This window comes from Panthera pardus, unplaced genomic scaffold, assembly GCF_024362965.1.
Source record: "Panthera pardus isolate Hobbes unplaced genomic scaffold, ASM2436296v1 HiC_scaffold_3, whole genome shotgun sequence".
NCBI lineage: Eukaryota > Metazoa > Chordata > Mammalia > Carnivora > Felidae > Panthera > Panthera pardus.
The window spans coordinates 50704834-50765781 of NW_026526876.1; the positions used below are offsets into that span (position 1 = coordinate 50704834).

General features: G+C 43.6%; 3 protein-coding genes, 1 long non-coding RNA gene and 1 pseudogene across 4 annotated transcripts; 4 read left to right on the top strand and 1 right to left on the bottom strand.

The window, feature by feature from the left end:
- Positions 1-29908: 29908 nt before the first annotated feature.
- LOC109251963 (C-C motif chemokine 15-like) lies at positions 29909-34000 on the top strand. The gene is made up of 4 exons (XM_019423984.2): positions 29909-30069; positions 32677-32724; positions 33209-33320; positions 33721-34000. The coding sequence occupies exons 1-4, from the start codon at positions 29994-29996 to the stop codon at positions 33806-33808; spliced, it is 324 nt and encodes a 107-aa protein (XP_019279529.1). The 5' UTR covers positions 29909-29993; the 3' UTR covers positions 33809-34000.
- A 5492-nt stretch (positions 34001-39492) lies between these two features.
- On the top strand, positions 39493-42021 carry LOC109251803 (neo-calmodulin-like; annotated as a pseudogene).
- Positions 42022-44038: 2017 nt separating this feature from the next.
- On the top strand, positions 44039-46731 carry LOC109251961 (C-C motif chemokine 14). Its single transcript, XM_019423982.1, has 3 exons — positions 44039-44235; positions 45994-46108; positions 46539-46731. The coding sequence occupies exons 1-3, from the start codon at positions 44151-44153 to the stop codon at positions 46624-46626; spliced, it is 288 nt and encodes a 95-aa protein (XP_019279527.1). The 5' UTR covers positions 44039-44150; the 3' UTR covers positions 46627-46731.
- LOC109251962 (uncharacterized) lies at positions 44065-45993 on the bottom strand. The gene is made up of 2 exons (XR_002073789.2): positions 45715-45993; positions 44065-44272 (listed from the first exon to the last, which is right to left on the bottom strand). It is a non-coding gene; the product is annotated as an uncharacterized LOC109251962 (long non-coding RNA).
- A 2148-nt stretch (positions 46732-48879) lies between the features above and the next one.
- CCL16 (C-C motif chemokine ligand 16) lies at positions 48880-52392 on the top strand. Its single transcript, XM_019423981.2, has 3 exons — positions 48880-49034; positions 51319-51439; positions 52093-52392. Exons 1-3 carry the CDS (start codon positions 48965-48967, stop codon positions 52223-52225), a joined length of 324 nt encoding a protein of 107 aa, XP_019279526.1. The 5' UTR covers positions 48880-48964; the 3' UTR covers positions 52226-52392.
- Positions 52393-60948: the final 8556 nt, after the last annotated feature.

The following is a 60948-nucleotide window of genomic DNA, read 5'->3' on the forward strand; positions in this document are numbered from 1 at the left end:
GGGGTCGTGAATTCAAGCCCTATGTTGGGCTCCACATTGGGCATGGAGCCTACTTTTAAAAAAATCAATAACAATCAAGATATATAGAAAATGCCAAATATTTGGAAATAAAGAATGCAGTTCTAAATTGTTTATGCACCAAAGATGAAATCACAAGGGAAACAAGAAAACATTTTGAACTAAATGGTAATGAAAACATATTAAAAATTGGCATTGTGAAGCTAAAGCAGAACCAAGAAGAGAATTTATAACTTTAAATGTTTCCTTGTACAACAAAGAAGGGTGTGAAATATATAATAACGCTTCCACCTTAAGAAGCTAGGAAAATTTGAGCAGGTTAAACCCAAAGTAAGTAGAAGGAAGAAAATAATAAGATTGGTGGTAAACAATGAACAGAAAACAGACCAAAGAAAAAAGTCAGCAAAGTAAAAAATTGGTCATGTGGAAACATTACTGATAAGCCCTTGCTGCTTCTGTACATTTTTCACTGGCCCCCTCACATAGGTCCTGTTAGAGACCAGCAGCTCATGCTCCCAGCCTGGGGCCATGTTTGGGCCAGTCCTCCTGCCCATCCCAGGGAGACATAGAATGTCCTTGCAGGACATAGAATGGACAGACACACAGACAGGTGGGCCCTGCCAGGAGTGCAGGACACAGGGAGGGATCCCTGAGGTGTTTCTGATTGGCCCAGGGCCCACGAGGAATCAAGGAAGAGCTGAGAGGAGGGGAAGTCAGCTTCTGTGAACAATTAAAAAAGGTCTAGGGACCTCGAGGGCTGGGGGAATATGCCTAGCTCTGAAAGAGACTGGCTCTGAGATCTCCAGAACAGAAAGAGACATGGAGCAGAGAGAGATGCAATCTCTCAGACGTTCTGTTGTGGAATTGTTCCTTTTTTATATACTTCTCCCTCTCACCATTTCTTCCTCCATCTAAGAGACTGGAAAGGTCTGTGCCAACCCCAGCAATGTGTGGGTCCAGAAACCCATCAGCTACCGGAATTCAATCCCCAAGGAGTCTGGACCCAGCAAGGAAAGAACTACATATGTGAACAGATTTGGGCACAGGGACCTGAGCCAGGAAACATCAGAAGCTGCTTCCAGACATGGTCTGGCACTCTGATTACGTTTGTTTTAAATTTATGCGTGCTACATTATGGTTATAATTCCTTTTCAATTTCCAATTTTGTTACTTACTAAATGTTTTGGGAGGTCACCTGGCTCTGTCTTACTGCCCCTCACCTTTCCTCCTTCAGTCACACAGAGGATTTCAGTGGCTGTAATGAGCAGAGTCTAGGTAGACAATGTAAGAAATTCATCAGACCAGCAATATGTATTGGCTCAGAGTACCCAGTTCTAGGTTCTGAGTTTAGAAAGAATGAAGTTTACCTACATCCCTCCCTCCCTCCCTTCCTTCCTTCCTTCCTTCCTTCCTTCCTTCCTCCTGTGTCCTTCCCTCCAAATTTCATTAGATGTGAAAGTATCCATATTGGGGAGGCTATGGAGTGACTGACAGGTACACACTGCTGCTACCAGTGTGGACCAGTCCTATCATGTTGAAAAGTACTGTTGCCAGGGCAACTGGGTGGCTCAGTTGGTTGAGTGTCTGACTTCGGCTCAGGTCATGATCTCGCAGTTCATAGTTTCTAGCACAGTTTCTGTGCTGACAGCTCAGAGCCTGGAGCCTGCTTTGGATTCTGTGTCTCCCTCTGTCTCTGTACCTCCCCTGCTCACACTTTATCTCTCTCAAAAATAAACATTAAAAAAAATTAAAAAGAAAAGAAAAATACTATTGACATTGGGTACAGTAAGGGTGTGCATAGCCAAAGACCCAGCGCCCCCACTCCCCATAACTCCCATATGTACTCTCACACACTTATGCCAGGAAACATGGCGGCCATGGTGACATTGGCAAACATAAAAGGAAGCAAATGAAAAACACACTGTGTATCCCCATACACTGAATTATTCCCAGGAGTGAAAGTAAATGTATGATAGCTACACATAGTAGCATGGGTGAACCTCAGGAGCATAAGGTAGAGAGAGAGAAAAAGCTGTGTGTGAATGCATATAATGATTCTACTTATATGAAGTTCAAAAACAGACAAAACTAAAAATACATTGTTTAAGATTCAAATATGCATAGTGAAACCATAAGAAAAGCCAGAATGCATATAAACATACAAACAATGTTTGGGAGAGATCACTCAAAGGAAGTGATCTTCCTTCGAAGGGCATAGAAATGCATAGGGGCCCACGGGATGCCAGGTGCAGTGATGTTGTATTGTGTCTCTTTATTCTCAAGCCATATTTTGTGCTACCCAATATTAAGTAAAAATAATTATAAAATTATAAAAACCAGGTTACAGGAAAGAACATTTTAAGCATGACCCCATTTTTCATTGTATATGTATGTAATGTGTATGATGATGTATAGGAAAATGACCAGAAAGCTACACATTAAAATGTTCATAGTGTTACAACTGAGGGTATTTTTTTCTTTTCTTTTCTTCAAAATTCTATAAAAAGCACACATCATTTTTGTTAGAAATTAGTTTACACTACACATACAATTTTATAATGAAATGAAATGGTTCACAATGTGTCAAAGCACGGGTCATGAAATTGGTTTATTTGATGTGATGTCAGCTAGGGAGACAGCATGTAGAGGAAAAGACAAAGAGACATATAAAAATGTGACTGTGGGATCACAGGGGATTTCTGCTTACTTAGTTTTGCTTAACTATTTTCTAAATTTCTCCATATTGTGGCATTTTTAACAATGAATCATGATGAAAGCCTTTGTTTTAAGAGAAAAGTGTCAAAAGCCCATTGCTTGCTTCCATTTGCAGAAGACCCTATACAGAAGACCCCATAAATCTAGGGGTGCCTGGATGGCTCCGTCTGTTAGGCATCTGACTCTTGATTTCAGCTCAGGTCATGATCTCATGGTTCATGAGATTGATCCCCATGTCAAGCTCTGCACTGACAGTGTGGAGCTTGCTTGGGATTCTCTCTCTCCCTCTCTCTCTGCCCCTCCCCCGTTCACTCTGTCTCTCAGAATAAATAAATAAACTTCAAAAAAATTAATTAAAAAATTTTCTGATTCCTAGACAATGCTCAACTCATAGTATGCATTCAATAATTATTTACAGAATACATGAATGAGTCAATGAATGAATTAATTTTGAACAAAGAGTGTTAGCTGAACAGGTGGAAGATACAAAACAGAACTCTTAGTCTCTAGTTTTTATTTGCTCCTCCCTAGAAAGGGTATAATTCACATAGATGAGAATAAATCAAAAGCCCAAGACGGCTGGGTAGATTGTATGACATTTCATTCCTTGGCTTGCATGAAGTAGCTAAAAGAGGATAGAGACTGATCACCTTTGTGGATCCTTGGGAGGCAGAGAGCTTGTAAAACATTGGTGACAAGCAAATGGCAAGCAACTTTCCCAAAACGGAGGTGGAAAGATGGATGGACTTGAGAGTGGTCAGCCACTTTTGTTCTGGGCAAGATTCTACACCTATGCAGTTCTTGGGAAGAAATCCTTTGTTGGCACTTTAAAAAGGAAGTGCTCACTGCAAGTCAGCATGGGTTCAGCTGGGCCAAGTCCAGCTAAATGAACCCCACTGCCTTCTCCAGTAGCAATCAATGAACATCTGAGGAAGAGTGGGCTGAAAAGAGCTGTGGACAGAGGCTCTGATTTTTGGCATTCAACAAAAGTGCCCCAGGACCAACTGGGGAAACAGTAATTCAGGAAACTAAGGTACAGTGTATCGTGGGCCACACCAGTGTTGTGTGCTCCAGCATGTAAAAAAAAAAACAACTTTACCAAAAAAAGTAAAACCTTGGAGCCTTAATCCTCCCCAAGTCCCCCTCCCCAGTCCAGCTCTTCTCTTTTGAATAGGGAAAGCAGAGTCAGTCAAGCAGGACTGAAGGTCCAAGAGAAGGGTGCACATTGCTTACCAGAGCATAGAAGGCACATGAGTCAGTGTCACCAGTAACTCAGAATGGTGACCCAAACAATGGTACAAATCAGCTTCTTCCACCCTCCTGTCCATGTGTGTCCCCCCCATCCCTCCCATCTGATGTTCTGCTAACCAAGGGGGCAAAGGCCACTGTCTGCCACCTGCCCTCTCCTGTGCACACACAGTAGCCCATAGGGAGGAGAGACAGCCACCAGAGGCATCCCTCTAGGTACCTCCACCTCTCTTAACTTACAAGAAATGGGGAGATCAGACCCCCACTAATATTCTTCATATGTCGGGAGAAAGCAGGCAGCTGAAATCCTCTGCATCCACCTAAAGGAGGGAGACTGAAGTCTTTACATATTCCTGTTGAACCCACCCACCTGCTCTCCAGGATATAGCGACTGAAGGCTCTTGGGAATACGAGCCATGCTGGCTTGCTCTGTCACTGCCTGCAGTGCCTGTGTGGATGGGACAGTAGTGAAATGAGATGTAAACTGTGGAGAGACAGGACCAAAAGGACCTGGACAATGGACCTCATCTCCAGTCACTCACCCTTACTCCCTCACTCTTGTCACCTGCTCTTCCACCTGCCCCCCCCCCCCCCGTGATGCACAAACCTATCCCACCTTGGGGCTTTGTCCTTGCTGTTCCCTTTCCCCAAGACATGTGGGCTCCTGATTTGTGCGAGTCTCCTTCTCAACAAGCAGGTCTCAGCTGTAATGACACCTCCTCTGAATAAGCTCCTAGCCAGGCTTACCAAGCAACCACCACTCAGACCCTGGCTCTCTCTATGACCTCACTCTGCTTTATTCTCTTCCTCACTTGTAAGTCCATCTCCTACTACTTTCTTTGTCTGACTTCCTCCCACGGACATCCCCCAACACACCAGTATTTAATTAAGGACCTGAAGAGCAGGCTTCACCAGGCTCCCTGGGGAGGAGCAGGAAAGAAGGATAGTTTCTACCCCAAAGCCCTCGTCTCTGGTCTTCCCCTACCCCCACACACAAGATGTAAGCCAAATGTGAAACCTGAGGTCATTGTCTGCCTCTACTTCTCTTTGAATAAGTTGACTCAGTTCTCATATTTAGATATGTCATCATATGTCATAATTCCAAAGAAACAAAACTTACATGCAATCTCAGATTTTTCTATCTCGTGACTTCCTGACCAGCAACCTTTTATAAAGGACAGTCGGAGCCCAAATTTCAAAGAGTCAGAGAACCCAGGAGTCTTCGGCCCCATCTTGCTTCTGCAGCTGGTGAGCCACCGGAATGATGAGGGGCAGCCTGGCTATGCTGGCTTTTCTCCTCCTCATTGTCTTCGCCCTCCACTCTGAGGCCGATGAAGGTGAGGCCTGTTACCCTCATTCCTCTAACAAAGACAGCACAGTGGTTGGAGGGCAGGGAGCTGTGGGGAGAAGACAGAGATGGTCCAGAATAGGCTGCCTATGGGTCCCTGAAAAACAGACAGCATCTTTACCAAGGGTATCTCCCCATTCCTGGTTGGGCACTTCTGCTTCCTCTGGGGAGAGGAAAACCTGCCTCTGAATTCAGCCTCCCTGACCCTTGGGTACCCAGCAGAGAGAAGCTGATCCAGCACCTTCCAAGCTATCTGCTTTGCCCCCTCCTGTAGGGAGTCCACGCATCAGCATAGGCTGGGAGAGAGGAAGCTGGAAAGAATCAACCTGTCTTCATAGCATAGATGGGGTTTTACAACACGTTGATCAGTTGCCAACATTTAAAAATTGGAAGCACTTAAAAATCTGTATTTCCCATTTCTTTTGCAAATATGAAAGACCTACCAGACATGAGCCCAAGTTTCCACAAGCTAACCTTACACTGAAACTGAGATGGTGGGTGCTGTCCCTTTAGACAGGGGATGAGCTCCCAGGTCTTGGGAGTCCCCATTGCCGGAGTCATATCGACCTGCTGTCAGCCTGGCCTGTGGGGGCATTTGAGCCCCATATCAGCCTTTCCCCTCTCCCCTTAAGATTTGTCTAGTTCCATTCACAGCATAGAGCTACCCCTGGCATGGAGTAAGCTCTTAATAAATATCTGTGGGATACTCTAAGTCAGCAGGTGACTGAAAAAGGCAGAGTTAGGGGCAGCTGGGTGGCTCAGTTGGTTAAATGTCGACTTTGGCTCAGGTCATGCTCTCATGGTCTGTGAGTTTGAGCCCCATGTCAGGCTCTGTGCTGACAGCTCAGAGCCTGGAGCCTGCTTCGGAGTCTGTGTCCCCCATTCATGCTCTGTTTCTCTCTCTCTCAAAAATAAATGTTAAAAAAAATTTTTTTAAAGGCAGGGCTAGACCCCAGGTGTCCTATCCCCCAGTTCACTGCTCTTTCCACCCTAAACTGGAATGGTTGCCTCCCTGCAGAGGGCTGGCCACAGAAGGGCCCTGGGGGGACATTTCCCAGGAAACTGCTCTCCAGAGCTGAATTTCAACCAGAATTGGAGATGAAAATACACTTAGTCCTAGGACTCTGTTTTGGCTTCCCTACTAGTCCAAGGCATGATGGCCGGTTTTCCAGGAATTTTGACTTCAGCTAGCTATAGAGCTCCTTAATGCTTTCCCCTAAATCCAGTTCTCATTGCTACGGTGATGGACAGAGGCACACACTATCTCTGCTCCCAGGGAGTCTCAGTCTGGAAGCTCTGCACTGGTCAGTCTGTGACCTTCTGTGACCTTCTCTGCCTCATTCAGGCCTCCTGAGCCTCAGATTCTTGATCTGTTATGCAAGGGTAATAAGGCCTTTATTGTAACAATCACCACTATATATCAATACAAAGTGCTTGCCCCATCGATATTTGCTATTTTAAGGATACACGTTCAGAAAGGGTGAGCCCTGTTTGGAGTCACACAGCTTTCAGGAACAGAAACAAGGACAAGTGTAGTTTTCCTGCTTTGTAGCCAAGGCTCTGCTCCTCATAACATTGCAAACCTCTCCCTTCTATCATTCTCCAAGGCCCATGAAGGAGGACCCTCTCGGAGGGAGGGGACCAGTCCTGCCCTGTTGTGCCCTACCCTGGGCATCCACTAGAAATTTCATATGGCAACTCCTTCCCAGTATTTCTTAGGAAGTTATGTTTTTCCAAATCCCAAGCCCCAAGAAAACTCAGTTGAGAAATTGGGAAAATGGGGGAAAGTATTATAATTCTCCTGCATGAATTAAAGCTTAACAATCAACATAGAAGTGTTAACTGATTTAACGGAATCTACTGACATCTAGAGCAAGAATGGGAAATGCGACACACAGAATTCAAAATTAAGATCAGCATTTTGGGAAACCCGGACAGGAGCCTGTAGGGTAGAAGCAGTCAGGACAGTCAGGATCCAACAGGCTGAAGCCATAGCCACGTCACAAATATGTGTCCATGGCCCTGTCTGCTGCTATGTGAATGCTAATGAGTTTGCATACCAAATATACTTAGGGCAAATCATATAACCGCTGTTTCAAAAAAATTTTTTGAAAGCAAAATAAGCCCTTCAATGGGCAAATTTCAACTGTGATTCTTGCTATAGGATGTGAATATATTGTTATTTGAACAATAATGTTGACATTATCTGGCGTTTGGCAGACAATTGCTGTAGGCTCTAGTTCTTTACAAATGCTTTGGCAGGAGAAATACAAAGAAAAAATATGTAAACGTTGTGGAATCCTGGGACATGAAACCAGAAATGTTTGCTAATTCGTATGCAAACTCTAAATTATCTAAAGCAATATCACTTTGGAAAAACCAGTCAGTACAGACAAGAAATGCCCATTGTTTAAAAAGGAAACAAACTTGTATGAAAAATTATAGACACGAACACCCAGCTTGAAGATGCATTTGGACATACTTTGAACAATTTGGCCAACAGCAATACAAAATGGAAAAAAAAATGTTTCTACGTTTGCAATATTTGTTACAAAACAAAGATAAAGACTACAAATAGGAAAATTAATGATTTCTGTTTTTTAAAATTTCATCTTTGAATGATAACTTTTAAATATTAAAAAAAAATTTTTTTAATGTTTATTTCTGAGATGGGGGAGGGAGGGACAGAGAGAGAAGGAGACACAGAATCCAAAGCAGTCTCCATGCTCTGAGCTGTCAGCACGGAGCCCAATGTGGGACTGAACTCATGAAAGTGAGTTCATGGCCTGAGCCAAAGTCAGATGCTTAAACAACTGAGCCACCCAGGTGCCCACCCCCTTTTAAATACCTTAAATATTAAAAAGTAGTAGTGTTTTTTTCAATTTTTAAATAATTTTTCGTGACATTTATTTTGTGTTAATATTCCCTTTTTTCATATTTTCAATTATCGATTATATCTGCTAGAGGACATTTGACATGTTATTGAATGTATAATCTTGTCATAACATTTAGAGACACCATTTATTACTTTACATTTAATTTTTTTTTTTTTTTTTTTTTTTTTTAGAGAAAAGCTCTGAAATTTTAAGTACAACCCGATCACGGAAAAGTGATTCATTGTTTAGTATATGGTCATGTATTATTATTTAAAAACATGAAAATGAAGTGTTATGGAAAATATACAGTGCATCTAAAATGAATACAATGTTTTATTATCAATTAAATCTCAATTTAAAAAAAATTTGACTAATTTACGATTTAAGAATTCCCAGGAATTCTGATTTCTTATTCCCAAATCCTGAAGACTGTCCGAAATTGGAAACACTTTGCGCAGCCTGGGTGGCCGTTAAGTGTCCGACTTTGGCTCAGGTCAAGATCCTACCGTTTGTGAATTGGAGCCCCAGATCAGGCTGTCTGATGTCAGCACAGAGCTGGCTTCAGATCCTCTGTCTCCCTCTCTCTGCCCCTCCTCCACTGCGTGCTCTTTCTCTCTCTCCCCCTCCCTCCTCTCTCAAAAATAAACAAACATTTTTAAAAAAGAAAGAAAGAAATTGGAAATGCTTTGACCAGAGTCATCCCAACCTTAGGAGAGAGTCTGAGAGAAGAGGTCAGGAGGGACAGGAAGTAGGGAAGGAAGTAGGGAGGGAAGAGAGGTTTTCGAGGAAGATAAATTTATTTTTAAGTAATATCTATGTCCAACATGGGACTCAAATTAACGACGCTGAGATCAAGGGTCACACGCCTTACCAACCAAGCATGCCAGGTGGCCCTACAGAAGGATAATTTAACAGGGGAAAGAGAAAGAGAGGCCGAGGAGAGGACATACCCTAGTCCCCCACTCCCGCCCCTCTACCAGGTGCTCTAGTCTGGTCTCTTCCTCTGATGCTCTGGGCAATAGAGATACAGATCTAAGCTGCCTTGTGGAGAAGCTTCCAGCATCACATGGCCCTCTACCTTGCAGAACCAGTTCAATTAAAGCCCATTGCGTGCTGTTTCAACTACACCTTGCGGAAAATCCCTATCCGGTTTGTGGCAGATTATTCTAGAACCCATAAACAGTGCTCCAGCCCAGGGATCATGTAAGTTCCTTCAGAGCTCTTCCCCACACCTCTGCCATTTAAGTATTTACTTCTCTCACCACCCCTGCAGACCTAGTTTAAATAGCAACCCGTTCTCTTCCACACCCAAAGCCACTCACCCCAAACCCTGAGGTCCTGCAATCTCTTCATTTGCTCGATTGGGCCTTACCCCTTCTGCCTGGTGTGGCAGAGCTCTGTGTGGTACAAGGAGGAAAAGGGAGGTAGGTGGGAGGTACTCAGCTCTGCTCTTGGGGATGCCAAGGCTAATGGCAGCCTGGCCACACTACACTGGACACAGATCAGAGAAGGGGCTCAGGGATGCTGCTGTAGTCCAGGTCATGCCCCCCCAAACTCAGGTCTTGGAGAAGACATACCATGGCTTTCTGCCTCAATCCTAAGCTCCTATGGAAGAAGGATACTGTTTGACACCATAGGTCAGAGATCTCTGTACATCCGTGAGTTTAGTGGTATAGGATGTGGGGGGCCCCTATACTGTCAGGCAGGAAATTAACAGTCTATCTTAGGTGTCCTCACATTCTCTTGTCAAGGCCCATTTCCTCACTTTACTGCTTCTCGCTCTTCCAAATTCCAACCCTTAGAGCCCTAATGCACCTGGGCTTCCTCTCACTCAATTCCCATCTGGAAACCAGTTCTCTGCACCTCTACTCACACTAAAATGTGATCAAAGCTTTGAGGGAGCTCAAATCCCAAAGCCAAAGGGACAAGAATCAGTGAGGAGGTGGGGAGGGTTTGGGGTCTCTGGGAAGGATGGGAAAGAGTTCATGGGTAAAGGGACAGTGACGATCTGTTGCAGGAGGACCACACCAGTCAAATAGGCTGTAGATGGAGCAGTGGAAACACAAAGTCCTGGGACTCATAGTCCTCCAAGTAACCACAGCCATCTGGCCCCCAGTGAAGTGAACCTGTCTGCCTATAGGAGGGAAGGAAGGAGCTTACGTGCCAAGAATTGTGCCAAGTGCTCTACATACACATCATTTAACCATGCCCATTTCCCTGTGGTGTCAAGCTCATTACTCCTATTTTACTATAAAGTCCATTTAGAGTATAGTCCTCCTAACCCTCCTTGGTCTTCTCTGTTTAGGTGATCTCAGCCAGACTCATAGCTTCCATATTCCCCTATATGCTGCCAAGTTCCAAAATTATACTTCTCCAGCCCAGATGTCTCCACTTAGCTGTCTAATATCTTCTCAAAATTGTCTGGTCCAAACCGAACTCCAGAATGTCCCCAGATCTGCTCCTCCTTTGTCTTTCCATCATAGTAAATGGAAGCTCCATCCTTCCAATGGCTCTGAACAAAATCCTGTAGTAATCTGTGATTCTGCTTTTTCTTTCCCACCTCACGTATCTTGTACTTCGTACATCCAAAACCTGAGCACTCACTGCCACCTCCACTGCTATTCCACCACTCACCATCTTTCACCAAGAAAGACTCTTTGCCTCCAAAGAGTCTCCATGCTTGTAATCTCAACAGAACATCCAATGAAACTTTTCACAAACATGTCAGGTCACTCTGTTCTTCTGCTCAAACTCCAGCCCGCCACAATGGTTTTCTATCTCAGAGTCAAAATCAAAGTCCTTACAAGGTCTACAAGATCCTGCATGATTTGCCCACTAGCCTCCACACTACCTGACGTCATCTCTTATTTTCTCCCTAGCTTCCTCCACTCCACTTCAATGCCTTCCTTGTGGTCCTGACAAACATAACAGGCAGGATCCAGGCCCCAGGGTTTTGTGCCTGTTCCCACTGCTAGAATACTCATGCTCCACATCTGGTCAGCTTCCTTCAGGTCATGTTCAAATGCCACCTTATCAGGAAACCCTTCTTTGAACATCCGATATTATATAGCATCTCTCTCTCTTTCTCTCTCTCTCTGTCTCTCTGTCTCTCTCTCTCTCTCTCTCTCTCTCTCTCACACACACACACACACACACACACACACAATTCCTCAATCCTCCTTCCCCACTTTTTGTCTTTACCTCCATGGCACTTACCAACTTGAATTTTACTATATATTTACTTATTTATGTTTATCTGTCTTCTTATAATTGGAATGTGAGCTTCAGGAGGGCAGAGATTTTGTTCTATCCTCAGTGACTAGAAAGGACTTGGTACAGAGTAAGCACTGTTGAACAAATGGATGGATGGATGGATGGATGGATGGATAGATGGATGGGGTCACTCAAGCTCAGAAACAAGCCTAAAGAGGGGAGGGCTGCCATGAGAATTTTTGGAACAACTCCCTCTTGAAGAGCACTTCTTCTCAGCTGGGGGATAACAGCTAATGACCTTCACAGAAGAGGTTCCAGAAAATATAGCACAAGGGCAGTTCACTCTTGCTGCCATTCAGGTGTGGCTCTTTAGTTATCTGGGATGCTTGGCTCTGCAGGGAGCTGAGATGGATAGAGAGTGTCCCGTAAATGTGGAACTACAACTGCCACGCGATGTTCTCCTTTTTCATGTCTCCCTCTTCAGGAAATAGAATCTCCATTCTCCAAGTTACTAAAGCTGGAAAGAGAAAGTTAGCCTTAAAACCCCTCACCCTCATCACCACCACCCCCCATTCCAATCTGCGAACAAATCTCTTTGCTCTGCAAAATCCTTCTCAAATCCATCTACTTTGGCTCCCTCATCACCACCCCAGTCCAAGCCCTCATTGGCATGACCTCATGATGTACCTCAGAAGCAGATGAGGGCTTGGCAGGTATACAGAATCCAATCAGGCATCTGAGAGTGATGGCCAGTCAGAAAGATCACAAAAATTCAGGATTCAATTATACAGAAAGAAATTGCTGAAGAAAGCCAGACACTGCCTTAGCAGGGGATACAAAATTCCATCCACACAGATCAGAGAAAAGAATTAAAGATTGACTATCTAAAGGACTGATTGCCAGGCATTCAGTCAGTTGAGCATCCAACTCTTGGTTTTGGCTCAGGTCATGTTCTCATGGTTTGTGAGATTGAGCCCTGCTTGGGCTCTGTGCTGACAGCGTGGAGCCTGCTTGGGATTCTCTCTCTCCTTCTCTCTCTGCCCCACTCACATGCTCTCACTCTCTTTCTCTCAAAAAAATAAACAAAAAAAAAATTAAAGCATCTTTAGTGCCAAAGAGGACAGTAGTAAATGTCCTAAAGAACTAATGAAATGACAAAACCTAGCCTAGCTATGAGGAATATTTGCTACATTGTCAGTAAAAACAGTGGCTTCTGTCTACATCATAACACAGAAGAATCATTCGAGGGTATAATTAGAACCTAGAATGGGGCACCTGGGTGGCTCAATTGGTTGAGCATCTAACTTCGGCTCAGGTCATGATCTCACAGTTAATGAGTTCAACTCCTGCATTGGGCTCTGTGCTCACAGCTCAGAGCCCGAAGTCTGCTTCAGATTCTGTGTCTCCCTCTCTCTCTGCCCCTCCCCTGCTCATGCTCTGTCTCTTGAAAATGAGTGTTAAAATAAATAAATAAATAATTTTTAAAAACCCTAGAAGCCACTAACCCATTTTAAAGGAAGTGAACTCCAAGTCTCCTGTTGTCATCTTGACTATGAAAATAGAGCTCCATGTGCCCAGTCATGATGGAGTGGAGTCACCCGTGAAGTGTGCAAGCCCAGGTCTCAACCCACTGCTGGGTCAGTGATCTGGTGAAGACCATAAATAACTGGCCCAGTAATCTTACCCTAGTGGACAAGCCACAGAATGGTTATCATTGAACAGAGGTAGAAATATGAAAGTCAAGCACAATATTAATACTCAATATTGCAAAGATTAGAAATACATTTATAATCATTGGAATCATCCATATTATTTGGAAGTTAAAGTGTATATAATATACCTTTAATACGGTATATTGGGGTCCATTACAGATTATCCTTGTGATTCCAATATAAAATGTGTAATTAAATCATTTATTTTGTACTTGTGATTTTAAGGTGGGAGGTGAAATAATTTGGTTGAGTTAGTGGAGAATACTGGAATGTTTAACACAACTTGATTTTTCTTCATTTCTAATTTTAATGTGTTACTTACAGGAGTGACGTGCTTTGGAAGATTCTGAATGTTAGATCAGGCATGTTGAGAACTTTTAAAAATTCGACATATTAAATTGGGGTGCCTGGGTGGCTCAGTCGGTTAAGTGTCTGACTTTGGCTCAGGTCATAATCTCACGGTTCGTGACTTCAAGCCCCGCGTCGGGCTCTGTGCTGACAACTCAAAGCCTGGACCCTGCTTCTAATTCTGTGTCTCCCTCTCTCTCTGCTCCTCTCTCACTCTCAAAGATAAGTAAACATTAAAAAATTTTTAATTCAATATATTAAATTAATAAAAGTAGCTTAAATTGTTCACAAAAAATTAATCAACAAAGTTGGTAAATGGGACTGATTGTTTGAGGGCAGTCTATACCATTTGATTAAGCATTAATCAAGGACCTCTTAAATTCTAACTTCATAAGTAGGATGAGTAAAGCAAAAAGCTTATAGGAAACCAATTTTTTAATTTGTTGTTCCACTGAAATGATATTCATTTAAAAAATCAAAGTAACTGCAAATAGATTCCTACACAAACTTCACCTGCAGACATGAACAAAGTCACACCAACAGAAGTCATCTTTATCTCTTGCCCTGATGACCACAGTATACTCCACTTGAGCTCTCCACTTCAATTCTTTCCCCATCCCCTCAATTCTCCACTGCAACCACCTGAAAATCCTCTAAGAGCTTCCCAGTATAACTGGAATAAAATCCAAAACCCTTATGACATATCCTGCCAGATATCCCCAAAATGGGGCCCCTGCCTGTCTCCTGAGGCTTATCCTGCACCACTTTCTACCTTGTCTTGGTGCTCCAGCCACACTTGACTTTCTTTTGTTACCTCAAATGCACTATCCTCAGTGTTGCCCCACAGCTTTTGTATATGTTATTCCCTCTTCCATTCCACCCACCCTTAGTTGGTCAGCCCTCACCCATCATTTAGGACTAGTTAAATGATTCTTCCTTAGGGTAGACTTGCATTAGCCCCTACTGTAAGTTTGGTCTCCAGTCACACTGTTTCATAAAATCCCACAACTAATCCTTCATAGCTCTTATCATACTTTTTAATTACATATTTATTATACATGATAATTTCTTTAATGTTTTTCTCCTTCACAAGACCATCAGTCCCATGAGGCAAAGGAGTACTGGATGGGTGGACTAGGAGTGGCAAACCCTTTGATGATGACCTAAGCAGCATGTCTCCACCCCCACTTTTACTCTAAAAAATGAGCTGGATTTTACCAAGATACTAGGTAATGAGTCAGGGGCCATCAGCCTGCTGCTTATTTTTGCAAATACAGTTTTATTGGAACACAGCCATGCCCATCTACTTACATATTGCCTGTGGCTGCTTTTGTTGTATAAGTACAGAGCTGGACAGATGTGACAGAGACTTTGCATGGCCCACAAAGCTTAAAATATTTACTTTCTAGGATAAGATGATACCTATGCAAGTGTCCTTAGACAACCAGCATCTAAGCTCCAGATGTTTTTCTCCCCAGCAAGACCAGTCCAGACAGCTCCAATTATGTATAAACAGCTGGCTCTCCCTGCCCCCTCCTAACTTCCTTATAAATTGGTGAAGAAACTCAGGAGCAGAATATCTTTCCAGCAACACTCTCCATGGTGCATCCAGTGGTGTGACTGGTCCAATAATGCTTCTCCATGGGACAAAGGGGTTGGGGGGGGCGCTATAAGTTTTTCCTCCATAACCTAGCTTTGTGCCTGCATGATGTATTGCTGCACAATGTGTCTTTCCACCCCCTTACTCAACAATAAGGAAGGAGAAATGAGTACATGGGTAAATGACCTGCAGGTGGCTCTAGTATCTCACCATCAGATAAGGAATTGGGATTTCACTGAGGGTTTTGGACTCCTTTTTGCTTTATGGAAGTTCATACACCAACATTTTTTTTTTTTTGAGAAAAGCGGTGCAAACCAAATTTTCCATTATTTTCTTTTGCTGTTAGTTTATTTCATTACCAGTAGTGATGGGTAATTGTTTGCTTTTTCTGATAGTTTTGATAGGCTCTTGTTAGCTTGGCAGGAATTTGGGTTCAAAGATCTCTTTACAAAGGGAAAGAACACTGGGAGCCAGTTTGGAAATCAAGAGCATGTTTCAGCTCAAAGTGGCAGACAAGAACTCCTCAATTTAGAATTTCTCCTATCCAAACCCCACTGAAATAATAATTTTGAAGAAATCAAAGAGTATGGCAGGAAGAAAGATGAATAGTCTAGGGTTTTCATCAAATTTCTTGGAGATGGAAAATGAACAGAGTGCCATGAACAGATCAAACATAGCAGAGGAGGCCAGAACCCTGGACACACACAGGAGGAACCAGGGGTGGAGGCACGGGGCTCTGGGCGGCAGGTGGGGAGAGCAGGAGCCAGAGGAGGGTGGGAGTCCTGGAGATGGGTCAGTGAGCCACTATGGGCAGGTGCCTTTGTCCTACCCTTTCCCACCACTGGGACTTGCAGTGTCAAAGTAAAAACTTGCCCTAGACAAAGTTAAACAAGCAATCAAGACTTTATTCTCTCTCTCTCTCTCTCAGAAAAAAGTAAATAAACATTTAAAAAAACTAAAAAAAAAAGTTAAGCATCTGACTTCAGCTCACTTCATGAGTTCGAGCCCCGCGTCAGGCTCTGTGCTGACAGCTCAGAGCCTGGAGCCTGCTTCAGATTCTGTGTGTGTCTCTCTCTCTTCCCCTCCCCCACTCATGCTCTCTCGCTCGCTCTCTCTCAAAAAAAAATAAACATTAAAAAATTTAAAAAAAAAGACTTTATTCAAGACTGTTACAATAGGGGAGAGAGAATGAACTCAAGCCCAACTGAAACAAAGGGCAGGAGGATTCTGAAACACTGGGGTGAGCTAAGAAAAGTAGTGAAGGACCTTAGCAGGAAATGGATCTGTGGGATGCACCCAGCACATGGAGTTGTTCCTGAGTTTGTAAAGGTGCTTCTCTGTGATTAGTGTTTGCTAATTGACACCTATTGAAGTTAGGCTCCCACAGTTCCACAGAGACTGGGATTACAGGGGTGCTGTCTTCCTTGATGATTACCTTTCAAAGCAATGGTTTCTAAGTCCTTGAGACTTGGTCCTACCAGGATAGTAAAACTGACAAGATCCTGGGAGAAGATTTTTATATATTTCAAAGAGGCAGAGAATGATTTTACAGTTTCAAGTTTTCTAAAGTAAATGCTCTAAGAAGGAGAGGCTAGGGGATTACAGGCAGAAAGAAACCTAAGATTTGGTAAAGCTGAGGATAGCATTAAGGTCATCTCAGGCACAGGCCAGAGTTTATCCCTAGGAATTGTACTAAACAGGGGTACCCTAGGTGGTTCAGGCGGTTAAGCGTTGGATTTCAGCTAGGTCATGAGATCGAGTCATGTGTTAGGAAGCCTGCTTGGGATTCTCTCTCTCTCTCTCTCTCTCTCTCTCTCTCTCTCTCTCTCTCTCCCTCTCTCTGCCCCTCCCCTGCTCTCTCTCTCTTACTCAAAATAAACAAATAAACTTTAAAAAAAAAAAAAGAAATTGGAGGGGCACCTGGGTGGCTCAGTTGGTTAAGCGTCTGACTTCGGCTCAGGTCATGATCTCACGGTTCATGAGTTCGAGTCCCACGTCGGGCTCTGTGAGTCTGGAGTCTGCTTCGGATTCTGTGTCTCCCTCTATCTGCTCCTCCCCTGATCATGCCGTGTCTATCTGTCTCTCTCTCTCAAAAATAAACAACAAACATTAAAAAAATTAAAAAAAAAGAAATTGGAAACAATGCAGAACAGAAAGGGTATGCATCCAATGGAAAGTGGGAAGCAGTAAAATTCAACGCACTGGATTTCTATCCAGCCACTGCTGAGTTGTTTAAAAGAGGACAGATTGAGATTATCACACTTCATCATCCATGTACATTAAAATCCCACAAAGCATTATTTAGTGTTCAAGAATACACATCTCAACAAAGGTACACATTGAATACATCAGAACAAGTGCCCCTGGGGCAAGGAGAGTGGGCACACACTTGTAGCGAGACAGGAAAGGGAAAACAAGCATGAGCAATGGAAATGTCAATGACAAAAGGCAAAGAAAGAGGCAGCTTTGCCAATAGTCTATTCTTGCTTTTTGGAAATCCAAACACAGAGGAATTTTATATTAATCCTTTACAAATACTGCTTTACTCATCAAGACATCTTGTAAGATATGGGTTATTTGGCACATTTTACAGGTGTGAAAAACAAGACTAAGAAAGGTAAATAGATTTGCCCAAGGTTACAAAGTTAATGATTTTAGCAAGAACATTCCTAGTGTGAGCATTGGAGTCAGACATTTTGATTTCATATGTGAACTTGGCCATGGACTCCATGTGACCCCAACAAGCTACTTGTCCTCGTTGACCTTCAGATTCCATACCTACAATAATAACATCTCCAGGTTTGCTTTGTGAATCGAATGAGATGTGTATCTCCCCCCAGAACACAAAAATAAGTTTATCACTTCTCCTCTGTGCAGGGAAGTGTGTTTAGCTGAGCAAAGAAAAGGTTCTTAGAGGAGATATGAGGTGGAGGGCAAGTTTTGTGTCTTTCTTTAGTAATAGGAAGAAGGTGAAAACCTCAATACCATGATAATACTTTTTGTAGCTCAGGTGCTATGGCTCCCTACATATTTCTATCAAAGGCATCTCCATCCACCCTGACATTTGTGATGGGACCTGGGAGTCAACTTCTCTATCCCTCATCAACATGTAATCAATCCCCAAGTTGCCTGCTTTTCCAAAACGTATATATCAAATTCACCCATTTGTTCTTTCTGCACCACCTCTCACCTGACATATGGCATCACCTCTTGACTGTATCCTTTCCAGTCCTTTCTCTGCAGAGTGATCTTTTTATAGACCATAATAGAACATATCACTCCCCTGCTTGAAACACTTTGGTTGCCTACCTTACACAATAGAAATGTAAAGTGTTTAATTATCCCCAGCTCTTTCCACCACGTGAGGATAGAAGAAGTCTGCAACCCAGAAGAAGAACCTCATCCAATCATGATGGCACACTGACCTCAGACTTACAGGCTCCAGAACTGCAAACAATAAATTTCAATTGTGCATAAGCTACCCAGTCTGTGGTATTTCATTTTAGCAGTCCAAATAAACTTAGACATTCATTAATTAATAAAGGTAAGAGTAAAACATTACAACTATTCCAGTTCAGAGGATTCAAAAAGGACCTTTCACACACAAAATGCAAAGAATTCCACATACACACACAAAATTACTAGAACTAATAGATGAATTCAGCCAAATTGCAGGCTACAAGATCAATATGCAAAAATCAATTGTATTTCTGTACACTAGCAATGAACAACCAAAAAGGAAATTAAGAAAATAATTACATTTATAATAGTTTCGAAAAGAATAAAATACTTAAGAATAAATTCAACAAAAGAAACGCAACACTGTACATTGAAAACTACAAAATATCATTGAAAGAAACTAAAGAGCCAAATAAATGGAAAAATGTCTCATGTTCATGGACTAGGACACTTACTGTTGTTAAGATAATAATACTTCCTCAAATGATCTACAGATCAATGTAATTTCTATCAAAATCCCAGCTAGCTTTTTTGAAGAGATTGACAAGCTGATCATAAAATTCATATGGAAATACAAGAGACCAAGAATACCAGGAAAACAAATCTTGGAAAAAAAAAAGCTGGAGCACTCACAATTCCTGATCTCAAAATTTACAACAAAGCTACAGTAACCAAGACAGTATGGTCCTGGGATGAGGACAAAACCACAGATGAATAAAATGGAATTGAAAGTCGAGACATAAACCCTTATATTTATTGTCAACTGATTTTTGACCCTGGTGCCAAAACAATTCAATGGAGAAAGATTAGTTTTTTCAGCAAAACGTGCTGGTATAACTGGGTTTATTCTTTCACCAGTATGTGAAAGAATAAAGTTGGGCTCTTCCTTACACCATACACAGAAATTAATGCGATGGAGAATTCAAACACACACATTTATTAGTTATCAGAAAAGCTGAAATAAACGTACAAAGAGATGCAAATTTGGTTAATATCCACATGGCAATAATCAATGAAATTCCATCCAAAAAATTCATTTACATTTCTGTAGGTAATCATTTTTTTGCATCACTGTTAGTTTTCTCTAACTTAAAGGGTCAAAAAATAATTCAAAGACAATGAAAGGGATGATTCCATATAGAATCAGATAACTCAAAAGAGTACCCCAGAGAGGATATCTAGTAATCTTTTGGGGGGAGGGGGTAGTTCATTTCAAAATCTTTCACAAGTTTTCTCAAGATTCCTCTTGGAGGAACCTTGGTCCCTAGCTTATTCTCACTCTGCAGATGTTAGCTTAAATGGCAATTCCTAGGTAGACACCTCCCCTGATGCCCAAACTGATGCCTAAACTGGATTAGTTTAGGATTTCCAGTTGTTCTCTTAAAGAGTATCCTGGGATTTCCTTCAGATCACTTACCACATTTGTAATTAGAGATTTATTTGGGTAGTTGTTTCGTTACTATCTACTACCATGAGAACATGTTTCTTTTTTGCTCACCTCTGTATTCTGTCTTGTCCTGGGCTTTAATAGGTACACAATAACTGTTTGTAAATTTAATCAACCAACCAATCAATTCACCAGTCAATCAATCAGTGACGAATGCTACCCCAGCACCTTGTTGTCATCATAAACTATGAATCACAATCTTGAGAGAAAAAAATAGGTTTTCAGTTTCAAGTTTACCTTAAATTTTGCTTCATGAGAATTTAATGTCTGATTCATAACAGAAAAGCAAAAGCTTATAAAATTTCTTGAAGATTTTGGGCTTAATATAGCTAATATTATACTTAATATATTAAATACTATTAGCAGAGGAGGGAAGGTTTATTTTTCTGATTTTTTTTGGCACTTTTTTCAATGGGAAACTTTAGGCTAATTTATTCATATAGGGAGAGAAAAGGCTTTTGGTGTAGCTACAATTAGTCTTAAAAACAAAGGAAACCATTCACAAATATTCATAGCAGCTTTTACTTGTAATATCCCCAAACTGGAAAAAAACCAAATGTCCTTCAATGGATGAATGCTAGGACTGCATCACATCTACACCATGGGATACTACTCAGCCAAAACAAGAAGCTAACTATTGATATTCACAATAACTTGGATGGAGCTCAACAATTTTAGGCTAAGTGGAGGGGAAAAGCCAGTATCAGAGGTTACATATCATATGATTCCATTTATTTATCTCGAGGGGACAAATCCCAGTGGTGGGAGAACAGATCACAGGGGATGGGCAAGGGCATGATGGGGTTATACCCCAATTGTGGTGGTGCTTGTATGAATTTATGCATGTGACAAAATTCATAGAATTACACGCCAAGAAAAAACCATGAGTGCATGTAAGAAGTGCTGACATGTTCATAAGATCTCTTTAGTTAATAATACCATTCTACTGTCAATCTCCTAGTTCTGGTGGTTGTACTAAAGTTTGGTAAATGTCACTGGGTGGAGCTGGGGGAAGGTTGCACAGGAACTCTCTGTACTGTTTTTGCGATTTCTATGTAAGTCTAAATTCATTTTAAAATAAAAAGTTAAGGGGCGCCTGGGTGGCTCAGTTGGTTAAGTGTCCAACTCTTGATTTTGGCTCAGGTCATGATCTCATGGTTGGTAACATAGAGCCCCACATTGGGCTCTGTGCTGACAGCTTGGAGCCTGCTTGAGATTCTCTCTCCCTCTCCCTCTGCCCCTCCCTTGCTCTCTCTCTCTCTCTCTCTCAAAATAAATAAATAAACATTTAAAAAAAATAAAATAGGGGTGCCTGGATGATTCAGTCAGTTGAGCATCCAGCTCTTGGTTTCATTTTGGCTCAGGTCATGATCTCACAGTTCGTGGGTTCGAGCCCCCATCAAGGATTCTCTCTCTCTCTCTCCTCTCTCTCTCTCTCTCCTTTCCCCTACTCGTGCTGTCTCTGTCTCAAAATAAACTTTAAAAATAAATAAATAAATAAAATAAAAAGTTGAAGTAAAGAAGATTCTTTGTGTCCTGAAAAAATTATTTCTCTCATCACTGCTATAACTTAAACTGTGTTATGGTCTCCAAAATCAGTGGTTGGAGCCACAGAATTGTTCTTTCACATCCGGCAGCTTCTCGGCTCCTTATGTGAGGCTCAAGAGGGCTGAGACAGGGCTAAGAAGCACCGTGAGCAGAGTGGAGCCTCCTGTGAATAAGGCAATGGAAAGGCTCCTTCTCTGGCTGTTCTCCCGACAACGTTCAGGGAGAGAGGCTCTGGGGGAAGTACAGGGAAAGGCTTGGTGCATGGGGAAGTAGTTACCTTACCACAGTTGGCTCGGCGTGGGACAGGCTTAGTGGGCGTTCTGCATTAGCGTAGCATTTCCAGGAACAGGCTAGTTGGTTTGCCGAGGTGGCACAGCGGGCAGGAGCGACCCCATCCTAGGACTATACATTTATTCCAACAAGACAAAACTACCAAATCAGAGAGAAATCATCAAGCTCCTTTTCACAGGTTGTGGAAGCTCATTCAGAGAGGTTCAATGACACTTGTAGCAAAACAAGTTAGTAATGTTAGTTTTGAGCTTTGGAATCGACATTCTGGAGGGATGCTATTCCCTTGTCACCTGTCCCTCACTGCCAATATGGCATTCAAGGACATTTTGTAAATTCCAACCCCAACTAAAGTTAAACCAGGTGCAGGGACTGTGCACTATTGCCCTCTGTGTGTCCAGAGAGTCACCATACTCTTTCTAACTCGGGAGGCAGGGGAGTCTATTCTATAAGAGTCCTCCTCCCCCTGTGAATCTTGCCTTGTTGTCAAGGGAAAAGGCCCAGAGTCTAAGATTCAAACTCATCGCTCCTCTCTAGATCCTGGGGCTTGGCTTTTGCTCTACAGCTTTGCAGTAAAGCAAAAGCAATAATCTGACCACGTATCTTGAGGTTTATGTAACTGGAAGGACACAATTATCGAAAAGTCAGGAAACACCAATTTCCCAGGCAGGGATGGGGCTGGTGAGTCTGGGACTCTTGTTCCTCTTTGAACCTCCAGGGATCCAAAGACAGGAAGTGCTGTGGCAAATATAGGGGGAAAGGAGGGGCGGTAAGGAAATGTTGGTGAGAAGCAGACAGGTCTGCTTAAGGGTGTTTAGGTGGTGTTGAGGCCCACGTGAGCCCAAAGAAGGGTCTCAGGGACCTTGAAGGGGCTTCCCAGGAGCAGCCCATGAGGAGGTACCTGCGAACCACTGGGAAGCATTTGGCATCAGTCTCTCTCCCAGGAAGAGACAGATGTCCCATGATATACATAGATCAGAGCCCCTGTGCATGTGTCACGGATACTGTGAATGGGGACAACTTTGGGGAGCAAACTACACAGCAGCCTCTTGCTCAGTCTTGAATTCCAAGGGCTAGTCTGTCCCCAGCTCCTGGATAAAACTCACGGCAGTCCCCATGATTTTCCTAGTTGCTCTCAAATAAGACCAACCATTCTGCAGTCTCTTAAGTCACAAAACACAGTGTCAATATAAATAAATGAATAAAATTTAAAGTCCCATGTAAAGAAAGTTCCACGTCAATCTCACCTCAGTGAGCATCTTGCAGGCAGAAAGCCTGTAGTCAGGGCCGGAGGGCTTTCCCCACCCAGCCCTTGTGCTTCCCCTGCTGGAAGATAGAAAAGGTGAGGCCTTGTATGGCCCCATTTATATCAGATGCAGATTTATATCAGAACAGGCAAATCTCTGGAGACAGAAAGTTAGATTAGTGGTTGCCAGGAGCTGTGGGGAGGGGAAAATGAAGGTGAGTGCTAATGGGCCTAGGGTTTATTTGGGGGGGCGAAGGGACCAGTGATCCACCAGAAATGGTATAAAGACTATTTCAAAGCGAAAACATCTGAGCTACAACAGACACGGGAAGAATCTTATCTGAATGTCCCTTACTGACTAAAGCGGACCTTTATCAGAGTCAGCTGCCACCAACCCCACCTCCAAGGTCATTAAAAAAAAAAAAAAAAACTGTGGAGGGGCACTGGGTGGCTCAGTCCATTATGCATCTGACTCTTGGTTTTGGCTCAGGTCATGATCTCACAGTTTATGAGTTCAAGCCTCACAATGGGCTCTGCACTGACAGCTCAGAGCCTGCTTGGGATTCTCTCTCTCTCTCTCTCTGCCCCTCCCCTGCTTGCTCTCTTTCAAAAATAAGTAAACTTAAAAAAAAATTTTTAATAAAAATTTTTTAAAACCTGTGTAAATGAGCCTCATCAGAACCTTCCATCCCTAGAAGCACTAACCTTCCCCTCCGCCTTCAGCTGGTATATAAACATTTATCCCTAGCTGTGTGGGGGAGCTTCTCTCTAGATACAGCACTCCCACGGGTGCAATAAACTTTTCCACCTGATAATCTGTCTTTTGTCAATTAGGTCACAGACTCCTGATCACCAGACCTAAGTCGGTAGAGAACAAGTTTTTATTCCCAAGAGTGGCAATTAAAATGTCCAGGAATTAGATAGTGGTGATGGTTTCATGACCCTGTGAATAAAAACCACTGGATTTAAAAGGGTAAATTTTAACTCAATAGAAATGAAGTGAGGGGAACTAGAAAGTTCCTACTTGATTGGTCTGTCCCGGACATCTAGCTGTGATGCTCTGGACTTGGCAGGAATTTGAAACTGACCCTTTCTCTTACAATGCCCACCACCCGCCCACTTACGGCTGGTACCTGTCAGCCCTGAGAAAGACAGTGTTAACTCCTTCTCCCTGCAGACGGCTGTTCTTCCTTCCAGGTGGTCCCCTTGGACAGGACCTAAGATGACCTGCACTGGCCCCTCCTCTGGCTCAAGGCTTATGCCTGCCTAGCCCATGGGAAACCCACACTCCTTGCCCTGAGCAAACCATCCAATGCCACAGCTCTCCCTCTGTACCACCCTCAAAGCAGCTGGCCAGACCATCTCTCTTCCTTCAAATTTTCTAGACCTGAGTCAGACAGCTGTTCACTGCATCCTGCAAACTGCTGAGTCACCTGGTTGAAGCCCCTCTTTCTAACATTAGGTGTAGAGAAAAAAACACTTCCAGCCTGCCCTGTGAGAAGTAGAATTTACTGCATTACCACACAGCCTCTTGAAACCTTCTTTTACCCCTTTCCACCCCCTCCCAACTTTGATACTTTCAATGTGAGTTCAAAGGTTAAAAAGTTACAATGAACCTTCTTTGCGATCTGTATCAAGGTGGTATTGTGCCCATATGAGTGACATTTACCATATTTTTCCACATGTCTTTTGGAAAGAGGAGGGAAGTTGCCAATCTGGTAAAGGGGAAAATCAGGAAACCAGTAGAATCTGTCTCTGTGTCCCTCAGCTTCCCTCATTAGGCCTCTTTAGGGCATCCCCACTGCCCCCCAGTCCTTAGTTGCTCAGTGTCTTCAATTGTATTCTCCTCAGGTACCATCCTAAAATCAGCTCTCAGGGTCTCTTTTCATACTGAAGTGTGAATGACTAACCAAGGCTTTAACAGGTTTTGAAAAGCCAAAACCAAATCCTATCAGACATGAGGTGTGGAACAGCTAGTGGCTTCTGGGATTTGGGGCCACCCAAGCTTTCCAGCAAGGATGGAAGGGAGGGCAGGGGAGAATGGGGCAGTAAGCTCTTGGGCACAGGTAAAGGTCTGATGTTTCAGGGCCAAATAGGGAATAGGGCTTGGGAAGGCAGGAAGGCAGTCAGGGATGCTAATAGAAACCTGAGACTTGTAATCCTACAGACAGCCCATTGCCACCTGGCCCACCTGGGACAGAGGACAGCAGGGTCACAGGAGGGAGAAAAGGCACTTAGATTTGTGGAGTACAAAGCCGCAGCTGAGAGTGGCTGTTCCCATTGGGTATCTGCGTGATGAGCTCCGAGGGAACAGAGACATGGATCTTGCCTCTCCAGGAATGTGGAACCACTCCTCCTCCAGACCTCCTCTTCGCATAAGAAGCATCTATCTGGTCCCCAACCCCCAGCCGATTTTGGCAATGAGGTAGGGGTCCCACCCAGTATCCCCCATCATTAAGAGACCCTGTCCTGTCTATTCCCATGGATGCAACTGAGCCCAGCCCTGATCATTTCCCACTGGAGGACTGTGACAGCAATGGCCTTGTCACTGGTTTGTTCACCCTGAACCCATTCTTCACAGACTATCAGAGTGAGCTCACCGAAGTGTAAAACCCATCGTGCTTTCTCTGCCTAAAACACACCAAAATCTTCCCACTGGCCTCAGAATAAACCTCATATCCACAACATGGCCTATTTGCCCTGTGCAATCTAACACCAGTCTGCCTCTCCAGCCCCATCAGGTACTCCTTTCCGCAGCCATACTCAGTCCTTGACATATGCTAGGACTTTGCACCTCAGGACCTCTGCATAAACTATTTCCCTTACTTGTATTTCTCTTTTCCTTGCTTTTCAACCTAGTTAACATTGCTTATTTTTTAGTTCTCAGTTCATAAGTTCTCTTCTTAGAGAAGCGATATATTCCTTTCAAAGTGTTGCTTATTACAATGTGTAAGTATATGTCTATTTGTGTGATTATTTATTTAACATAGGTCTCCAGGAGAACAGGGACATGATCTTTTGGCCCTCCGTGGTATTCTTGGTGCCAAGCAGAAGGCTGAACACACAGTGGGCACTTAGTTAATACTGAGCCTGGGTGTCTCAGTCTGTTAATGGATGGATGGGTGGGTGAATATTCTAACAGGAAGCTCCCACTAATTTTTCTTTTGCCTCAGGTTCCAGTGTGCTGTAGCACAGCACTGTTAATAATCCTGTCTTTATTCAAAACTTTGATTTTGTATTCGCTGTGGATTCTTTGGCATATTCATTTTTAAAATATCTTATTAAAATATTATTTATCTCGGGGCACTGGCGTGGCTCAGTCGGTTACACATTCGACTCTTGGGTTTGGCTTATATCAGGATCTCACAGTTCGTGGGTTCAAGCCCCGCGTTGGGTTCCGTGCTGACAGCTAGGAGCCTGGAGCCTGCTTCAGATTCTGTGTCTCCCTCTCTCTCTCTCTCTCTCTGCCCCTTCCCCGCTCGCACTCTGTCTCTCTCTCAAAAATAAACAAACATTAAAATGTTTTAATATTAGTTATCTTGATGTATCGAGTTTTCTTGGTGCCCTCTTTTGTGCCCAAAACCAGCGCTCCACTCACCACACCCTAGTTATATCCCTGCCCATAGTAAGGAATTAACAAATGGCAACTATTGTTAAAGTAACTACTACTGTATAGATAAGACATAAGAGGACAATTATAGGCTTTAGAGTCAGACAGATTTAGGTTCCTGGCTTATTCATTGATCAAGCAATCATTCATTTGTTTATACACCTGGTCAATGATTTCGTTCAGAGCGTCTTCTGTGCCACCCATTTTCCAAACATGCTTTCAGGGAGCTTCCATTCTGGATGCTCTGTCACTGACCAGCTTGTGACCTTCCATGAGCCATTTACACTTCCAAAGGCTCATCAGACCCTTTGTAACAGGGTAATACTGGTAACATCTGCCTGTATTGTGCAAAGGTTGGGAATTTTAGCAATTAGTTATGTCAATAGACATGGACCAACACCTGATACCCAATGCAATGCCCCGTCTGGTGTGATTCACAGTTTCAAGGACAGAGGCCCACCAAGGGTAAGTGTCCTCTCTAGGGCCACACAGCTTTCAGAAGCAGAAACAAAGACAAACCTGGTCTTCCTGCTTCACGGTGAATGCTCTGCTGTGCTGGGTGGATACAGACAAACCTCCCCTTCCCAACCCAGCATGTTCCTGAGGCCTGGAGGGATTGGGAAATGGTAGTGACTACTTCCTTGTGCATGGAGGACAGGTCTGCCCTGTTGTGGCCTGCCCTGGGTGCCCACAGAGGCATAGTCCAGCCTTTGGGAGGGTCTGAGGGAAGGAGTGGACAGGAGGGGTTAGTACAGAAGGAAGAGAGGTATTAGAAAAAGATTAATTTAGGGGCTCCTGGGTGGCTCAGTTGGTTGAGCATCCGACTTCAGCTCAGATCATGATCTCACAGTTCTCATGAGCTCGAGCCCCACATGGGGCTCTCTGCTGTCAGCACAGAGCCCAGTTCAGATCTTTCCACCACCCGCTCTGCACCTCCCCCTCTGGTTCTCTCTCTCTGTCTCTGTCTCTCAAAAATAAACAAAGTTAAAAAAAAAAAGAAAAAGATAAACTTAAAAATAGAAGGAGGAATAGGCATCCAGAAGGGGGCCAGGCCATCCCCTCTCCATGGTATGCTGCTGCCTCCTCCTTCCTCCATCCCTATGCTGTCACAAACAGAGAAGCAGGTCCAGGTCTCCTAGTGGACATGGCCCAGCCTCACACCACCCTTCTCTAGGCAGAAGCAAAGGTTGCACCTATGGTCTCTCTTCTGTCTCTCAGAAAATCCCACATGGTCTGTGACACGTTCTTTTAAGACCTGTCCTTTCTGCCTTGAAGCAGTTAACCTTCCGTGGTGATAAGAAGCCAGCAAGGCTTGAGTGGGTACTTTCCAGGGGGAGGCGTAGACTTCTGAACACCTGCCAAGTATACAGACACAGGGAGAGGCTGTAGCCTTCTGGCCTGGGCTGGACCCACAGGGAGATGGGTGTGGGTGCCTATCCCAGTGGGTAGAGAGGGCCTGAGTCTGGGAGGGAGAAGATGAAGAGGGGAGTCAGCTGAGGGGCACACGAATCACTGAGGAAGACACTGTCTGGGGTCCTGGGGAATAGAGGACAATCCCTCAGAAAGGAGACTGGCCCTAATCTAGAAGTTTACAGGATTCCATGAGGATAGCTGAAGGGAGGTTTCACTCCTAATCCTCTGCCTCTCACCTCTCAGTTTCATCATCCAAAAGAGCCAATGCTTGTGTGCCAACCTGGGGCTGCCTGGGCGTGAGAAATAAGCCCACTGACCCAATCAAAGGAGGGACACAGAGACTCAGAGCACAGTGAAGCAAGGCTTTAATCAACGTTCTTGCAAGAGCCGGTGTCTGATGGATAGGCACACCAGGGGCGGTTACAGCAGGCAATTTATCTCCTAGCATGCAAGTCCCTCTCCTGGCTCCTCATTGGCTGAGTATACAGAGGCAAGTCCCTCCCCTGGTTCCTCATTGGCTGAGTATACAGAGGCTACATCCTTACCCAAAGTTGCCTATGCCCATGTAAGGCAAAAAGTAGTCTGATTGGAACAAATGCACATTCCGTGAGGTGACACAGAGACTTCAGTTCTTTGGCACATGGTCATTGCAAAGCCCACGAAAATAAGCCTGTGAAATGGAGAGGGGAAGAAGAACCAGGAAGTGAAGTGTCTAAGGGTGTGAGACTCCATTGTTGGAGGCGGGGGGTAGGGTTCGTACATATTTCCAATAGGTTATAAACCTATTTTAACAAGACAGCACAGCTCTTATTTGGTATTTCTGAAAATGAATCATCTCTCTTCTCACACTGGGTCACGACTACAAACTACATATCACACAGGAGCTTGCAGATTATTAAAAGGATTGGGGTTTACACTGAGTGGGATTAAAAAGCCATTGGAGGCTCTCTCTCTCAAAAATAAACATTAAAAACTAAATAAATAAAGTATAAACACTTTTTTAAAAAACAGGAGGCACCAGGATGACTCAGTCAGTTAAGTGTCTAACTCCTGGTCTGGGCTCAGTTCATGATCTCACAGTTCTTGGGTTTGAGCCCCACATTGGGCTCTGTGCTGACAGTGAGAAGCCTGCATAGGATTCTGTCTCCCCCTCTCTCTGCCTCTCTCTCTCTCTCTCTCTCTCTCAAAAGTAAATAAACACTTTTCTTTTTTTTTGTAAAGCCATTGGAGGGTTTTGAACAAGATACCAGAGTTGATTGATATTTTAACAGGGTCACTACAGCTGCATTGCTGAGAATGACCTGAAGGGCATAAAGTCATTAAAGAGACAAGTTGGAAGCTTTTGCAAGAATCTCTGTGAGAGACAAGGGTAGCCTGGACCAGGTGGAGAGAGAGGAGGTGCTGAGGAATAATGAGATTCTGGATATGTTTTTGAAAGTAGAATCAACAGTGTTTATGAATGGCTTGGATATGGGGCATGAAACAAAGAGAAGGGTCAAGGATCAGGAGTCTGCATAAGGAATCTCATGACCAGTTTACCAACTATTTGCCCACTTGAAGGTACTTAACTCTTGAGGAAAACACTGCAACATCAAGGATGAAATGAATTTCCTGGAGGAAGAGTCCTTCATGAAATAGTCACTCTCTGTGCCTGTATCCACTGGGCAGTTGGGAAAGCATGAAGGCACCTTTGCCCTCTACTTCCTATTGCATTCTCAGCCTTGTTCCGTTTTTCAGAAATAGAATGTTGTCTATTGTATAACCAAAGAATAGAATTCTGACCCTCTGCCCTGTGACTTCCTGATCCTCCTCTCTTATAAAAACAAGAGCAGAACTGGGATCCCAGGGAATCAGAGAGCACAGTGCCAGGAGTCCCCAGACCAGCTTCACCTTCCACTGGGAAAATGAAGGTCTTCGCAGCTGCCTTCCCCTTCCTCATTGTTGCTACTGCCTTTGGAGCCCAGGTCCAGGCCCTTCATGGTGAGTTCAGTGAGCCTTCTCACTGGTGATAAGCTCCATGGTAACTTGCAATCTGGAGAGGAGATACAAAAGGACACCTTTGTCCTCCTGTGACTGCTCCCTGTCCCAGACACAGATGTGAATTTGCCACTTGTTTAAAAGCAGCAGCAGTAGGGTGTGGACCTCCCTCTGCAGCCTTTGGTCTCTGGGAAAAACTGTACAAATGACTGGTCCCCCTAAGGGAAATAATCCTCTCCCTTTTCATGACCAGAATTATTTGATACCTTCTCTTAGCTGAACTAGGGTGGTTAAGTGCTAAATCAAAAGAAGTGTAGTAAAATTGTAAATTTGTAGAAAGAAGCATAGAATTCTACAATGTTAGAAGGATTACATACCATCTAGTGTAAAACTATCATTTTGAAGAGGAAATGGGACAAGCCAGAAAAGTGACTCACCCAAGTCACCTAACCATTCTATGTATTTAACAAATAACTATCTAGTGCTTCCTATATGCAAGCAGGCACTGTTCTAAGTGTCTTATGGACTTAATACATTAGATCCCCCTAACAACCCTGTGGGGTAGACTATCGACAACTTGTATAGTTTTGCATATATTATTATCATTATTCTGATTTTACAGTTGAGAAAACTGAGGCATAAGAAATTTAGACAACTTGCTCAAGATTACACAACTATTAAGTGGTAGAATGAGGGTCTGAGCTAGTTAGGAGGCTGCTATGGAAAGACAAGGCCACTGAAGATTTTATTTTGCAAGCACCACACACCTCATAGCAAACATATCAAGTATACCTCCTTAAACAGAATTCATGCATGCCTCAGTGCATGCCTCCTTGAATAGAATTCATATGTAACTATATAAGAAATAAGCTAAAAGTGTAGTTGGGTTTGACTAGTTAGCATAATGCAGGTCCACAATCCCTAATTGAAAACTTTGGCGCTGGATGTGTTTTGGAATGCAGAATTATTCCATTTTTAAAAAGGTAATATAGGGGCACCTGGTGGCTCAGTTGGTTGAGCATCCGATTGTTGGTTTTGGCTCAGGTCATGATTTCACGGTTCAGGAGATTGAGCCCCCAGTTGGGCTCTGCTCTGACAGCATGAAACTTGCTTGGGATTCTGTCTGTCTGTCTCTCTCTCTCTCTCTCGGTCTTTCTCTCCCTTTCTCTCTCTTTCTCTCTCCCTCTCTCTCTCTCTCTCTCTCTGCACCTCCCTGCTCACATGCTCTCTCCTTCTCAAAATAAATAAACTTTTAAAATAAAAATAAATTAAGTAGTAATAGAATATGATGTAGCAATTCCACTCTGAAATTATACCCAAAAGAACTGGAAGCAGGTACATGAAGAGATATGTGTAAACCCATGCTAATAACAGCATTATTCATTACAGTCAAAAGGTAAGAGCAGCCCAAGTGTCCGTCAACAAATGAAGAGATTTTTTTAATGGGGTATATACATACAATGAAACGTTATTCAGCCTTATAAAGGCTAAAAAATGGATGAACATTGAAGACATTATGTTAAGTGAGATATACCAGTCACAAAAGGACAAATACTGTATGACTCCACTCATACGAGGCACTCAAAGTAGTCAAATTCAGGAACAGAAAGAATGGTAGTGGCCTGGGGCTCAGGGGGAGGAAAAATGGGAGTTATTGCTTCATAGTAAGGAGTTTCAGTTTTGCAAGATGAAAACGATTCTGTGGATGGATTGCGGTCATGGTTGCACAATATGTGAATATGCTTAATGCCACTGAACTGTGCACTTTTAAAAATGCTTAAAATTATAAATGTTTATTATGTATATTTCACATTTGCAATGCAATAAGTATCATTTTTTAAAAGGCAACATATACCTGGACATTACTTAACATCCCTGGCAGAGCTGGGGAAGTGTACTTCAATCAAACATAGTAGTACTTTTGCAGCAAACACGTACAAATATTTATGCTAATGGGATAAATAAAGATTATAAATAGCTTCTCTTCACCCTGGGTGGCACTGTGCCACCAAATCAGTTAATAAAAAATGTTTCTGCTTCCTGAGCCCTGTGGATTCCGGAAATATACAGAAAGTATTGTGGGCTGTATCACATTATGTAGCTAATTCAACTGATTTATTCATATGGGATTTACGGTTTGCTTTTTGAAAATTTTTTTTAACGTTTGTTTATTTTTGAGACAGAGAGAGACAGAGCATGAATGGGGGAGGGTCAGAGAGAGGGAGACACAGAATCTGAAACAGGCTCCAGGCTCTGAGCTGTCAGCACAGAGCCCAACGCGGGGCTCGAACTCACAGACCGCGAGATCATGACCTGAGCCGAAGTTGGCTGCTTAACCAACTGAGCCACCCAGGCGCCCCTCGGTTTGCTTTTTGTATTTCAAAGTCAACAGGATGATTTCACATCCCAAACAATTTCAAGAGTTTCCTGAAACATCTCAGGGCCCTAAGAGAGACAATGGGCCCTGAGGCAGACCTAGAACCCAGACAGTATCCAGTGGTCCAGCATCATCACCTCCCTACCAGGGGACGGGGCTGAGGAATGAGACTGGTGGAGATACTGGGGCAATGCTGCCTCTGTGACTTCTCTTCCCTTGTTTCTCCCAAATAGAACCCATGGTGGCAATACGTCCTCATGAAACCTCGATACATCTGCAAGGTAAAAGTATATGTTATATTATAGCTTGTGTTTAAAAGCAGCAGCTGCACAGGTCTGCCCGGTGGCTTCAAAACACCTCATTTACGAGGTGGGGGTTGGGGGCAAGGGGGGAAAGATCCTGAAGGTGGAGAACATCCCAAGGAAGATCGGGATAGAATTTTAGGGGTGACCTCTATTCCGCCCAGCTGTCTCCTGAGTTGGATCCCCTGGGACAGCAGGTGCTCTCTAATGCCTCCTGCAGGCATCAGAAGTTTCCTCTTCTTTCAGAAATGGTCATGGCCCTGTTGTGGCCCTGCCTGGGTGCCCCCAGACACATAGCTCAGCCCCGAGGAGAGGGAAGCAAGTGCTGGCCGAGGAAGAGAAGGTTCCCTTTGAAGTCCTGTGCCTTCTCACCCTCCCCAGGACTTTGGAGGAAAGGGGAAAAGGATCTAGTCTTCCTCAAAAAGAGACCCAGTCCCTAAATGACCCTTTCCCCTTGCTGCAGGCTTTCACCGTCCCTCTGACTGCTGCACCCAATACACTCCACGGAAAATCCGATGTGGATCCATGAAAGATTACTATGAAACAAGCAGCGGGTGCTCCCAGCCAGGTGTCATGTAAGCACCAAGCTCACCAGCCATGTCTTGGGAGGGGAGGACCTGATGGACAGGTATCTAGAAAAGTCCCACCCACCCTATGGATCCTGCCAGGTCATGATAGGCACGTGTCCTAATTAGGATCCTGCAGGGCATCAGGTATGAGATGTTCCTGAAGAGGGAGGCTGGAGACAGAAGGAGAGAACAGAAGAAAGACTGCCCAAGGAGACTCCCATGAGTCACTAAGGCATCTCAGCAGAGGCAGGGTCTCAGAGAGGAAGTGCCCTGAGCCCCTGCAGCAGAGAAAGAAAAGGACAGGCTGGGCTGAGTGAGGGATCCCAGGGCCAGGGAGGATGGGGCTCCCCACCCCTATTTGCTGAACCCCCCTTAGTTTGTAATTTTTCTCCACCTTGCTCCCCAGCTTCCTCACCAAGAAGGGGCAGCGTGTCTGTGCCAACCCCTTTGATTTGGGAGTTCAGAATTGCGTGAGGTCCCTGAAGTCGAACTAATGATACAGACCTGAGAAAAAGGAAGCTTGCTTGAGGAGAAGGGATACTAGGTGCCAGCCACCCCTATTTCCACTTCTCCTGTCCCAACTACCTCCTGGGATTTTCTTGGCCTATTTTTTTAAAAAGCAACAATTACTGTTCTTTCTGCTCTGGTTATAAAAAGCAATGCATTAATAAAGAGTATCCAATGTAGCTTTCCTTGAACTTTAAGAGGAAAAACAAACTATAGGAATTGCTGAAAACTGGATTCTGCGTTCTTTTTTGAAATGAAACATAAGAGAATTTTTTAAAAGCTAAAAACATTCAAACTCATTCAAACATAGATTGAATATGTGTCCAAAATGTACTTAACCTATTTAATGAGGGAACCATAAATTGGAGCCAAAGGTCATCTGTGGAACAGAGACTTATATCATTAACTGGGGATGGCATTCTAAAATGTTAAGTCAGGGAAAAACAGGGTAATATCCTGTAAGACAATACAACTGTGATTTGGGGAATTATCTTATCTACTAGACAAAAATCATTTACATTTGTGCTAGATAAATATTTGCATGTTAATGTAATTTCACAAAGTCTGGGGCCCCATCAATAGTAAGTAGAACATCACTCAAGAGGACATTCCCCCTGCAGATTTAGGAACCCTGGGGTGGGCCTTTTGGACAATGTTCCAAATGACATTGGAGGAGCTGTCTGCAGTCATCCTTTTCCTGCCTTATTTCTACATTTTGGATGTTTTCTCTCAGTAGATATAACTTCCTAAAAGATTTCCTCTTTAAAGGTAAAGGACATTAAGACAAACATTCAAAGTTGGAGTGAATATCAATTTTACATTCATATCTATTAAAGCATATATGTTTATATTTGTAATTCGTAAATCTAGGTCAACTGTCTCAAAATTCAGAAGAAAACACTGAATTCTAAACAACAACAAAACAGTTTTTGATTCCAAAAAAGTTTAAAACCTATGCTTACTTTTTGGGTGATTTGCCATAAAAAGCTATAGGGAAAAAAAACTAATCGATAACCAAATATCCTTTGTAATAATAAACACTATTAGAAGAAGAAACCTGAGACAATGATTTTTTTAAGTTTATTTATTTTTCTGAGAGAGAGAGCAAGCATGTGAAGGGCAGAGAGAGAGGAAGACAGAGAATTCCAAGCAGCCTCCACACTGTTGGTGCAGAGCCCCATGCGGGACTCGTACTGATAAACTGAGATCATGGCCTGAGCTGAAACCAAGAGTCAGATGATTAACCTACTGAGCCACCCAGGTGCCCCTGAGATAATGATTAAAGCTGGGAATTATTATCACTCTAAAGCAATCAAATACACATTCACACTATGTCTTACCTTATCCTCTCTGCTAAAATAGCTCATTTTAAAGGTTTGACTTCAGTGTAGAAAAGTTTCTTTTACTCCATCATTTGGGAGTAGGGGTGGATAGAAGATGACTGGAGAATAAGAGGTAGGGCACAGATGTACCCAATTTAACCAAGCATTCCAGGTGATTCTTATGCAGGTGGTCCTAGGAAGGACCTCACTTCAAGGTACCATTTTAGGAGGTGCAGGAAGAAAGGTAGGCAGGTTAGTTGGTGGACCTGTGCCTTGGTAAATTTCACACCTTCAGAGATGCCTTTCTCTTTTCTCAACCTAAGTGGAAATCCCTAGTTCCCTGGTTGTTAATGCAGATTCCGATGATGGGGGGCCTTGGCTCGGGTGGGTGAGGAGGAAGTGGGACTGGTCAGGCTTTCACTGAGGTTGTCAGAGAGGTTTGTTTCTAGGGGGTGGGGCAGTGGGACTTCTTTCTTGTCTTTGACCAGAGGTTGTCCTGGGTACTGCCCAGTTCTCTCTTGGGCCCATCGTCCTCTCTGGAAGACTCCCAAAGCAGATATCCTTCTTTACTTAGAGAACTGTACTTGTAGCTTTATCCTGGGGCAAATCCCACACCCATCTGTCCTGAAACGGGGACTGGCAAAGTCGTAGTTTCTTTTCCCAACATCCACTGACTCTGCTCTTTGTGTTACCTAGGGTGCCACTGAGAAGATGTTCTGTCAATGATCTCCTTCACCTGTATGATGAAACAAGTTTTTCAGCCTCCTTATTTTGCCATCAAGCTGACACATGTCCTTTATATAGAACAGAAATGTCTCATCTTACGGTCAGCTGATGTTACCTTTTCTGATTTCCTCTGCTACTACAAACTTATTTTCATTTTCATATTTCTTCTGCCATTTCCATGGGACTTGGGGAGGTGGAAGAGGCAAATACAGATGCTCAGGGTTCCGGCTTATCTTTTGACTCATTTATGATCTCTCCTGTTGCTCTCTTCACTTCACTGTATTCTGTTTGGATTCAGCACCTTTGAGTTAACACCAGCCCACTGAGCCCTAGAATCAATGACTGAATGATCACAACAGCAACTTTTTGGCTTCAGTGAATCCTCATTGAAAAATCTCAAAAAGTTGTTGGGTTGAAACTGTGCTACACCCAGGAGGAGTGTGTGTGTGATGTCTTCGGGTTCTCTAGCTGGCCAAGTCGTTAGTTCAGTAGAATGAAATGGAGAGCATAGACCCACAGAGCAGTACAGATGGCAGAGGACCAAGTGTCTCCTAGTCAAGGCTTTGGGTCATGACAATGGCAGCTGAACAGAAATGAGGGATAGACACTGAGATGTTCCTTTCTAACGGAGTATCTGGTCATTCTGGTCTTTGGGGTCTTGGAGGGGACGATGGCATGCTATGTCTAGGCCAATTACATAAAACTCACATACTCTATTTTCACAAGTCCTCAAAAACAGCATGTTCCTTTTTTGCTTCCTTGCTTTCTTGTGGCACCTCTGCCCCTCCTCTCAACTCTTCCCAGCTAAACTCAGTGAAGCCTGCAAGGTTCAGTGTAGATGTCACCATAAAACCCTCCCTCACTATCCCAGCCAGAGCACCCATCTCCTTTTCTCTGGATTCCTGAAACAGATGTTTATTGTCACTCAAACAATGACTGAGTGGCTACTTCATGTTCGACGTTGTGGTAGTCATCAGGAAAACCACGAGAACAAAACAAGCTAGATTCCTGCCCTTCAAAAATATTTCAGTATATAGAGAAGATTGAAAATAAGAATAAACAATGACATCTGTGTGCAAGAATCATATATATAATTCATCATCACTAAATCTCCGAGCTTTATGCAACACTGGATTAAAATGATGAGGCTGTTGATATTGGGAGCAACGAGCCTGGGGCTCAGACCTCCTCAGGCCCCATACAGGCAGCCCAAAGGCTGACGCTTTGAACAATGCAGGTCTTGAGACACTGACCTCCATGCAGTCAAACATCCAAGTATAACTTCTGACTCTACAAAACTTTCCTACCAATAGCCTACTGCTGACCCGAAGCCTGACTGAGAACATAAACTGTTGATTCACACATATTTTGTTTGTTATATGTATCATATACTGTATTCTTATAATAAAGTAAGCTAGAGAAAATGTTGTTTAAAAAAATCATAAGAAATAGAAAATATGTACAGTACCGAACCGTATTTAATGTATAATATGTACGGTACCGAAAAAAACCCACATGTAAGTAGATCTGCACAGTTCAAATTCACGTTGTTCAAGGGTCAACTGTATAAGCACACCAGTTACAAAGCTATACTACACATCAGGCCTTCTGAAACTTTAGCATGCAAAATAATAATCCGGAGGGCTTGTTAAAACACAGTTTCCTCATCCTATTCCCAGAAATTCTAATTCAGGAGGATGGAATGCCCCACCCCCAAATCAGTGTTTCTAACAAGTTCCCAGGTAATCCTGATGCTACAGGGAGGAATGGGAATTTGAAGAGGAATTCTCACTTCTAACTTTGTCACTTGAGCACTGTTTGCAACTTTTATAAAAAGTACATGTTTTGTTAGTAACCAAAAAATAATTTCAAAGAGTTGAAAAAATAAATCTTTATGGTCTTCTCAAGACCAAACAACAGGGGCACCTGGGTGGCTCAGTCAGTTAAGCGTCCAAATGCTGATTTCCACTTAGGTCATGATCTCACGGTTTCATGAGATCGAGCCCCGCATCAGGCTTTGTGCTGACATCTTGGAGCCTGCTTGGAATTCTCTCTCCCTATCTGCCTCTCCCTCTCAAAATAAATAAATAAGCTTAAAAAAAAAAAAAAGAACAAACAACAAAATGGGCCAATTCTTGTGTCGATATTTGATTTTTTTTTATGATGAAACTCATCAGAGCTGTCTAATTATAAAACAAGTAGGGGCACCTGGGTGGCTCAGTCAGTTAAGCATCCAACTTCGGCTCTGGTCATGATCTTGCGGTCTGTGAGTTCGAGCCCCACATCAGGCTCTGTGCTAAGAGCTTGGAGCCCGCTTCAGGTTCTGTGTCTCCCTCTTGCTCTGCCCCCCCACCTGCCACTGGTGCTCTGTCTCTCTAAAATATAAATAAACGTAAAATTTTTTTAATTTTTTTAACATTTATTTATTACTGAGAGACAGAGAGAGACAGAGCATGATCATGGGAGGGCCAGAGAGAGGAGGAGACACAGAATCTGAAGCAGGCTCCAGGCTCTGAGCTGTCAGCACAGAGCCTGATGCAGGGCTGGAACTCACAAGCTGCGAGATCATGACCTGAGCTGAAGTCAGACACTTAACCGCCTGAGCCACCCAGGTGCCTCTAAAAAAATTTTTTTTAAGAAATATACAACTGGGGAAAGTTTAAACATGGCTAAAAAAAAAGTCTGACAGCCAATGTTGAATTTTTTAAAGTAAAAACCTTAGGAGTTGTGCATAGCAGCTAGAAAAAATGTGCTTAAAAGTTGAAAAAAACTTAATAAAGCTGCATAGAAATCATCAAGGCATAAAATAGCAAATGGAAACATCTATATTTTTACTATTTTACTTTTAGAACCACAGTGTAAATTTTAGAAGTAATATATAGCTCATTCCCTTTTCTCTCTCTCTCTTTTTTTTTTCTTCATGTATTCATTCTCTTAGTGTGAACTAGGGGGCTCACCTGAGGACTCAGCTAGGGCAGGGGCAGAGGGCATGACCCACACGCTTGAGGCCAATATGACCAGGACAAAAGACACAGCCAGTATGGCCAGAAGATTTGTTACATACAGGGGACAGTTCAAAGTAAACATAGTGAGGTTAATGGGAGCCAGATTTCTCACTACTAAAGTAGGGAGAGAAACTTAAAAAGGGAAGATTAAAATAAACCCTGTGTATTGACTTGGAATTGAATGTATTGGTATAAATTTTTGGTTTTTCATTTACCTAGACCAATGACGTAGAAATTGCTACAAATGTGTGAAATTGATATAATAGAAATAGATACAAGTTTATACACACATTTACACATATATACTTCAATATATTTCCTAGTTTGTCCACTAAGAGCTCAGACCTAAAAGTAATGCCCTTCCCATAGCAATGAGCACCGTAAGCACCCAGATCCTGGGTTTTCAAAACCATCCTTCACTAATGGGATCCAGGGTTCATTGGAGAAATGGCAGGTTCCCAGAGCTAGGGCAAAGTATAAGATGAGCCTGGATCATCTTCTTGTGCCAAAAAGTAATAAAATTTTTTAAAAAAGGATAAATAAGAAATCCTAAAATCTCCTAGAGAGAGGGGCAGTGGTGCTGGCAGCCTCACAGGCACAGCCGGTTTACTCAGTATTGAGTGCACACCACACCTTAGCAGCAGCAGTGGGGCGTCCCCTGCTGTCAGAGCCCCTGCACTGGGGCAGCCACCCTGGCTCCCTCTGCTCTTCCACCCTCTGCTCTCACCATGGTTGATCAGCTGATCAAAGAACAGATTGCTGAGTTCAAGGAAGCTTTCTCCCTATTTGACAAAGACGGTGATGGCACCATCACAACAAAGGAACTTAGAACCACCATGAGGTCATTGGGTCAGAGCCCAACAGAACCCAAATTTCAGGATATGATCAATGAGATGGATGCTGATGGTAACAGCACCCTTGACTTCCCAGGATTTTTTACTCTGATGGTTAGAAATGAAAGATACATACAGTAAAGAAGAAATTCGTGAGGTATTCCGAGTCTTTGACAAGGATGCCAATAGTTACAGCAGTGTGGCAGAACTATGTCATGTCATGACAAACTTAAGAGAAACACTAACAGATGAAGAATTCAGTGAAATGATCAGAGAGCCAGATACTGATGGAGATGGACAAACAACTATGAAGATTTTGTACGGGGCACCTGGGCGGCTCAGTTGGTTGAGCATCTGACTTTGTTTTTGGCTCAGGTCATGATCCCAGAGTCTTGGGATTGAGCCCCGAGTTGGGCTCCATGCTAAGTATGGAGCCTGCTTAAGATTCTCTCCCTCTGCCTCTCTCCCCCACTTGCACCCTCTCTATAAAATAAAAAAATACAAAGGGTGCCTGGGTGGCTCAGTCGGTTAAGCATCCAACTTCGCCTCAGGTCACAATCTCACAGTTCGTGGGTTCAAGCTCTGCATTGGACTCTGCTTTCAGCACAGAACCCAGTATCTGATCCTCTGTTCTCCTCTCTGCCCCTCCCCTACTTGCACTCTCTCTCAAGAATAAACATTAAAAATATATAAATAAATAAATAATTTATACAGATGAGGACTACAAATGAAGATCTACTTTCAACTTCTTTTCCCCCTCTAGAAGAAAATGAATCTTTTACTTACCTCTTGCCAAAAAAAAAAAAAATTAATTTATTTGTTCTGTTTCCATACAGCAAAACTGAATATCAAAGGTACCTTCTGTCCACACACACAAAATCTGCATGTATTGGTTGGTGGTCCTGTCCTTTGAAGATCAATCTACCCATCAGTTTTACAATATAAATACTTGTACTACCTTAACAATATGAAAGTACTTGGAGGAGCCCTTGCAGTTCCATTTGTTAATGATTAATACATTGGGTTGGCCAGTTTTTCATACATGCTGCTTGACAACTGAGCAGAGTCAGGCATTTGTGTTAAAAATGAAAAATGAGGGTGTCTGGGTGGTTCAGTCGATTAAGCATCCAACTCTGGATCTCAGCTCAGGTCCTGATCTTAGGGCCATGAGTTCAAGCCCTGAATTGGGCTCCATGCTGAACAGGAAGCCTAAGTTAAGGGAGAGGAGAGTGGGAGGGAGGGAGGAAGGGAGGAAGGAAGGAAGGAAGGAAGAAGGAAGGAAGGAAGGAAGGAAAGAAGGAGAGAAGGAAGGAAGGAAGGAAGGAAGGAAGGAAGGAAGGAAGGAAGGAAAATTTATAAATCTATTCAAATAGGTTCTAGTTCAATATGTTAGTATAAATTGTCATAGCTGGTTCACTGAAAACAAACATTTAAAATTGGTTCACTTCAGGATGCTGTGCAGAAATATGGGTGAAGGCTAAACTGTCTAGACATAGCCCCACTTAGTAGGATGGCCCTCTTGTACTTCCATGGGCCCTGACCCATGGTGATGATGAAACACATCCTGGTGACATGCTGCATGTGTTGCTTTAGTATTGACCACATTGTGCTAGAGCAAAATGGGTGTCAGGCTGTCACCATTCACACAAATTTTTAAAAGAAACCTTTACCAGGGAAGCACCTTTGGACTCTGTTTTTGAAATCTTTTGAACCATGACTTGGAGCCAGCAAAGTGGGCTGTGGCTATAGACTTCAGCACAATCATCATCACTGCTGTTCAAGAAATTCAATTTACGTCCATTTCAAATTATAAATGCTAGTCTTTTTTTTCCAGTAAAAAGACTATTAACCTAAAAAAAAATCTAGAGAGAGAGGAAAAATCAGGTCACCACAAATAAAGTTCCACTCCAGAAAAAATTCTCATACTCTCAGTGTAGAATTCTATACCCAGCAAAAAATATCAATCAAGTATGAGGGATGAATAATGACTTCTTCAGACAAGCAAGAACTCAGAGAATTTATGTTTCACACACCTTTCTGGATTATTTGATTTTTTAAATCAATGTATATGTCTTGCTTTGGGAACTATTTTCAATATTTTTTAAACAGGTACTGCATACTTACCAGTGGGCAACAGAACATTTAGGACCTCTATGTTGCTACCAAGTTACATTCATCCCACTGCATTTCAGTTTTCATTTACTTTTTTGAGTCCCTCTTTAAGCTATGACTCCTCTGAGGTCAGGGTCATGTTCATTCCCACACTGCAAGTATAGCCCAGTACCTAGAATTTGATATTGTGGCAAAGAAGTGATGCAGTCATGAAACCCATCCCACTGTCCTCCTGGACACACAGACGATATATTTTTTCCATACTTTTGTCATTAAATTGGAGCCAGGTGACTTCATTCTGGCCATAGAGTATACGTGAAAGCAATTTATATCATTCCCACAACTGTTACATAAAAACCTCCCAATTCTTCTGCTTTCCACATGCTTTTCCATGGTAGCAAAATTAGAGACCTATTGTTGAAACTTGGGGAAATTACAGACAGAAGAAGCCTTAGTCCCTGAATACATGCATAAATAGAAACAGCTTTCTCCAACACACACACCCTCATTCCACTGCTCATACACATTGGACTGTGACATGAGCAAGAAATAAACCTTCATTTAATTAATCCCCTGAGATTTAGGGGTTATTTATTAGCAATTAGTATATACAGACTAATGTAGGTAGGAACTTAATAACTGCTTGAAAAATCAAGAGATTTCCTGTAAGGTTCCTAGCAACAACTTGGCAAGTGGGCTAAGTCGCCATGAAAACAAAGTAAACACTGTTTCCTTCCAACTCATATTCTCCCCAGAAACAACTTATTTCCTTAGATTGTTTGATTTGAAGAGTTTAAATAGTTTTGTTATTGATGATAACAAATACAGAACATGTCTAATAAATGGCTGTCTTGGCACCTCAGCATGAGAATTCAGCCATTTCCTGTGAGATGCACATACTTGGACCAGCTCAAGTACTTTATTCATGGTTCTTCTAAAACATGTATTTACAAATTGTGTTAGGCTCTTTATGAATGGGCAAAGATAAATAACAGATGTTCCCTGCCCTGATGAGTCCAGGAAAGGAGAGGAGATGTAAACAGCCTTCTAAATGCAACAGTAAGCAAAATGGCCCCTAAGCTGAACATGGTAAAGGCCATTGGACTGAGTCTGCAGAGGTGGATCTATTCTGCACCCCGCTCATCCTATAAATATGAGCAAGTCCCTGGCCCTTTCTTGAGCCTGAATTCCTCCTCAGTAAATGGCCAGTTTAGACCAATCTAAGGATGGCAAATACATAGCCCGTGAGCTGCATGTGTTAGTCACAGCACTTCTTCTGAGGTGTGTGGACACGGCCTTGGAATACTATGCAACGCAGAACTCCAGCCCACTGCTAATCAGTGAAGCCTACTGGCCATCCCTGAACACAGCATTTTCTAGGTATTCATCAAGCTTCTCTGTGACAAAAGTCAGAAGCCAGGAGAAGGTCCTAAAGGGATACACCCGAGATCAGAAAGAGCTAAGACTAGAGGCTTTGTAGAAAAGCCAGATCACTTTCAGAGACAGCTCAGTTGGGGTCCCCAGGTTTCTCCACAGCATAGTGGTTAAGAACACAGACCTGGGAACCAGACTACCTGGGTCTGAACCCAGATTCCACTTATCAACTGTCAAAGCTTGGGCAAGTTACTTATGCTCTCTGTGCCTCAGTTTCCTCCATTGCTTATTTAAGATAAAATGGGCTATTATTCATAAAACATTTGGGACAGTGGCTGGTGTGTGTAGCTGTTATGTAATGTTTGTTAAATAAATTATCTACTGAGCATCACAGTGTTTCCTCACCCCAGGGTACGGTGAGAGGGTAGCAATGAGTCTGGGAGCTGGAGGTTCTGGTTAAATGTTTAAGTGAGGAGTTCCTAGTCCAGATGAGTGAGACTGGACATGGGGAGCTCCTGACCTCATCCTGGTACCCTAAATCACCTCTGATCTCCAGACAAACAGATTCTGAACCTCCCCAAATGGTCACAGGCCACATCCCAGCCTTTAGATCTTGAACTAAGTGCGCAACAGTACCCCCAGGCCCTGTGCTGTAGCCTATATCAAAGGAAGGGCTTATATCAAAGGAGTTAAATGTATTGCCACTGGGAATAGAAGGCAGTTTCCTCCCTGAAATCTTGGCTCTCCATGCTTCCCTCACTCCACCCTCAACAAATGTTCAGGATATGAAATTGCTGAGGCATCACTGCTTCCTACTTCCCTTTGTAATCTTGGTTCCCTTATTTTAAGAAATACTTTGCCTTGAAGGTCATTTCTCACCACCACCTCAGCCCAGGAGCTTCAGAAGCCCCTACCAGGCAAGTTCTCCTCCTGCAGCAGCTCCCTCAACCCAGGAGGATGAAAGTCTCCATGGCTGCCATCTCCCTCTTCCTCCTCCTCCTCATCACCGGTGCCCTGGTGTCCACGGCTAAATCCTCTTCACGTGAGTGCAATACCTTGTGTTCCTTCCATCCTGGCCCCTGTGAGGAAAGAAGCAGGAGTAAAGTTGCTGGAGAGACAAGGAGGAGGTCTGGGATCTTCTGAAATTGGTTTTGTCCTCACCCTCCCGGGACTAGTCCCCCCTCCTGCCAAGGCCATGGAGTGAACCTGCCTCTCCACTCCCTCAGTTCATCTCTCTTTGCCATTAAGTAAGAGTAGCCCACCTCATTTGGGGGACATTATCCCCAGGGATACAGAGGAGCCATTTGTCTGCTTGCCCTCTGAGATTGGGGCTGCCAGCTTCCAGGGTCAGCCCTACACAAAGGTGTGACCTTGCTTAGGTATGGGCTGAGGGCGACCACAACAGTGGGGGTCTCACCTCGGTCACCTTTTTCCAGCTTATTTCTTAGGATGAGCTGCCTTTACACACAACCAAAACCATGCCTCACCCTTCATCTTTACCTCAGCTTCTTCTCAGAAACTGGGAGGAAATAGAGGGGGTTGTTGAAATAAAGCCAGTCTAAAATTAGTGGTAATCTGGACAGTTCAACTTGCCTCTCTGAGAAGATGTGTGGATCTCAGAGGAATAGGTTGAGACTGGTCTCAAGAACCAGTGGACCCTTATTCCATTCTTTGGAGACAGAGGATGCTACCTGGAATGGAACTGGATAAAAGACCCAGCTGTTCCCTTCCCACCCAAGCATTCAGCTGCCCCTCTGCAACCTCAGAGGCCACTGCCAACACACGCAGGGTTCTGTCCAGGCTGAGCACATAACATGCACACCCCCAACACTCCACTCCGTGACTGCAGTGCCTACTTGTTTCTCCAGGGCCCTCGTTCTGAAGTAATCTTCCTGCTACCTCCATAATTGAAGCTTGAAGGAACGGATTATTTCCAGTCACTCTCTTGCACCTGCTATAAGAGCCATGAAATTTTAGAAATCAGAAAGTAACTGAAAAGTTCACCTAATCCAGTGATGTCTAACATTTTTTAGACCAGGGAACCTTTCTTCCAGCAAAAGCTTACTCAGACACAGCAAAAAAGGGCTGAATGGGATACTATCTCTAAAACTACTCCCAAATGCATCAGTACCTCTGAAATAGTCCCCAAAGCCCCAAGACCCCCAGAAACTCAGTGTAAAAACCACCAATCCAGTCCAACAGGCTCATTGACAGAGGAGGAAACAGAGAGGGGAACAAAGTTACCGTGAGCATATGGCCAGCAAAGGCAAGAGAGGTTGGGACCTGGGTATCCTGACTCCCTTGGTGTCCTTGGGCCTTGGTGTTGGCTTCCTTCTTTGCAGGACAGGGGTTTAATTGGGACACAGGCAAAACCCCATTTTCCCAATCTCCCAGATTGGGAAGGGCTGGGTCTGCTCTCCCAGCTGGCGTGTGTCCCTGTCTCTATTGGCATTTCTTCCGAATATCCCTCCTCTTTGGAACACCTGTGTGAGCCTGCCCCACAGGGATGGTGTGTACTCACTGAGAAGATTTGGGCTTTGCTAATCTTCAATCTGGAGTTGAAGGTCATCAGCCAGTCTTTCTAGGAGAGGTTGAAGAACAGGAAAGAGGGTGATTGTGGATGCAGGAGGAGGGAGAGAGGAGCCGGAGGACCGAGTGTCTGCACAACCCTCCCTCCAAATTCTGTGAGGCCACCTCCTCCTCCTTTCCCTCTTCCACCCTCTATAGTGCAGAAGCAGCCAGAAGCTCTGGCTTTTAGCAGAGAACCCAGTGTCCACTTCCCTCCCTGCTCTCTCCTCAGGAGGACCTTACCACCCGGCCGAGTGCTGCTTCAACTACATTGCCCAGGCAATCGCACGTCATCGGATCACGGGTTATTATGAGACCAGCAGCCAGTGCTCCAGGCCCGGAGTGGTGTAGGTGGCACCCACACACCATATACCAGGGGACAGGAAGCCTGCAAGCCCTGGGGGATAGGGAGGAACTGGAGTGGGGACTCCCCAAAGCACCTCTCAGGTGCAGTGACAGGCAGCAGAGGGGAAACCTGGGGGCTTTCTGGCCTGGCTGAGCCTGTGGGGAACCAGGAGGAAGCTGAGCCCATGCATGGGGAGGCATCAGGGGAGGGGAAGAGAAGGCAGGAGGGCACTTCCAGGGGCAGGAGAAGCATGGAGATGGGTCCAGGGGCCCTGAGAGGGTGGAGAGCATGTCTCAGGAGACTGGTCTTGAGCTGCCTCTGACAAAGAAAGGAGAAACAGACTAGATGGGTGAGGAATCTGGGAGGCTGACCGGCTCACACTTCACTGCTTGATGCCTGAGTCTATAACCCTTCTCCCTTTCGCTCCATAGCTTCATCACCAAAAAGGGCCATTCCATATGTGCCAACCCCAGTGACGTCTGGGTCCAGGACTACATCAAGGACCTGGAGGAGAAATGAGCTGGCCATCTGAAGAAGAGGCCAAGGCCCCCCTCTCAGTCCCAATGCTCAGCCCCAGACACCTTCTGGGAGCTGCCCTGCCTTGAATTAAAGACCTAGAATTTATGCCCTCCCTGTCCTCATTCATTTCTACCAGATCTACTCTTTGGAGCCCAGCTTGGCGGCACTCTTGGCATCAGGCTTTGCTCTACAGAAATGTGGTCAGCCCTAGATGCAAAAAAACAGGTCAGGCCTGTGATGGGGGTGGCGGGAAGCTAAGGCCATCTTTACATAATAATCATCATGATGATAACAGATACCATTGTCTTACCACTTTCTACCTTTCAAGCAGTCTGCTAAACAGTCTAAGTGTATTATCTTATTTATATAAGCTACACAAGTGTAATGCTAAGAACTATCACCTGATTTTGCAGGTAAATCTTCATAAAGTCTTCGTAGCAGCCAAATTTCAAAGTCCTTTGTTCTGTGCTGCTCCCAAGGCCCTTGTTCCCAGCTATCTGGGATAAGAATGATTTTATCCAACCCTTCCCCCTCCACTTGCATACATCAGGTTGTACTATATTGTTATGCCCATTTTTGTGTCCTCCACCAAGGCCTAACAGAAAGCCTGGCCCATACCAGGTACTCAGGAAATGGATGGACTGATGGTTGGATAGAAAGATACAGGAATCAAGAGGATGCTATGCTCCATGAATAATACCCAGCTGCCCCCAAAAGCTCTCAGACCCATCTTCGGGGTTCAAGGAGGAGATCCTCTTCCTCAGAGTAAGAGCATGGCCAGTGTAGGTACAGTGCCCACCCTTCCCAGGCCACCATCTTCCACACACCAGGGCCAAGAAGATACTTATATGCTAAAGGTACAACCAGGCTTCCTCAGACCTCCTCACCTCCAAAAACAATGGTCAAGGGGGTACCCAAATACATACATACTACCGTCCTAAAAAGCCATAGTGTCACCACCACTGCCTTGAACCCACCAGGACGAAATGCATTATATAGTTTTTCCCTATTCATGAGCAGTCATGCAAAACAGCAAGCCCCATAAGGATCTTCATACGCCCCTGCCTCAGTCTACTTTCATTTACTGAAACGCACCCCACTATGCCTCTAAAGCGCCTGCCAAAATCCCCTATATCTTCCATGTCTTCTCTGAATTCTACCTTCAATCCCTGGAATGGGGTCCTGAGGCAGTCTGAAGAGAGAAGACGCGGAGGGGCAGGTCAGCCCCAGTCAAGGCCCCTGGCCGAGAAGCTCAGAAACACCGAAGAGATTATCACGTGCGTGGGGTTGGAGCGCCCTCTGCTTGCCGTGATTGGCCGCGGTAGCTGGTTGGATAAACCCATATCGCAGGCAAGCAGGAGGGCTGGCCAACTAGATCTAAAGGTGGTTCAGAGTCCAAGGTCCAAAGAGATAAAAGAACATTAACGAATAAGCCAAAGACCTCAGCAATAAATGAGGACTCAAGGATCGCACATTGTTTTTTCTCAGTATTACTAACACAATCTGTGACGGGAAAAGGTGTGAGTTGAGCCATGTGTCCTTAGACTGGGGATGGGAGGCATCCTTTTCAGAGGCCTAAACCCTATCCTCGCTCCAGTCTGTGATCTCTCTAATCCTGCTTTATTTTCACCCTCCCAAAGACCGATCACCTGAGGGTACTGGGGTGGTTCCACCCCCTTTCCTCCCCCTTTCCCCAAAATAGAGATGGTGGCAGGTAATGTGGTGAAATCACACGGATCTGGTTTGCAGAACTGCCTCTCATCTCTGTGACCTGGGAGAATTTAACCTCTCTAAGCCTCAAGTGGTCTCATTTATAAAATGGAATAATAATCTCCGCTTCACTATGGTGAGAATTAAGTCAAACAGCGCCTATATAAGGTGGCTGACACACAGCACACGTGAACCACATGTTCCCTTCCTCTACTCCTTTCCTGGTGAATTTAAATCTTATTAATTCAGGGCACCTGGGTGGCTCAGATTGGTTGAAGGTCTGACTTTTGTTCAGATCATGATCTCATGATTCATGAATTTGAGCCCCCCCCCCCCCCATTGGGCTCACGGCTATCAGTGCAGAGCCTGTTTGGGATTCTCTGCCCCCTCCTCTCTCCACTCCTCCCCTGCTCTCTCTCTCTCTCTCTCTCTCTCAAAAATAGATAAACATTAAAAAAAAAACTTATTAATTCAACTCTGCGCCAAGCCCCACCCTTCCTTTTGGCAAACAGAGGGAGGCACCTCTTCTCTCCTCCACCCACTCTGAAGTGGTCAGAGTACAGAGAGCAGCTGTGAAGTCAGAGTGGACAACCAGCCTCCCCTGAAGCTAAAGGGTCCCCCGGAGAGGATGAAGTTCTCTGTGGCTGCCCTCTTTCTCATCATCCTCATCACCACTCCGGCTTTGTACGGCCAGTCAAGTGAGTCCACCTGTCCCTGCAGGGCTGGAATGAGAAAGGGCAGCTGGCAGTGAGGTGACATCAAGAGTCCTGTCAGGTCTCCGTCATCAGCCGTGGGCCCTCTCCCCTCCTGCAGGCACACTCCTCAAACTCTCTCCTTTGCAAGGAGAGCTGGGCTGGTATCTAGATCCCTTCTGGGATCATCAGGCAGTTCCAGGAAGCTGGGTCAAGGTCATGTCAGGAATCCCAAAGTTGGAGAATAGTGAGCGATCATTTAGGAGGAGCCAAGGAAGTAATAGGAGATACGAGAATAAACGTGAGCAACAAAAGGAGGACAGGAAGATAGCTGGATAAGAAAAGCTACAGGTGCTCTGAGAGAGCAGGACAAAAGGTACTGGGAAGGGGGCTGAAGTGATGTTTGGGGCCAAGCCCAGGGGTGGGGAGTCTGAACCTAGATACTCTTCCTTGTAGTGTCTGGCACAGATTTCTGGGACTATCATGGCAGCCAAAGGAAGGCCCAATGGGATGCCCAGGTGTGCAGTGCAGGATTTCATGGCCTCTGTCCCCATTCCCCAGCCTGGGTTTAAATAAAGGCTATAGAAAAGAGAAAGGGGTTGAAAGGTTTTGGGAGCCACAGGATGCTTGGGACCTATGGAGAACAAGGTTTGTTTTTCCCACTCTCTATCCCTGCCTCAACCATCATATGTGAGGACCTGGCAACAAGAAAGAGACCAAGCCACTCAGACTTTCCACATACCAACTTCCATGTGCCCCAGCCCCTTTTTTTCTCCCTAAGGCTACCTTTAGCATGTGGTCTGGTCGGACTCTGGCATATAAACTCTCAGGGGAACAATGGTCATGCACACCACATATTCTGCCCACATGCTCTCAAGATGCCCCCTGGACTTTGTCATCTTTGCTTTGAGAACCAGGGTCATGGACGTCACTATGTGCAGAGCTGCATCTGGTGGGTGGCAGGAGGTAACATTGCCCTTAGGGAAGGTCAAACAGACCACTACGATGGGTTCAGTCTTCAAAAAAGTTTCGGAAAATGGCCCACCCAAAGCATGGATCAGCCAAATGGTACTCTTGAGATATTCCAATCTTGGCCACCAGCTGGAAGCAAAGGGTCAGGCGGCAAAGGGATCTGCACTCTGCAGTTTTGGGGGCTGGGAGAGGTCTCTACCTGCCCTCTTGTTTGATGTCCCAACTGATGAGTAGTCAGGGGAGCTCAAGAGAAACACATCACTAACAACAAACCAAGGCCAGCATTCTGACAGCATCAAAAAGAGGGGGGGAAGTGGCATTTCCAGGCAAGAAAAATGGTCAATTACTACCATCTACTCTTAATTGTAACAAGCATTGACTGAGCCTTACTATGTTCTGAATTAAGGGTTTTACCAGCATTTTCTCAACTAACCCTCACGATGATCCTAGGACATATAAGCATATTTTTACCCTAATTTAATGGATGAGACCTAGAGAGATTTTTTTAATTTGCCCATACTTCAAATCATTTGGTCAAGATACCGATTCCAGATGTCTGACCCGAAGCCTAAACAGAACACTTTTCTTCCCACCCTAACTTCTCTGGCTCACTGCTCATCTCACCCTCCTCGCTGACCTCAGCCCCTCTAATGCTGCTAGGATACAGTCCACAGCTCAGAAGGTGTGCTAGTCTCCCCTTCCCTCTCCAATTCTGTCTCCTCTTCTTTCTTCTCACATTGCATTGCTGCCATCTGTAGCGGCTCAGCATTCCCCAGACACTCGGCTTCCCCCACGCCTTCATGCCTTTCTTCCAGATCCCACAACCCTTTCATCTGCTTCAATCCCACTCATCTTTCAAGAAGCAAGCCATGCACTACATGCTGTGGGACTTCTTCCTCAGCCACCCAGGCTGGGGTAGGTACCCCTCATTCTGTTTTCCACAATTCATTTCACTTTCCCTTTTCACTCTGATTAGACAGTGAGATGTTCCAGAGTAATGATGGTGTCTTCCTCAGGGTTTTGCCCCCTTAGAGCTCAATATGTGTTGGCCAAATCAAGCCCTGGCTCACCAGCAAACATGAATAACCAAGTCACTTGCATTTGCTGAAACTCAGTTCAGAAGCTGAAGGTTCTAGATGTATGTCCACCCCCCCTTCCTTTTTTCATGTTCTCTGTTACCCATAAAGCTATCATCAGTCCCTGCTAACAGATGGTTTTGCCATCAGAAGTATGGAATGCAATGGGTGGGAGATGAAGGTAGGCAACCACAGGCTCGCTCTATGCCTAATTGGTTCAGCTTTCAATGTGATTCTCTCAGAAATTCCTGAGTCGGTGAACCATTCTCCCACCTGCTGCCTGAAGTATCATGAGAAAGTATTGCCAAAGAAATTGGTGGTGGGATACAGAAAGGCCCTCAACTGCTACCTGCCAGCAATCATGTAAGCATCCCCTGCAGACATTTCTGTGGAGGGGGAAGGGGAACCGGGGCCAGAATGAGATGCACAGAACCAAGAAGTCTCCATGTTAGAAGCAGGGGAGTCGTGCTTAAGGGCTTGGGCTTCGAATCTCGCAGGGAAGTCCTCGGTTGTTTATTTTTTTAATATTTATTTATTTTTGGGAGAGAGAGAAAGAGGGATAGAGTGGGAGAGGACAGAAAGAGAGGGAAACAGAGGATCTGAAGTGGGCTCTGCGCTGACAGTAGCAAGCCTGATGCGGGGCTCGAACTCATGAACCACGCAAGATCATAACCTGAGCCAAAGTTGGACGCTTAACCTACTGAACCATGCATGAGCCCCAGGCCTGAGTTTAATTCTTGATGTTGCCACTTATAGTTTTGTGGACTGATAAATGACAGCCATAATGGTACCCATGCCTAAGTATCTTGGTTGAGCAGGGAACAGGCTGAAACAGGGACAATGAAGCCAGGTCTAGAAGCCAGAGAGGGAGGCCTACTGAGGGAATTCAGATGGGGGAGGCCTAGGGATGCAGTAAAGAGTATGAGGTGAGCCCCCGGTGAGCTAAAAATGGGGGAGTGTAGACTGGACCCCCACCCTACTCCATGCTCACTGACATTCTAACTCTGCCTCCACAGTTTTGTCACCAAAAAGAATCGAGAGGTCTGCGCCAACCCCAACAACAAATGGGTCCAAGAGTACATCAAGGATCCCAATCTACCTTTGCTGCCTCCCAGGAACTTGGCCCAGGTTAAAAGTATTAGAACATAGGAAGGCCGACCCCAGCTCGAAGCTCTGAAGCCTCGGTGGGAGTCCAGGTTCTGGAAAGAAAAATGCAACCCTGTGAAAATGCAGGTGGCCATGTGGTCTGGATGACAGTGGTATTGAGAGAAGCTGGCCCCTGATGCAAAAAGTAATTAAAAGTATTTCAAACACTTTCTCAATCTCCAGAGGAAATGCCAAAGTTAAGGGAGGTGGGGATAAATACATTCTCAATACACAGAAATATGTATTTCACATCTTTCTCTTGGCTCTGCCTTTGGGGCCTCCCCTCCCACCTGCACACCAGCCATCCTAAATAATTATGGCCAGCTTCCGACCTGCCACATCTCTGGCCCCTTACTCATGAAATGCCTGATAGAACTCCTGACTTTTCCTGTCCATCCTTATCCCTTTACTAGATTTCTTTTTCTTCTTCTTTTCTCTTAAAACATTTCTTTTTTAGCAACCAGAGTGGGAATATTCACATGCTAATAATTTTTGTCCCTGTTGCAGAGGTTTTGTTAGATCCCCAACACAAAAGAGAAGTATAGATCTCAGTATCTCCAGTTTGCTCATGCTGCAGCCCCATCAGGGCTTCATTCCTTTTTAAGGCTGAATAATGTTTCATTGTGTGTATGCACCACATTTTGTGTATCCATTCATCCATTGTGGACATCTGAGGATCCATACCCCCTTTTCTTGACATTAGCTAGACTTAGCGGATCTTGGTTTCCATTACTGGTGCCAAAAGCACTTTAACTTGTACAATGGCCCATCAGTCACCAGCCAGGGCCTCAGAGACAGATAAGGGTCCAAGACTCTGACCCACAGGCTTCCTGCCCTTGTCCCTCCACAGCAGGGAAGTGGTACATGTTTTAGAACCTCCTGGCCTGGAGGTTCCTGCTCCTTGACCCAGAAATTTCTCTCCACCCTCCTTGCTATCAGAGCTGAGGCATTACAACTGAACATGATCAAATTTCTCCCTCTAGTAGCTCACAAACCAGGGACAACAGAATCACTAACAAATACAACATAGTCAGGCTCAGATCTTTGCTTGCAGAGGCCAAAGTGGACATGGAGGGATGTCAGGGCTTGGATTGACACAGGAACCAGAACAAATTCAGCATGTACACCCAAGGCAGCAGGAAGTTTCAAAGTCCTTAGCCAGCACCAGGGTCAAAAACCAGGGAACCAGAGTTCACAAGCCTAAAGGACAGGATGGAGCTGAAAACAGGAAGCACAGGCCAGGGCCAGGATCCTGGCAAGCCAGAAAGGAAATGTTGTTTGTTGTTTCTCTGTGTGTGTCTCTCTGTCTCTGTCTCTGTCTCTCTCTCTCTCTCTCCTTTTTTCTTTTTCTTTTTCTTTTTTTCTTGTTTTTTTTTTTTGATCCATCACAGTTCAGAGTTGAGATGTCAGTCTAAAAGCCTAATTGAAAATCTATATACAAAGTCAAATTCACACCCCAGCACATAATACAAAGCTTGCCAGAAACTCCTAACAGTTCAGAACTGGACATACTTTTCTTAGGTACGTTCAGTTGTTTTCAAAGAGGGCTATTCCTCATCTTTTCAAGGTAAATAGATGCCTGGCTTTAGACACATGCACACACACACAAAGGCCCTCCTCATCAGGACACACAAGGGTCTTCTAACCCTGGTCATCCTAAAGCAAAGACCTCATCCACATAAACCTACACCTAACCAGCTTACTTGACTGTCAGCCTTATGGGACGTGGGTGATCAATTGGGAGGGAATGGAAAATAAGGCCTAGAACAGTAGGTGGTTTTCACTGCTATATCAGAGAAAGGCCTTCAGCTCAAAACAGGAGAAGACCACACACAGCAACATGGAGGAACCAATGGGTAGGACAGGAAGGCAAAACATGAGGAAAAATTCTGGGTAGTACAAAGAGAATTTTATGTGGAGGTGAGAGTTCTCGCCACATGTCCCTTCTCTGTACAGCCATTTGCTGCACCATGAGCATTTGAACCAGATGACCAGATGTCCTGGGGCTGGATTTGGCTGGCCTGTAAGAAATGGTATTTGGCCTGGCTCCAGGTGTGTTGTAATTTGCCATAATCCCTGAACTTCTGCCATTGTCGATAGCATGAATGTTTTCTGGGGCAAGATGGCAACCCCCCCCCCCCCCATTGCTCAGCAAGATCCTCCCCCAGAGAATCAGGGTGGGTCCAAGCCCTGGGGGTCTCTGAAATGTGGGATTTTGAAACACAACCCCTGGGTGGCTCAGTCGGTTGAGCGTCGGACTTCAGCTCAGGTCATGATCTCACGGTTTGTGAGTTTGAGCCCCGCATCCAGCCCTGTGCTGACAGCTCGGAGCCTGGAGCCTGCTTCAGATTCTGTGTCTCCTTCTCTCTCTGCCCATCCCCCGCTTATGCTCTCTCTCTCTCTGTCTCTCAAAAATAAATAAATAAATGTAAAAAAAATTTTTTTTTAAATAAAATAAGAAACAACCCATCTGAGATAAAGCTGGAGGGAGGGGCCGCCTGGCAGGTGGACAGCTTGGACATGGACAGGGTAGAGGCGAGGAGTGGACGGAGGCCTGAAACAAAGGAGGGTGCTTGATTACAGGTGGGTGAGAGAGAGAGCAAAGTTCCTGTGCCAGAGACTAGAGAGCTGGATGAAGCCATTTCCATCTCTGCCGCACCAGCGCATATCAGCTCGCACACAGATCCACCCACTAGTTGGCTAAGCAGCGCCACCTACTGGAGAACAGGGCCATTACACTTAGCCCAGTCCAACTGTGCCCTCCAAGCACATCCCCTAGAAGACCAGCACAAGTCACTCTACCTGCTTAGTTTACAGACTATAAAAGTCTTCATAGTTTCAGTTCTAGGGGAAACTGGATGTAACTTCATTCAGGCTTCATTCTGTTTGCTGGTTAACTTATTTGTTTTCTTTCTTCTGTTTTTGCTTGCATTGTTTTCTTTTTTCTTTCTTTTCTTGCTCTTTCTTGGATACAGAAAGGACACTTTATGATTATTTTTTTACTTTATTTTATTATTTTATTTTTATTCTATTTAACTTTCTTTATTTTATTCTATAAATTTTTTTAACTTTTAGATTTTTTCTTACCTTTTTTTTCTTTCCTTTCCCTTTTTTTCTATTTTATCAAGCTTCTTTCAACAAGCAGACCAAAGCACATCTAGGATCTAGCTTCTTTTATTTGATTTTTGTTTTGTTTTTAATTTTTTAATTTTTACTTTTAATTTTATTAATTGTTTTCTTCCTCCAAAATACAAAAGGATGGAATTCTCCATCACCCCCCCCAAAAAAAAAAAAACAGGAAGAAGTGACAGCCAGAGATTTAATCAACACAGATATAAGTAAGATGTCTGAACTAGAACTTAGAACCATGATAATAAGAATACTAGCTGGGTTAATGAAAAAATGCTCAACATCACTCATCATTGGGGAAATACTATTCAAAACCACAATGAGATATCACCTCAAACCTGCCAGAATAGCTAACATTAACAACTCAGGCAACAACAGATGTTGGTGAGGATGTGGAGAAAGAGGATCTCTTTTGCACTGCTGGTGGGAATGCAAACTGGTGCAGCCACTCTGGAAAACAGTATGGAGGTTCCTCAAAAAATTAAAAATAGAACTTCATTATGAACCAGCAATTGCACTACTAGGTATTGACCCAAGGGATACAGGTGTGCTGTTTCAAAGGGGCACATGAACCCCAATGTTTACAGCAGTGCTATCAACAATAGCCAAAGTATGGAAAGAGCTCAAATGTCCATCAACAGATGAATGGATAAAGAAGATGTGGTATCCTTTCTTGATAATACAATAGAGTATTACTCAGCAATCAAAAAGAATGAAATCTTTCCATTTGCAACTATGCGGATGGAACTAGAGGGTATTATGCTAAATGAAATTAGTCAGAGAAAGACAAATATCATGACTTCACTCATATGAGGAATTTAAGATACAAAACAGATGAATGTAAGAGAAGTGAAGCAAAAATAATATAAAAACAGGGAGGGGGACAAAACATAAGAGACTCTGAAATATACAGAACAGAGGGTTACTGGAGGGTTTGTGGAAGGGGGGATGAACTAAATGGGTAAGGGGCATTAAGGAATCTACTCCTGAAATCATTGTTGCACTATATGCTAACTAACTTGTATATAAATTTAAAAATAAATTTAAAATAAATTAAAGATCTTTCAAGACGGTGGAAGAGCATGGAAGTTTTTTGTGTGTCTCACATCCATGAAATACAGCCAGACCAACACTAAACCATCCTGCACACCAAGAAAACTGATCTGAGGATTAACACAACAATCTGCCCAACCTGAACCACAGAATTCAGCAGGTACACAGCGTGGAGAGATGAACTTGGGGAGAGAGAAGCTACAGAGGGCAGGGAGCCACTTTTGCATGTGGAGAGAGGAAGGAGATGGGGGCGGGGGAGATTATGGGAAAAGCACCACTCCCCAAAAGCAGCTGGAGAGAAAGTGGAAAATTGGAAACAGCCACAGGGACTGAACTAAAAAGGGAGAAAGGAGAAAGGAGGGGTTTTAAATTCCATTAAGACTGTAAACAGGGGGAGCACAGAGTCTGAAACTCTGCAGCTTGATACCTGGTGGTGTTCTGGTGGGAAGGGAGAATCCCCAGGAGCAGAGCGGGGTCCGGGAGGTTCTTGGCCACACAGGGAGAAGCAGTCCCACTGCTGAAAGGACATTTGGTAGAGGCTGTGAGGCCACCTGGGCCCAGTAGACCCCAGAGAATGGCCACATTTGCTGATGTTGGAACAAGGTCATTGGGGATGAAGCCTGGTGCCAGATGTGTGTTGTGATTTTCCATAATCCCTGAGGCGCTGCTGCTACCCTGTCTTGCAAACGTTTTCTGGGGTGGGCTGGCACCCGGCTATAGTCTGCTGATGGGCAGCAGCAGCACGGTCCCGCAAGCATTCCTGGGTGCGGTCAGCACCCAGCCATTGCTCAGTGAGACCCTCTGCAGAGGAGCAGAACAGGTCAAAGCCACAGTCCCTAAGAAGGGGGGCTGGGGAAGGCAGCCACATCTGAGACAAAACTTGGAAGGGAGGTGCTGCCTGGGGTTTGGTCATGGACAGTGTGGAAGCGGGGAGTGGATGGATGACAAAGACAAAGGACAGTGCACGATTGTTGATAGGGGAGAACAGAGTTCCAATACTAGAGACTAGTGCCATTTTCACCACTCCCACACATGCACATATGCACCTACAAGCGCCACAACAATCCACCCCAGTAGGCTAGCAGCGCCATCTAGTGGAGAACCGAGTCATTACACTAAGCCCTGCACAACTCGCTCTTCAAGAGTGGCCAACCTCGCTCTTCAAGAACACAAGTCTCACTGCCTGCTTAGTTTATGGACTATAAAGCGCTTCATAGTTTGACTTCAGGGGAAAACGAAATAATTTCAATCGTATTTCAGTCTGTTAGCTGGTCCAACTATTCAATTTTCTTTCTTTCTTTCTTTTCTCTTTTTCATTTCTTTTCTTTTTCTTGAATACATAAAGAGAAAAAATTCATTTTTATTGTCAAACTTTATTAAAAATATTTTTCTTATTTTTTTCTACTATATTTTTTACTTTTGTGTACATTTTTTCAAATTCTATTTTACTTCCATCATTTCATTTTAGTCTACTTCAGTGTATTCATTTTTTCAAATTTTCAAATGATTTCCTTTTTTTTTTCTTTTTATCCCTTTTTTCTCTAATCTATCAAGCCGCTTTCAACACCCAGACCAAAACACACCTAGGATCTAGCATCATTTATTTGATTTTTTTTGTGGGTGTTTGTTTTTAATTTTTTAACTTCAATATTTTTTTAATTTTAATTTTTTCTACCACATTAATTCCTTTTCTCTCTTCAAAATGATGAAATGAAGGAGCTAATCCCAAAAGAAAGAGCAGGAAGAAATGACAGCCAAGGACGTAACTAACACAGATACTAGCAAGATGTCTGAACCAGAATTTAGAATCACGATAATAAGAATACTAGCTGGAGTCAAAAATAGATTACAATCCCTTTCTATGGAGATAAAAAAAGTAAAATCTGGTCAGGATGAAATAAAAAATGTTGTAACTGAGCTGCAATCTTGAATGGATGCGGCAATGGCAAGGATGGATGAGGCAGAACAGAGAATCAGTGATATAGAGGACAAACTTATGGAGAATAATGAAGCATAAAAAAATAGGGAGATTAAGGCAAAAGAGCATGATTTAAGAATTAGAGAAATCAGTGACTCCTTAAAAAGGAACATCAGAATCATAGGGGTCCCAGAAAAGGAAGAGAGAAATAGAGGTAGAAGGGTTATGTGAGCAAATCATAGCAGAAAACTTTCCTAACCTAGGGAAAGACTCCCATTAGATTCAACAAAAACCAATCATCAACAAAGCATGTCATATTCAAATTCACAAAATACTCAGGTGAGGAGAGAATCATGAAAGCATCAAGGGAAAAAAGTCCTTAACCTACAAGGGAAGACAGATCAGGTTTGCAGCAGACCTATCCACAGAAACTTGGCAGGCCAGAAAGGAGTGGCAGGATATATTCAAAGTGCTGAATCAGAAAAATAGGCAGCCAAGAATTCTTTATCCAGCAAGGCTGTCATTCAAAATAGAAGGAGAGACAAAATTTTCCCAGACAAACAAAAATTAAAGAAGTTTGTGACCACTAAACCATCCCTGCAAGAAATTTTAAGGGGGACTCTCTGAGGGGAGAAAAGATGAAGAAAGAAGGAAGAAAGAAAGAAAGAAAGAAAGAAAGACCAAAAGCAACAAAGATTAGAAAGGACCAGAGAAAACCACCAAAAACTCCAAGTCTACAAGCAACATAATGGCAATAAATTCATATCTTTCAGTACTCACTCTAAATGTCAATGGACTCAATGCTCCAATCAAAAAAAAATAGGGTAAGAAAATGGGTAAGAAAACAAGATCCATCTATATGCTGTTTACAAGAGACCCACTTTAGACCTAAAGACACCTTCGGATTGAAAGTAAGGGGATGGAGAACCATATATCATGCTAATGGTCAACAAAAGAAAGCCAGAGTAACCATACTTATATCAGACAATCTAGACTTTAAAATAAAGACTGTATCAAGAGATGAAGAAGGGCATTATATCATAATTAAGGGGTCTATCCACCAAGAACACCTAACAATTGTAAACATTTATGTGCCAAATGTGGAAGCACCCAAATATATAAATCAATTAATCACAAACATAAAGAAACTCATTGATAGTAATACCAAAATAGTAGGGCACTTCAACACCCCACTCACAGCAATGGGCAGATCATCTAATCAAAAAATCAACAATGAAACAATAGCTTTGAATGACACATTGGACCAGATGGACTTAACAGATATATTCAGAACATTTCCTCCTAAAGCAGTGGGATATACATTCTTCTTCAGTGTACATGGAATGTTCTCCAGAATAGACCACACACTGGGACACAAATCAGCCCTTAGCAAGTACAAAAAGATCGAGATCATACTGTGCATATTTTCAGACCATAATGCTATGAAACTCGAAATCAACCACAAGAAAAAATTTGGAAAGACAACAAATACTTGGAGACTAAAGAACATCCTACTAAAGAATGAATGGGCCAACCACGAAGTTAAAGAGGAAATTAAAAATATATGGAAGCCAATGAAAATGATAACATTATAACCCAAAACCTCTGGGATGCAGCAAAGGCAATCATAAGAGGAAAGTATATATCCTTCCAGGCCTTCCTAAAGAAGGAAGAAAGAGCTCAGATACACAACCTAACCTTATACCTTAAAGAGCTGGAAAAAGAACAGCAAATAAAAAGCAAAAAGCAGCAGAAGACAGGAAATAATAAAGATTAGAGCAGAAATTAATGCTATCGAAACAAAAACAAAAAACAAAAAACAAAAACAAAACAAAACAGTAGAACAGATCAAAGAAACCAGAAGCTGGTTCTTTGAAAGAATTAACAAAATTGATAAACCACTAGCCAGTTTGATCAAAAAGAAAAGGAAAGGACCCAAATAAATAAAGTCAAGAATGAAAGAGGAGAGATCACAACCAACACCGCAGAAATAAAAACTATAATAAGAGAATATTATGAGCAATTATATGCCAATAAAATGGGTAATCTGGAAGAAAAGGACAAATTCCTAGAAACATATACACTACCAAAACTGAAACAGGAAGAAATAGAAAATCTGACCAGACCTATAACCAGTAAAGAAATTGAATCAGTAATCAAAAATCTCCCAAAAAACAAGAGTCCAGGGCCAGATGGCTTTCCAGGAGAATTCTACCAAACACTTAAGGAAGAGTTAACACCTATTCTCTTGAAGCTGTTCCAAAAAAATAGAAATGGAAGGAAAACTTCCAAACTCTTTCTATGAGGCCAGCATTACCTTGATTCCAAAACCAGACAAAGACCCCACTAAAAAGGAGAAATACAGACCAATTTCCCTGATGAACATGGATGCAAAAATTCTTAACAAGATACTAGCAAACAAGATCCAACAACACATTTAAACAATTATTCACCATGACCAAGTGGGATTTATTCCTGGGATGCAGAGCTGGTTCAATATCTGTAAATCAATCAATGTGATACATCACATTTATAAAAGAAAGAATAAGAACTACATGATCCTCTCGACAGATGCAGAAAACGCATTTGACAAAATACAGTATCCTTTCTTGACAAAAACCCTCAA

Bases quoted from the DNA above. Each gene is read 5' to 3' on its own strand.
- LOC109251963 (XM_019423984.2), top strand. From the start codon at position 29,994: ATGAAGGTCTTCGCAGCTGCCTTCCCCTTCCTCATTGTTGCTACTGCC. The intron at 30,070-32,676 runs GTGAGTTCAGTG...TCTCCCAAATAG, and splicing joins CCAGGTCCAGGCCCTTCATG to AACCCATGGTGGCAATACGT. The intron at 33,321-33,720 runs GTAAGCACCAAG...CTTGCTCCCCAG, and splicing joins TGCTCCCAGCCAGGTGTCAT to CTTCCTCACCAAGAAGGGGC.
- LOC109251961 (XM_019423982.1), top strand. From the start codon at position 44,151: ATGAAAGTCTCCATGGCTGCCATCTCCCTCTTCCTCCTCCTCCTCATC. The intron at 44,236-45,993 runs GTGAGTGCAATA...CTCTCTCCTCAG, and splicing joins CACGGCTAAATCCTCTTCAC to GAGGACCTTACCACCCGGCC. The intron at 46,109-46,538 runs GTAGGTGGCACC...TTCGCTCCATAG, and splicing joins TGCTCCAGGCCCGGAGTGGT to CTTCATCACCAAAAAGGGCC.
- CCL16 (XM_019423981.2), top strand. From the start codon at position 48,965: ATGAAGTTCTCTGTGGCTGCCCTCTTTCTCATCATCCTCATCACCACT. The intron at 49,035-51,318 runs GTGAGTCCACCT...TGATTCTCTCAG, and splicing joins GGCTTTGTACGGCCAGTCAA to AAATTCCTGAGTCGGTGAAC. The intron at 51,440-52,092 runs GTAAGCATCCCC...CTGCCTCCACAG, and splicing joins TGCTACCTGCCAGCAATCAT to TTTTGTCACCAAAAAGAATC.